Source organism: Ostrinia nubilalis, chromosome 6, assembly GCF_963855985.1.
Source record: "Ostrinia nubilalis chromosome 6, ilOstNubi1.1, whole genome shotgun sequence".
NCBI lineage: Eukaryota > Metazoa > Arthropoda > Insecta > Lepidoptera > Crambidae > Ostrinia > Ostrinia nubilalis.
Genome location: NC_087093.1, coordinates 9,041,652 through 9,102,599, shown reverse-complemented (window position 1 = coordinate 9,102,599; position 60,948 = coordinate 9,041,652). Strand labels below are relative to the sequence as shown.

The following is a 60,948-nucleotide window of genomic DNA, read 5'->3' as shown; positions in this document are numbered from 1 at the left end:
TTAAAAGTTACCGTAATCGGGGCTCTTGAACAGAGAGCAGAAATTCTGCTCTCTGCTCTTGAATGAAAAACGGAGCGCAACTGGAGAAGTAGCTCCAATGAATTGGAGACGTAAAAATTAGTGCAATCGGGGCAAAAGGCTGGGTCAACGTCTGGGAGCACAGAGCCGTAAGACATAATATAAAAAAAAACCACTGACGTATGACAACAAAAAAAAGTCATTCTCTCCATGAAGCTAAAGATAAAAATGGAGGGCAGAGTTGGAACAAAAACTTGAGTCAAATACCTACTTATATCTATCTCGCTCTCTGCGGCCCTACCTCTCTTTTTAGTGTGAACTGTAGTATTGCTATCTTCTGATTTAAATCTCCTTGTAAATTCTTCGAAATAGCCAATTCACTAACCAAATCAGAAGTTAAACAAATAAATAATTAATATTTGAAACTAAGATTACCTAATTAAATAAAAAATCACAAAATTGTCGGCCATTTAGGCTTAATGTGTTGGCGAATCAGGGAATTACAATCCCAATTCCTGGGTAATCGGTACCATGTGGCAACATCGGCCCAATCCGGCCCATCATGGCGGTTGTTTACTGTTTTGTTTATTAAGCAGTTAATTTCGTTTGAGATTGTTTACAGGAAATAATCATTGTTTTATCACAAGAATTGGTGCAAAATGTTGTAGTGCGTGGTTGCGGTAGTACGTGGTGTCCTGGAAGTGACATAAGATTCCACGCGTAAGTGTTTATTTCGTGATTTCCGACATTGGATCATTGTAAACATTTTTCACATTTTTTACAGTTATTTCTTCCTAAAACGTTTTACCAGTAATTACACTTATCATTTTTAATGATACCTATGTCAAGAAATAAAGATTTTACATTGGTTTCATTGAATTTGAGCAATTTTATATTTTTTGTTTATTTAGAAAGAGCGAGTCTGCCCACAGAGAGCGAGATAGTGATACTTAGTTTGTGCTTCAAGTAGGTATTCGGAGTGTGGCCTCCATTTTTATCTGTAGCTTTATGATTCTCTCTCGCTCGGGTAAAAAAAAAACTCACTAACGCTGAAAATACACTATGCGGGAAATTGGCCTAGTCGCATCAATGTGAACACATACTTGATAAGAACTTGGCAAGTTTCTTCTTGGTGGGTTGTATTTGTTCACATTGATGCGGCTTGGCCAATTTCCCGCATAGTGTACTTTCAGCTTAATGTGAAGTGAAGTTGTTGAATGGCAAATGGCGATTCTCGAGTGAAAATATAAATTGATTTCTACTGTATGAATTTGATTCGAACAGAGTATTTCTATTCATTTGATTGTTTAATTATCCTAAAAGTGTTTTAAATTTGACAATTACAATAATATGGTGAATTGATTGCTTGTGGTAAGAAATCGTAACCTTCATTGATGTCCTCAAAAATTCTACATTTTGTTGATAACAAAATTGTTTGTTGTGACCATTTTTTGTATTGCCCCAAAAAAAATCAGTCAATATGATTATCTGGTTCTTTTGCGTCTCACATTTACTTGGTAAAGAAAGGATTTTGTAACACAAAAGAGAAAGGCGCATTGTTACTGTCTTTTTGTAATGTAACCTACTTATAATTGCGTTGAGTTTAATTCCTAATGCGATAAGCATTGATCTAATTCGATGTGTTTTAATCTCTCAAAATAAAAATAAAATAACACGCCATTTGAATTCTAACACAGCTATTATAACACCTATTTATATTGTTTGTGTTGGAATAACAAACTTATGTAAGTTTCTCTTCCTTTAACAGTAACCGAGTTTAAAAGTGCCTTTGCAGCTCACCTAGGAAATGGGTGGTGATATTATGACCGGTAACTTAATGGGAAATCTTGCAGACGTTCCACTTGAGATTGGGCTCATCTCAATCTAAACACCTATTATAAGATCTTAATTTCAGTTTTTTAACATGTTCATTCTTCTGTAATTAAATTTATCTTAAAGAAATTGGCATCTGCAATAATATGTCATAATATGTTGCAACATTCTAACGCAATCATTACCTTACCTTACATAAAAATCAAACTATACAAATTGCCTCTATTTCTAATACATCTAACATTGTTGTCATAAGAACATAGAATATATTGTAAAAAAATATATTGCATTATATTTCAATATAATTAGTAGATAGATTGCATTAAAACGTCAATCAATCAATAAAAAATAGCTGTAGTGTAGATACATAATGTTGTAATATCCACCATTTAATGAGATATTTAAAATAGTGCTAGTACACATTGGCCCATCTGCATGACAATGACGGTCATGATACGGGCGATTGGTATGCATAAGCTCATTCGTACTATCTGTCATCTTCGAATCGAAATCCTGTGGAGCACTAGACTATTCTGGGGTGCCTTGGATCGCCCCGGGTGCCAACCCATGTTACGCTGCCACTGAATAGTGCCCATTACATTTACTTACATATTCAGTAGTATAAATGAAATGACTTGTAAATGAATATTCATAAATAATAAAATTATGTATCTAATTAGATTAACATTTATTAAGTTCCCAGAGATGAAATAAATATTGACTTGAAAATGATTGTAAAATGCTATTAACAAAATATATCAAGTCCAGTGATGTATTTTATGCTTCTAGTTTAAAAAATGGTTTTGGAATGTTTGTTAGACTAATTTTATGTTTATTAATTGACAGAAAATTGTAAATCATGAGCACATTTCCATTTTTTAATTTCAGGTAATCTGGACCACTAATCTCCTCAAAGGTAAATTCCAGTTTTACCTTTGATAAATGTATTCTTTTTTGTCTTTAAACCTGCCATGCTCTTATTGGTACCGTCATCCATTTATGGCCGTTCAAAATATGTATAAGTTTTTTTTATTGATATGTGCAATTTTAGTTAACATTATTTATTTGAATGAAAGAATGTAATTTATACAAATGTATAGAGATGTGGTTATTGTATAGAGATGTGGTTATTATTCCAATGTAGAGTACATTAAGAATGTATTATTTTTTTTATTATGTAATGTGGCTAAATAAAATATGAAGTTTTGGAATGTGATTTAATATGAGTATTTTTTCAATATTTAAGATGGCGGAGGTGGATCCAGAGACATTGCTGGAATGGCTGCTGACCGGTCAGGGCGATGAGCGGGATATGCAGCTCATTGCCTTGGAGCAGTTGTGCATGTTGTTGCTTATGTCTGATAATGTGGACCGTTGTTTTGAGAGGTATATGACTTATTGATTAGTTTATTGTGTATATGTAGGGAGACTGAAAGTTGTGACATTATCGATTTTTAGAAACCTATTAACTACTAGCAAGCTTGTAACAGTGCGCGTTTTTTTGTTCAAGTCTCGAGCTAACAAATACGCGCTGTTGCGAGCTCGCTGATAGACAATAAGTTGCTTAAAATCTACAATCTTCTCTGTCACAAAGTTGTGACAAAGGAGAGTTGTGACATTGTTGATTTGTGACTCGCAACACACTCCTTGGTCTCCCCTAGGTCCCAAAAATATTTATAAAACTTTATCTTAAATATTTTTAAACTATATCCCAAGTGTTTTTACAGCTGTCCTCCAAGAACATTTTTACCAGCACTCTGTAAAATATTCCTTGATGAATGTGCTCCAGACAATGTCTTGGAAGTTACAGCAAGAGCCATCACTTACTACCTGGATGTCTCTGGTGAGTATTGTGTAAATAACATATTATAAACGACCATGGCGTTTAATAGCGTAAAACTACTACTATTTTAACATTGAGACATTCTTCAGCTGAAGGGTGAAAGTTCCCATAAAATAGCCTATGTGTGTGTTAAATTCATAAAGTACCCAGAAACTGAGACCTTACATTTATGATTTACATTATTTATTTACTTACTTTAGCAAACCTGATAACATGCACAAAGGATTTACCTAAAAAAATATTTTATTCCTTCAAATTACTAAGTAACTAAAACTAATTAAAACTTGCTTTCAACATCCATATTCTACTTGTAATTGCCTAACAACAGTAGGTACTTGTTAACTTTAGGCAGGGAGTTTTTCAACCAGGAAAACAAAATGTTCGAAGTTATTTTAGTCCTTGACCTTATGACTTAGTGGCAAATATAAATGAACAGAACAGAACAGAAATACAGTATTGTCGTAGTAGTATGCACACCTTTATTATCTTATTTGTGTCTGACTATGAACTTAAGATTTTATGAAGAAGTTTGCTATTTGCAAGTCATGTACAGACATTACCTTGGCATCTTATGTACAGTCTGATGTGTTGTACCATGTTCAATGGTCCAATGATGTAATTAATGTTGATTTTTCAGCTGAATGCACACGACGCATTGTCGCAATTGACGGTGCTGTGAAGGCCATTTGCAGCAGGCTGCTTACAGTAGATCCTAATAATCGCACTAGCAAAGATTTAGCTGAGCAGTGTATTAAAGTAAGTAAAGAAAATGATTCTAAAATAATGTTGATTTGTTGTAGGTCACTCTTTTGCATTTACTCATTAATTAATCAAATTACTGTTATCATCAATTACTCATCATTCATTTAGTTTTTCTTCAAACAGCGTAATATTAATATGACGAATTAGTTATTTTGGTATTTACTGATTAAGCGTGTTTTATCTTAGTCCTCAGCGTCGTAACCTTTTATCAGTGTTTGTTTTTCCCGACCTATGTTTTCGTAATAACAATTTTGTTGTGATTTCGAATCGCATCTTAATAGGTTATTTATGTGTTTGGATAGCATATTTGAAGTAGGCATATTTTTTGTTAAAATACGTTTATATATTTTTAGGTTTTGGAGTTAGTGTGCACTCGTGAGGCGGGTGCAGTGTGGGAAGGTGGCGGTCTGCCGGCTGTGCTGCACTTTATTACACACTATGGCACTGCAGTGCACAAAGACACACTTCACTCTGCTATGGCCGTCGTCTCTAGGTATTGACACTATCTCGCACTGCTTGAATTATAAAATTTTGGTGCTAAGAAATATAATTATGTTCATTAACAGTACAAATTCAAGGTCTCACGGTTCCAACAGTTTTAATGAAAGAAATTAATATTTTAATTGCTCCGTTCGGTGAAGTTTTACGAACGTTCTATGATAAATAAAAGTACTTGTGGCCAAATTAAATTTTTATACATACTATAATATTTACATTTGTGACGCAAGTATTTAGTACAAAAATTAAATTGTTTTACTTTTATCTCCAGTATATGAACAATAACTGTATAGTTTTACTCTAGTCACCGATGATAAATGGTTTTACTTTGTCACGTTGGTTCACATACGGGGGTATGTGAACAGACTGGGGGCTTAGTGTGAGTTCCCCTAGCGGAAACTTTCAAAAACTATATTTTTTTAACGCGCTCACTAGTAGGGACGTTTTCTGTAAACTCACACTAAGCCCCCAGTTATTAATACTTTCGTGAATGTTCAGGGTGTGCGGCAAGATGGAGCCGGGCGACGCGCGCGTGGGCGACGCGGTGTCGTCGCTGTCGGCGCTGCTGCGGCACGGCGACGCGCGCGTGGCCGACGCCGCGCTGCGCTGCTTCGCGTCGCTCGCCGACCGCTTCGCGCGCGCGCACGCCGACCCGGCACCGCTCGCTGAACACGGTAAATGAAACACAGTAAGGCGATTATCATCACACTGCGCCGCGGTCCGCGTGATTTCATATAAAAAATCCCGCGCGCAGACGCGTTGTCAGTGTGTTGTGCCGCGCGTGTTTTCTACAGGGTGTTAGGTAAATGGGTATATGAGCCGACACTAGCCCATGTTAACATGGGCATATAAATGGTATGGTCAAGTCAGAAAATTTGTATCTTCATTTTAATTATTTTAATTTTCATACAAATCGGATTTTATAAAATTTATTTTGTATGAAAATTAAAAAAAAAATGTTAACATGGGCTTAGGGCTAGTGTCGGCTCATATACCCATTTACTTAACACCCTGTATACAAACTGAGGTACTTGCATGCAATGATTAAATCTGTCGTCCCGCGTACCGCGGCGGAGCGCGGCGCAGTGTGATAATCGCCTTACGAAATGAGGGCCCTCGCCCACGGCAACTTTTTGTAGTGATGGTGTCGCGCGTTTCGTAAACGAACAACAACATCGCTACTCACGCGCGTTAGTCGCATTTGCAACGCACTACAGAAGCGATGCCAACGCGCTACAGCAGCGCGACTGTATCGATGCAAACGCGCGACCGTTCGGACGACATCGGGGAGAGAACGGAGGGAGGTTACTAAATCGCGTTTGCATCGCGACAGAACCGCGACAGTATTGCGTTTGCATCGCGACAGAAACGCGTTTATGTGGGCGACACAGCTAGCAACCGCATTGCGACTGTATCGATGCGAACGCACGACAGAATCGCAACTGCATCGTTACAAAAAGTTGTCGTGGGCGAGGGGTTTAGGAATAATATTCATGTTTTTTCAATTTCTCACCATTCTTTAGCCTTGTCATTATAAAATCACCCAGTGCTTTCTATAAGTTGAAACAACAAGCAGCGTCTCATATTGGGCGAAATCGATTTCAGTATGTACTTCTTTTAAAATGTCACTTATTTCATTGCTATAATACATTTTATAAGAATGTTTTATTACAGGGCTTATCGAAGAATTAGTGCGTCGTTTGGGAAGCACTGAAAGCGGCGACGATAAGTGCTTAGCACCCTCTGTTTCTACAACAGTCAGCTTGCTGTCTACCCTGTGTCGAGGCTCTGCACAAATAACTCACGTAAGTGTTTCACGAATCAGTACTTAAGAATTCTTCACATTATGATGATGAAAATATGTTAGGAAGTACCACAATGTTTAAAATATTGTTTTTTGTTCATAGGATTTAGTACGTCTCGAACTATGCTCCGCTATAGAGTCTGCAGTTCAAGCAGACGAACGATGGTGCCTGGAGTGCATGCGACTCGTTGATCTATTGCTGGTTTTATTATGCGAAGGCCGGCACGCCATTCAGACGTGAGTATCAAATTGTTTATTTTACTCTGATGTTGATTGATTGGATGCTAGATTTTTATTTACTTATTTAGACTGAAAATCAATTCCATTAGTACGTGAATTCTTTGTACAGTCGCGGAATGAAAAGGTTCGTCACCTTAGTGTCGGTTTTCGCTTGCACTAGGTACTGTAAGAGTCAAACCTGCCAACATAACAGTGCAAGAAACAGTGCTGCTAACATTTAAATAAATATGACGTTTGCTAACGAATAAGGTTTTGCTTGTTTATTTTTCTATCCCATTGACCAATTGACAATAGTTTATTTTATTTTATAAGAAATAATAATGGCAGGTTGAACCAACAAGAAGATTTTAGTTTATCAATCATAATAATCTTCTTGACAAGATAAATCGTCAAACAACTTTGATCTGAATAATTTTGAACTTTACTGACGAACAGTTAAAGATTATTTTCTCTAACTCGAGATTATTCTGTAACATAGTTTCAAAAGGTAATATGTGTCGCATAACTTCAAACTCGGATAAATCCACTCTACCCTGTTCGGAGATATTTAATAAAAAGTGTTTATAGTCTTATTTTAATGAATTAAAAGGCAGTCTTTTTTTATTATGGCACTACTATTGAAGAAAATGATCCTGTTTCTTCATTTCAGTATTTAAATCACGCATTCTCTCAAAAATTTAATATTTAGTTTGGATTTACCTTCATTTGATATAATGGAATGCAATTTATCCAACTTTGTTAAAACGCAATGAGGATTTATAGAGTTTTGATTTAATAGATTCGGATTTATCTAGTTATGAAAAAACACGATTAGAGCTAGGGATGTGGTAGTGACGAAATCGCGGTATACCATCGACAGTCAAATTTGTAGCAGCAAACTGAATAGAACAATAAAACAAAATAAGAAAATCTAGTTATTATTTTATAAAAAAAGAAAGTACCCAATTTAATTATTTTAAACAAAATTCAATATTTCTTCAGTCATCTTCTTCAATTTCTTCTTCGTGAATTGGTCGCCCTATCACATTTTTAATATTAAGCATTTTTTATAATACATATTTCAATTCCACCAACAATGACCATTATGCCCAATTGGCTAAAGTGCGTTTCCAGCCCCTAACTTAAAGGAAAAAAAAAATGTTAGTCTATTATAAATCAAATTCAAATTTTCAAATTCAAATCTTTATTGCGTACTAAGTGACAATTATTGTAATGGTGGAAATTACATACACATGGGCTTAAGACTTAGTGACCTAGGAGGTATTGCAACAGAGTAGGTGGCTATATACATTCATTATACATAATATGAGAAGTAACATAATTGCATACTTCGATGCTAAAAAATAACAAAACAAGCAGATTACAAATTAAAGTATCTAGAGACATTTTCGGTGGTCAGTAGTTAGATATTCGTTAATTGAGTAGAAACATTTAGGTATTAAATATTGTCTCAGAGCTTTAGAAAAGCGTTTAATGTTAGGTTCGGTTTTTATGTGTTCAGGAAGTTTGTTGTATAGTTTCACTGACATGTAGTAGGGGCTGGTATTTAACATTTTTATTCTTGATTGAGGTAAGTAAAGTTTATCCTTATGTCTGGTATTTCTATTATGCGTGTCCTTGATTTTTGTAAAATTATTAATATTCTTATAAGTAAATATACATGTATCATAAATATATATCGATGGTAAGGTAAGTAGGTTGTATTTAATGAAGTAGGGTTTACATGATTGCGTATTGTCTATTTGAGCTATTATTCTGATGCATTTTTTTTGCATGATAAAGAGGTCAATGAAATCTGTACTGTTTCCCCAGAGTATAATTCCATACTTTAATTGAGAATAGGCGTAGGCATAGTAGGCTGCTAATGCTGCTTCTGTGTGTGTACTGTGAGTTATTTCATAAAGAGCGTAAGTAAATTTGGATAGTTTTGATTTAACATGTTCTATGTGTTTTTTCCAGCTAAGGTGTGTGTCTATTATCATTTAAATAGATCAATATTTTATTTCACATAATTACATTTACAAATTTATTATATTTAGCAAAAAACTGCAAAACATATCCAGACGACCCAACTCCACAAAGCATTCTTATATTCTAAAACTTACATGAACATACCTACACAAAATTGATCGGAGAAAGAAATGTACTCAATATTAGGTATATTATAAACATACTTATGTCCAAAATATTCTATAACAATTGTACCAGCCTTTTAGATATGACGGTAACAAAATCTATTTAAGAGGAAGAAAAAGAGAAACAAAAGAATAGCCAAATTTGTTTATTAATAATTAATATGTCTCAGGAAGTGAGTTCCTAATTAGTCTCAACCGACGCACTACTAGAGTCTCTAAAAATCCAACCGCACTGTCCTTGGTTCGCTCGTAGTGGCAGCAGCGACAAGCAACGCTTGCCACGTCAGGTTCGGCGTCACGGGGCAGGCGTCAGACGATGGTCGCACAGCAGCGGTTCTCTTGACGGAGGAAGGAGCCCCGAGACTGGGGAAGCACAACAAGTAATTTAAATAAATCGATTAAGTATTAGAAAGTTCGACCTCGTGGATCGCGAGTAATATTTTTCTAAGCGAGGTGTACGTCCGTGCGTTTAGAAGCTTCGCAGAGACTGCGAGTGACATAAGCGCCGAGCCGAGCCGGTCGTAAGTTGCTCCCGTGCATTGAATGCATAGGAAGCGTTCACTCGCAAGGTCATAATCTGACGTTCACTGAGCGCGCAATCCAAATAATTTAAATAACATCTTTGCGCTCGCGCCGGACTAAGCTTACAACATGTACAGTTTTAGTTGTTAAATTCAATGTAAATATAGTTAATAAGATATATTTGTATTATATTTGTTTAGTTTTTAAGTAGTTTTAAGTTTTAAGTTAAGTTGTAATAGTTTTAAGTTGAGTAATTTAACGAGCCGTTACATACCCCCCTTTTTAGGTTAGGATTTTTCTTGTAAAATCCGCTTGCCTAAGGGTACTACGAAATCTAAGTCAACTTGAAGTCCTTGATATGCCAAGTTCCTAAATTGTTACCTGCCATATCCTGAAGCTCATAAACTAGTTTAGATTTTTTTCCTATAATCTTACACTTGATAAATTTGGGGGCTAACTTTTTAGAAAATCTATTATCTTTATCGCTTTGATAAAATGTTTTTCTCCAGACGATATCACCAACGTTAAAGTCAACATTCTTGCGTCGCAAGTCATAATTTGTGCTGTTCCTAGAGTGAGCTTTCACAAGTGATAGTTGAACTTTGTCAAATATTTTGTGCAAAGCTCCTAAGTTTTCCGCGTAACTATCACGAGGTGCAAATGTGATTTGATTTTCTAAGTCTGAATCAACGTAATGAGAACCACAGGATATTAACTCTCTGCCAAAAACCAAGAATGAAGGTGTATAACCAGTCACTTCATTTACAGCACTGTTGAGGGCAAATTGGATTTTAGGAATGTTTGTATCCCAGACTCTATGATCACGCTCAATAAAGGAAGAAACTGATGTCATTATGGTTTTATTATAACGTTCAACAGTATTTACTTGTGGTGTATATAATGGTGTATAAAAAATATTAGGAATATTATAGTATTTAAATAAATTTTTCAAAATATTACTAACAAACTGTTTCCCGTTGTCCATAATAATAGTACTAGGGATACCGTGAACCAGGAAAACGTTATCCTCTATAATATTAGCAATTATTTCGGCCGTAGCACGGCGTATGGGAAAAAGCATACAGTACTTAGAGAAGCAACAAGTAATAACGAGCAAAAATGTATTTTGCTTCCTGGACACAGGCAGTGGTCCTACCAAATCTATGCTTAGCATTTGGAATGGTCGACAGCAGTCTTTAGGTCTTCCCATTACGCCAAGTGTAGGGTGGTTGGGATGTTTGCGAGAGAGACAAACATCACAACTAGTGACAAATTTAGCAACATCCTGATGCATATTGGGCCAAAAATATTTCAAGCTAATACGTTTATGGGTTTTGAAAATTCCGAAGTGACCAGAACTAGGTTCGGAATGATTTTTCGAAATAATGTCATTTCTGAATTCTGAGGGAACCACCTCCTTCCATTCAAATTCACGTGTAAGAGGGTTTAGAGATTTCATGAAGCGAAACAGTTTACCATTTTCGACGCGATAATTTAAAAATGATGTTGGAGACTTGAGACAACCATTAAAAATTTTCAAAAACCAGGTGTCGTTAGTGTTTTGAAAGTTATTGTCGACTACATTAATAGCAGAGACAGGAACAGAACGTGATAGACTATCCGGAACTACATTTTCGGAACCTTTTCGGTGTTTGATGTCAAAATTGTAAGCAGATAGACGTACTCCCCACCTAGCTAATCGCCCAGTTGGGTTGTTAATGTTTAAGAACCATTTGAGGGAAGAATGGTCTGTGAATACAGTAAACTTAAGACCATTTTCCAAGTAACAACGCCAATGTTCAATTGCGGTGAGTACGGCTAATGCTTCGCGTTCAGTTGCGCTATAATTGCGTTCTGGTTTCGATAGCGACTTGCTCATATACGCTATCACTTTTTCACGTCCGTCTAAAGTTTGAGACAACACCGCTCCAATACCGTAGTCACTAGCATCTGTGTGTACTTCAAAGGGTTGGTCATAGTCAGGACAAGAAAGAATAGGTGTAGAGGAGAGGCATTTTTTTAGTTGTTTAAATGCTAGGTCTGCCTCAGAAGACCATACAAAAGGAGGGGCGTTTTTGCCTTGTGAGGTCAACTTATTTAAAGGATTAGCTAAGGTACTGAAGTTTTCGATAAACCTACGGTACCAGGAGGCGGTGCCCAGGAATCGCCTAACTTCTTTTCGATTCGTGGGTGTGGGGTAGTTAACGATTGCCTCAACTTTTTCAGGATCAGCCTGCAAACCGTTTGAGTCCACCACGTAGCCCAGATACTTAAGCTGGTTCCTAAAAAATTGACACTTAGAAAAATTTATTGTTAAGTTGGCAGTTTTTAATTTATCGAGAACTCTTGATAATAAAGATAAGTGTTGTTCAAAGGTGTTAGACGCAATGATGACGTCATCAATAAAAACGAAGACTCTATGCTCAAATTCGGGACCATAAAAGAGAGTATCGACTAGCCTTTGCTGGGTGGCCGGAGCATTAGTCAGTCCGAACGCCATGGCCTTAAATTGAAACGTGCCGCGTGAGGGAATATAGAAAGCAGTTTTCTGTCTGTCCTCTTCTCTAATCAAAATTTGCCAAAAACTTTTAGAGAGGTCAATACTAGAGAGCAGTGTTGGCAAAAAGTTAATCTGATTAATGATTAAAAATTAATGATTAAAATCATAATCAAATTTTTTTGATTATGATTAGTTAATCATTAATCAAAAATTTTGATTAAGATTAATTAATCATAATCATTAATCGTTAATTTGATTATTTGATTAACTATCTACTATTTTCATAAGAAAAGGGTTGGGAGTGTATGAAAAGGTACCCGCGACTTATAAAATATCTAGCAAAGGGGGGATCTGGAGTTGTACTGTCGTTTTCCCAAAAAACTGCGTCAATTTTCACTACTCTAAACACTTATCGCACTAGTTTTGTTTCTCACAATTCCTTCTATTCTTCCGGTATCCTCCAGCAAAATTGGGTCAGGATAGAAGTTAAGCGGGCTGGCTGACGATAGGGGAGAAGTCCCCCCAAAGGTAGGCGCAAGCGTGGGCAATTCAACGGAAAGGTGGGGTTGCTAAACTAGGACGTTTTGTGTGTTGGGGAGGTGCAGGAGAGTTCGTAACAGAAGTTTCGGGGGGAGGCCCACGCGTGGGCAATTCAATAGAAGGGTGGGGTTGCTAAGCTAGGAGGTTTTGCGTGTTGGGGAGGTGCAGGAGAGTTCGTACCAGAAGTTTCGGGGGGAGGGCCACGCGTGGGCAATTCAATAGAAGGGTGGGGTTGCTAAGCTAGGAAGTTTTGCGTGTTGGGGAGGTGCAGGAGACTTCGTACCAGAAGTTTCGGGGAGAAGCCCACGCGTGGGCAATTCAATAGAAGGGTGGGGTTGCTAAACTAGGAGGTTTTGCTTGTTGGGGAGGTGCAGGAGAGTTCGTAACAGAAGTTTCGGGGGGAGGCCCACGCGTGGGCAATTCAATAGAAGGGTGGTGTTGCTAAGCTAGGTTTTGCGTGTTGGGGAGGTGCAGGAGAGTTCGTACCAGAAGTTTCGGGGGGAGGGCCACGCGTGGGCAATTCAATAGAAGGGTGGGGTTGCTAAGCTAGGAAGTTTTGCGTGTTGGGGAGGTGCAGGAGACTTCGTACCAGAAGTTTCGGGGAGAAGCCCACGCGTGGGCAATTCAATAGAAGGGTGGGGTTGCTAAACTAGGAGGTTTTGCGTGTTGGGGAGGTGCAGGAGACTTCGTACCAGAAGTTTCGGGGGGAGGCCCACGCGTGGGCAATTCAATAGAAGGGTGGGGTTGCTAAGCTAGGAGGTTTTGCGTGTTGGGGAGGTGCAGGAGACTTCGTACTAGAAGTTTCAGGGGAGGCTAGGGGTGGGGGGCAGGTGGTGGGAGTGTGGGGTTGCAAGTAAGTGCTGGAACGGTAGGGGAAGTGGACTGATATCCTCCTACGGGAGGTCGAAAGACTGCACCGGAAGTTTCAGCGAGGGAAGGGGGCGGGGGGCAGTCTAGGTTACCTTATATTTATCTAAGTATGACCTGTCATAGAATTGTAGCCTAAAACCAAACATCTAATATTAGAATTCAATGTTTTAACATTGTTTTCGATAGAACATTTAAGAAGTTAATCAAGTTAATCAAATTAATGATTATTGATTAATGATTAACAAATTAATCATGATTATGATTACTTTTTTAATCATGATTATTTTAATCAGGATTAATTTAATCATGATTAAAATTAATCAAATTAATTAATTGATTAAAAAATTAATTGATTAGTGCCAACACTGCTAGAGAGGTATCGAGCGTCGCGGAGATTATCTAAAATTTCTGCCATGTACGGTAGACTGTACGCATCTTTTTTTGTTACTGCATTGAGTTTTCTACTGTCCAGACAGAATCGCAGCTCGCCATTCTTTTTCGGCGTTAAGAGAACTGGGGACGACCATGGGCTCTCGCACGGTTCCACTACGTCTTCCTTTAACATGTCATCCAATTGCTCGACTAGTATGCGTTGCTTCTCCGGAGACATCCTATAATACCGTTGACGAATGGGGGCGGCATCCCCAGTGTCAATTGGATGAGTAATTAGAGAAGTACGCCCTAAACCACGTTTTTCGTAGGAGATGTCGTGAAACAGTGAAATGACTTGATCTGCCAGATTTTTTTGATTGCCCGATAAATGGTCGTACGAGCAAAGGTTATTAGATCCAGAGTTGTTATCGGTAGTAGTAACAGTTACAATTTTATCAGTGTCTTTATAATATAGGATATGGTCAATATGTTTGGGAAATAAGCCAAATACCCTCCAGAAGTCCATTCCCAATATAAAAGAGTGTTTTATGTTTGGGACTACGTAGGCTTTAAGAGTGTGAGTTTGTCCGTAAAAACTCACTGGAAGGTAGATGATTCCTAAAGAACTCAGTTTCTCGCCACCAGCCGTAACAAACTTAGAAGTGTCAGGTTGTTGAAGTTCATGACCAGCTTTTAAGAGGGATTCATGACATCCATTTCCAAGAATTGTGGTGGAAGAACCGGTATCCAACAAGCCAATTAGTGGTTTGCCATTAATAGAAACAGATACATAGAGTCGGGATACATTCATATCAGGAACATTGTTATCCTGGATTGAAGAGACAGCGTTGTAAGTAAAAAAAGAAGAAACAAAATTTAGCCAATTTTGCCACTCAGATGCATTGAATTTTTTAGATTTGTGAGTCAGCTTATCGGTGTCATTCCTCCAATCCAGGTTGACTAGTTTTTTTGGTTTAAATTACCACTTTTCGGGTTACAGTCAGGACAATTAGGATACTTGAAATCCTTTTTACCGCACCCAAAGCAGACAATGTATCTGTCTTTACGACAAGTTTTCAGTGTATGGCCGTTTATTCTGCACCTCCGGCAAAAGCCTTGTGAAGGATTCGGAGTAATAACATTAACATTATTGATATCGTCCGGTTCAGAATTATTTTCACTTTGTATGGCAGCTACTGTTGTATTTTTATAGTTAGTGTTATTGTTAGACTTGTAATTAGAATAAGGTTTATTTTGTTGATTTTTGTAATTGTTATTTGTAAAAGTTGTACTATGTTTGTAAGCGAATTCAGGAGCGAGCGTATTGCTAGATGCTCGAGGGGGCTCCTGAAAGGATGAGAATCTAGATTGTATATTTTCAAAATTTCGACATATTGATACCAGGTCGTCTATACTTTTAATTTCGGGAGAAGCAGCCAATGTATTAGCGTAACAGGGGCGAATATTATGAAGAATAACTTCTAATTTTTCTTCATCAGAAAAGGGTTTGGAAAGGCGAGAAAACAAGCCATGCATTATGGAAGTGTAAATTATAATATTTTCTTTTTCGCCTTGTGTGCGCGACCTAATTTCAGCAGCGAGGCGATAATCATAGTCACTGCTACTGAAGTCCTTTTTGAGAATGGTACACAACTCTTGCCATGTGCCTACGCGATCTTTGTTATATCGGTACCAGTGAAGTGCATCATCTGTGAATATCTCGTAAGCTAATGACAGAATTTTTTCGAAAGAAATACCTCGCGATTGAACAAACTCTTCAGTTTTTTGGATAAAGGAGTGTACACAAGTTTTTCCCGAAAATTTTAGTTTCGCTATGTCTGAAGTCAGACTGCGCTCACAAGATACCGAAATAGCAGGTGAATCGACATTAGAAGTAGCAGATGTGGAAGGAGCGTTAGAGATCGATAATTGGCTTTTTAAGGCGGTGAGATCTTTGTATTGCGAGTTAAAATTAGATGTGCACACCTTGTAAACGTCAGCGACTTCAGGAGTGTTGGTAATCCTATTAATGCGGTGATATAGGTGGTTAAGTAGTGTCTCTGTTCGAAGAAATAGATTTTTATCAAATTTATTTTTTAAAGTAATAATGTTATTTTGAGACTTTAGCAGAGACTCTTTTACGAATTTGAGATCCTCGTTTGGTTCTAAGTGTGATTCTAGTATGTCTTCAGGTTCAATGTGAGTTAATTTGGAAATTTGTTTACGTAGATCCGATACGGAATCACCGGATCCGCCTCGTAGTTCAACCTCATATTCGAGTTCTGCCTTTTGTAGCGAAAAGAATTTAATTGGGTATGACATTTTTACTCGGGTGTGTGTTGCAAAATTTAGAAAACTAAACTACAACAATGATCATAAAAGCGAAATCAATGCGTGGTAATATTATAATTATGTTGTGCTATGTTAGCACTTACAATTTACTTAATTTACAATTTTTATAATTTAAAATTACAGATTATACTAGTTTGATGTACAGTATATACCACACAAGGATGACAGAGTTAGCAAAAATCAGCCTTACAACTAGGGTTTAGAAAGCCAACACCAAAAAAAAACCATTAAATGCTTTAAGAAATCTCAGTAGCGTTTCGGTTGAGATAAAAATACCTTGAATGGGCGCCATTGTACCAGCCTTTTAGATATGACGGTAACAAAATCTATTTAAGAGGAAGAAAAAGAGAAACAAAAGAATAGCCAAATTTGTTTATTAATAATTAATATGTCTCAGGAAGTGAGTTCCTAATTAGTCTCAACCGACGCACTACTAGAGTCTCTAAAAATCCAACCGCACTGTCCTTGGTTCGCTCGTAGTGGCAGCAGCGACAAGCAACGCTTGCCACGTCAGGTTCGGCGTCACGGGGCAGGCGTCAGACGATGGTCGCACAGCAGCGGTTCTCTTGACGGAGGAAGGAGCCCCGAGACTGGGGAAGCACAACAAGTAATTTAAATAAATCGATTAAGTATTAGAAAGTTCGACCTCGTGGATCGCGAGTAATATTTTTCTAAGCGAGGTGTACGTCCGTGCGTTTAGAAGCTTCGCAGAGACTGCGAGTGACATAAGCGCCGAGCCGAGCCGGTCGTAAGTTGCTCCCGTGCATTGAATGCATAGGAAGCGTTCACTCGCAAGGTCATAATCTGACGTTCACTGAGCGCGCAATCCAAATAATTTAAATAACATCTTTGCGCTCGCGCCGGACTAAGCTTACAACATGTACAGTTTTAGTTGTTAAATTCAATGTAAATATAGTTAATAAGATATATTTGTATTATATTTGTTTAGTTTTTAAGTAGTTTTAAGTTTTAAGTTAAGTTGTAATAGTTTTAAGTTGAGTAATTTAACGAGCCGTTACACAATAGAAGGACAAAATAATAATCGAAAATGGTTAACACAACACTAGTGCCAACTCTAAATTCCAAACGACGCACAGGGATAGGTATTTCAAATTTACCGAGTTTTCGCTTTTTCCTCTTTCCTAAGGCGAACTTTTATATTAAGCCGCTTGCGGGCTTTAGTTGGTGACACAATTTTAATATAATTATCCATGGGAACTGTCTGAATATCGCAAATAAACAATAAAAAGCGGGAGCGCATGGTGCCACTGGTCGCTGAGTTTTCGTCAACTGGCGGCCATGTTGAAGAAACGCAATTACCTGATTGGCTCTCATGGACTTAGCTACGTTTGAAAAAAAATGTCTCATGGATCTATCTCTCTTAGATAAAATATTACGACTTTAACGGCTTATTTCTCAAGAACCACGCTGATTTGTACACGACTGATAAAAATGTTTAAAACATATTTTTTTTCTCTTCGATTTGACACCAAAATCTCAAAAAATCTTAGAATTGGATTTATCCGAGTTTGAAGTTAAGCGACACATATGTGCTCGCGATTCGTTGAAGGAATCAATTTGAAAACTGACGAACCTTTTCATTCCGTGACTGTACATTAATGAGTTCTGCGTCGCATGCATAACATGCGAATTGCATCTGCTCATAAATGCAATTAATGAGTAATTGTATTGATAAAGTCAAGTTAATACTATTTTTCTTGTTTCTAGGTTGGTTTTGTACATACATGTTCAAGTTTATTTTAAAAACTGCTGACAGTTATTATTTTATTTAGTTATTGAGATAGTTTCACTAATGGCAATTTTCACCTTTAATCCCTAATTTTTAAGTGACCCCTATGGTAACACATAATAGGAATTTCGTTTTCATAGGGGTCACTTAAAAATTAGGGATTGATGGTGAAAACGGGCATAAGAACATCAGCCATAACAACAAAATTCAAATTCTCAGAACTAATAATTTTTTTTTCAAAGAATGTTCAATATGATTTGTACGATGTTCGTTGTCGCAGTGGTTCGAACCGCGGTGGTGCATCAGGCACCGGCGCGAGCGCAGCGGGCGGTGCGAGCGGGGAAGGCTCGAGCGGCGCCACCGGCGCGGGCGCGGGCGCGACCGGCGCCACGGGCCGCGGCGACAAGTCGCACCGGCAGCTCATCGACTGCATCCGCGGGAAAGACACGGACGCACTACTCGCTGCCGTTTCCAGCGGCGCCGTGGATGTCAACTTTACGGATGACGTCGGGCAGACGCTGCTCAACTGGGCGGCCGCTTTTGGAACGCGCGAGATGGTCGAGTTTCTGTGCGAAAAAGGTGTGTGGTTATGAAGTGATACATACATGACGCAAACCAGCTTAATTTGTAACAATGCTTTGCCATTCAAAATATAATAGCTTGAATTTTTGCACGTTGAATGAGGGTTTTCGCGAATGAAAGATCTGCTAGATGGCGGGACGTGGATGTGGGGTCTGACTGCTGCGCGATTGGTGGATTTTGACATATCTGTCAATGTCATGTCAAAAATAACCAATCATGCAGCATTTGGACTTCGCGTCTACGTATTGCCATCTGGCGGATTTTTCATTCGCCTACCCTCATTGAAGCATTCGACAAAATATATTCGTCGTAACAATAACCTTAAGCTATATTTTATTGTCGTAGGTGCTGACGTGAATCGTGGACAGCGCAGCTCGTCGTTACATTATGCCGCGTGCTTTGGTCGCCCGGCGATCGCAAAAGTACTTCTCCGATATGGCGCTAATGCCGACCTCCGCGACGAGGATGGCAAAACGCCACTCGACAAAGCTCGAGAAAGACATGATCAAGGTAATGAGCATGAGACAAAATAATTATGTGATATTTTAAATCGTGTGTCATATTTAATAGGATACCTATTAATTATGTGTATTATTTTAGGTCATAGAGAAGTGGCAGCTATTCTGCAGTGCCCAGGAGAGTGGTTGGTTGTCGGCAGTCATGACTCGCCTTCACCTTCCAACGAGGAAGATTTCCCTGAGACAGGAGACAAAGAAATGGCATCAGTTTATTTAGAGTAAGTTTAATTTTTAATTGAATGAGATTTGGTGTTTCAATCGTTCAATTGATTTTTTATAGTAGAGTTTTTGTATGTAATCTTAGTGGGGAGTTTAGTACTTAAAATATTATACTACAAGATCGTTTGTCAGACGTTAATCTCGTCCAATGTATATTCTGCAACAAGTGCATAAAGCTTCAACCACACCAACGCGTGCATCGCCATCGCCGGCGCGATCAGTACCTCTAGTACGAAAAACTTTCGAGTTCGTTTCGTTTGCGTATTCAGTGTCATCGAAAAATTTTGTATGAAAAATTAAACAGCGCCCCCTAGGGCGGCTATAATATAGGGGGCGCTGTTTAATTTTTCATACAAAATTTTTCGATGACACTGAATACGCAAACGAAACGAACTCGAAAGTTTTTCGTACTAGAGGTACAGGTCGCGCGACCCATGACAGTTCACGCGACCAGTCATTTACCTATGATCGCGCTGGCGATGGCGATCTGCACGCGTTGGTTTGGTTGAAGCATAAGGCCGGCTAGTGACTGGACATACTTTGCGCAGGCGGCTGGTGCCTGTGTTCTGCGCTCGCTACCTGGGCGCGGGCGGCGGCGGCGTGCGGCGCGCCTGCCTGTCGCTGGTGCGCAAGATGGTGCACTACGCGCCCGCTCGCCTGTTGCACCGCATCTCCGTGCGCCGCGAGCCACATACCGCCGCGCTAATCACGCAGCTCGTGGCCGCCGTGCTCGACAACCAAGTGAGTGCGCGCCCTAATAACGTTCGACTCCTTAGCGCCTGCCTGTCGCTGGTGCGCAAGATGGTGCACTACGCGCCCGCTCGCCTGTTGCACCGCATCTCCGTGCGACGCGAGCCACATACCGCCGCGCTGATCACGCAGCTCGTGGCCGCCGTGCTCGACAACCAAGTGAGTGCGCGCCCTAATAACGTTCACCTCCTTAGTGTCTGCCTGTCGCTGGTGCGCAAGATGGTGCACTACGCGCCCGCGCGCCTGTTGCACCGCATCTCCGTGCGACGCGAGCCACATACCGCCGCGCTGATTACGCAGCTCGTGGCCGCCGTGCTCGACAACCAAGTGAGTACGCGCCCTAATAACGTTCACCTCCTTAGTGTCTGCCTGTCGCTGGTGCGTAAGATGGTGCACTACGCGCCCGCGCGCCTGTTGCACCGCATATCCGTGCGCCGCGAGCCACATACCGCGGCGCTGATCACGCAGCTCGTGGCCGCCGTGCTCGACAACCAAGTGAGTGCGCGCCCTAATAACGTTCAATTCCTTAATGTTCTTATACACGAGCGGCTCATAGCCGACGGCAGTGCCAACGGCAGCTGTCGCCACCTTTTGGCGGCAGGTGGCATTAACTGCAGTTGTAGCTTGTCGCATTCTGTACAAAGAGACGGCTACAACTGCAGCTAACGCCACCTGTCTGCGCTGCGGCGGTCGTCGACGAGTCAACAGCTGCCGTCGACTCGTTTATAAGAAAGAAGCCTTAGCCGAAATGGTGCGTTCTCGCTCTTGCGTAAAATAGCGTATTAGGCATCTGTGCGGTGACTAGCAGTATCCGCCTCTAACGCGCTGCTCACTCAGCCCGTGGCCGCACGACAACCAAGTAAGTGCACGCCCTTTACTACAAATACCGTCACATCCTCTCGGTAGCCAAAGTGGTGCGTTCTCGCTCTTGCAGAAAATGTTTTACAGCAATATTTATCCGCTCCTACCACTGCTCTGGCAGCTCGTCGCCGCCGTGCTCGAAAAACAACTGAGTGCACGCCCTAATGACATTCAGCTCTGTAGCCATAGTGCGCTCTTGGTCGTGCAGAAAAAGGCACCTGTGCCAATAGCAATGTTCGTCCCTACCGCATTGCTCACGAGACTCGTCGCGGTCGTGGCACATGATCAAGGCTCCAAGTGAGTGCATGCTCTCACTATTTGCGACCCCACCAAATGATGCACTTCTCAGCAAGTCGCCACCGAAAACCATCAGAAGAATATAGGCTGAAAGGCTATGTTTATTTAATTTTATTGATAAGTTTCCATACGTATATGTATAAAGAAAATATTAAAGCCGCCACTAAATAGATATTTTGTTACTGAATACTATGTAACGAATTCTAGATTTACCAATAAATGCAGTTTAGTTTATAATAGAGTAACATGAACTTTAGTAAGACCTATTGAATCAGGGCGAGGCGCCAGTGTGGAGGCGGGCGCAGCCGCGGCTCCTGCGCAGCCGCTATATCCGCCCGCCAGCGGTAACGTCGATGGTGTGATGTGTGCACCGCGCGCCTACCTGCGCGGCTTGTCCCACGCCTGTTCTTAGCCTTACACGCATACGTCCTAACATACTGTATTGACATTACACCAGCCCTGAATAATTACTTTTTGTGTTTGCGTTGCATTTTGACATACATTGATCAGGCTGACGCTCCAGACGCGATAAATCATCTACTGCATCGTAGTACGTATAACATAGCGCCACTTAATTCAATCCATGAAAGAATATCCCGCTGTCCTGCTTACGATACAAACAGTATTTTCGCTATGTTCAGTTAATACTCTCGATACTTATATCTCGATATCCTGTTCGATTCTCAGTTCCTTTCTCTGTTTTACACTCATTTCCTTTTTAACGCATAAACATTTATGTAAAAACATCACACCATCGAAATTTACCTGCATTTAATAATTTTGTTTTAGTGTTATGTGTTTAATATCCCTTTGATTGTATTGTTTTGCTTAGTGTTTTTACGTTCTATTTATTGCTATATTTATACTTTTAATTACTTAATGAAAAATATGCACACACCAGACATTTATTTCATTACTTTCTCGGCGAATTCTTTGAAATTTAAATAGCTCAAAGCAGCTCAAAAACGAACAGTGGTGAAGTGAAGCCCTATCTAACAATGTGTCCCGTATTTGGGATGAGGAGTCTGTACCCACTAGGAGGATGCCCCTCATTTGAAACTAACGACTTCTATTGTAATAGGACGACGACGACGGCCACCTTATCGTGCTGGGCATCGCGGAGGAGCTGATGGTGAAGGCGGCGGACGTGTACCTGGAGCAGTTCGCGCGGCTCGGCGTCTTCAGCAAGGTGGAGGCGCTGGCGGCCGCACCGGCTGCCACTCTCTCCTCGGACGGGGAGTCCCTTGTCGCCGCTGGTAAGTTTGATATGCCAGATCTAATGAGATGCTTGCGGATTTATCAAAGTATAATCCGTTAAGTAAGTGGTTAGATATAGGATGAGTCTTACTTAAGTATTCTGTTTGTGCTATTTCATCGTGATCGACGATCATACTAGGAACGACTACATACATACATCGTTTTAAACAGATTACATGTAATATTCGACCTTATGTATCTTTTTTGCCCTATTCTGTTCAGGCAATGACCTAGTTAGCGTCACTTTGAATGTTTTTGAATAGGAGAGTTTTGGTTACTACAAAAATGTTTGATTCGCCACGAAAATTATAAGAGCTTGATGCAGCTATAGTCCGGTCGCCAAGCACATAGAATTTCGTCCAATGACCCAAAGCTACCCATCCTTATCGCTCACGCATGATTATATTGCTTTATTTTTACCGGACTTTAATTATGTAATTGAAAGAATAGCTCATCATTTGCTGTCGTGTCCTATTTCAAGCATAATTCTTAGCTGAAAAGGTCAAGGAGACTATTGTAATTTTAACAATTATTTGCTAATTAAAAATGTTACACAGGGAGCAGCGAAGACGCGTCATGCCTCTCCAGCGGCGTGGCATACTCGTGGGGCGAGTGGTCGTTATGCCGCGGGCGCGACGCGCTGTACGTGTGGAGCGACGCGGCCGCGCTGGAGCTCAGCACCGGCAGCAACGGCTGGTTCCGCTTCCTGCTCGACGGAAAGCTCGCCACTATGTACTCCAGTGGCAGCCCTGAGCACCAGACTGACAACACCGGTCAGTCACTAACGAATAAGCAGTTTCATCATCATCATCATCATTTCAGCCACAGGACGTCCACTGCTGAACATAGGCCTCCCCCAATGCTTTCCATGTTGATTGATTGGCAGCGGCCTGCGTCCAGCGCTTCCCTGCTACCTTTACGATGTCGTCGGTCCACCTTGTAGGTGGATGTCCCACGCTGCGTTTTTCGGTACGCGGCCTCCATTCCAGAACCTTGCTGCCCTATCGGCCGTCAGATCTGCGTACTATGCGCCCTGCCCATTGCCACTTCAGCTTGCTAATCCGTCGGGCTATGTCAGCGACTTTAGCAGTTTAAACCTATCGAATGGCCAGCTCGCTAACTTCATGTGGGAGTGCGAAACGGAACGCAAGGGAGTGCAGCTTGGGGGCTCGTCCGGGATAGCCCAAGCTGTAGGAATTGAAAAGCGGTAGTATTTCTCCAGCTTTTTTTTGTATTTTTCCGGGATAAACCACAAGAAAAGGAAAGTCCTCGCTCCGTTGTCTTTCAACCGTCTTCTATTCTGTCTTTTTCCAAAATCATGTCTTTCTTACTCACTCACTCACTCACTCATTCGTTCTCACTTACTCCTTGCGTTCCGTTTCACACTCCCACATTCATGTAGTAACATATATAGGCCCTTTTCTAAGAACTTATACATTTTTTAAATATAGCTTGCGCTACTACCACTTCGTATCGGCTAGTGCTTAGAAGAGGTGGCGAAAGAAACTAGTCACCTTTGACTTACTTGACTTATGGTCCTATGTCCCCTAGATGGGGCAGAGGGCGTCCACAACAGTCCTCCATCTCGTTCGGTCTTGAGCTTCTCGCTTGATCTCGCTCCAGGTTTTGCCGATCTTCTTCGCCTCGTCCGCTACAGTGCGCCGCCAAGTTTGCCTGGGTCGACCACGTTTGCGTTTTCCTTGGGGATTCCAATCCAGAGCCTGCTTAGGGATGTGATCGGGGTCCCTTCGGAGAGTGTGGCCAATCCAGTTCCACTTGCGGCGCTTGATCTGCTGGTCGATCGGAATTTCGTGGCAGCGTTCCAATAGCTCGACGTTGGAGATTTTCTCGGGCCAGTATATGCCGAGAATTCGGCGAAGGCAGCGGTTGATGAAGACCTGCAGCTGGTGCGAGATAACCTTGGTGACCTTCCACGTTTCACACCCATAGAGCAGAACGGATTTAACGTTGGACCCGAATATTTTGATCTTGACCCTTCGGGTCAATTTCCGTGACTGCCATATGGGGCGAAGTTGTGCGAAGGTAGCTCTGGCCTTGGCAATGCGCGAAGTGATGTCCTCTTCGGTACCTCCAGTTTCTGACACGACGCTCCCGAGGTAGGTGAAATTGTGGACTCATGCCACATCCTCTGCACCAATCCGTAATGGCGTGCAATTTCTCACACCAGATCGCATCTCTTGGGTCTTCCGGCAGTTAATTTTGAGCCCTGTGATACCCGCTTCTCGATGTAGGTCATCAAGTTTGGACTGCATATCGTGATGCGTGTGGCTCAGCAAACAGAGGTCATCGGCATAATCTAAGTCTTCTAAAACTCCGATTATACCCCACTCTATTCCACGCCGTTGGTCTTGATATGCGCGATTCATGACTCCATCCAAGACAACCAGAAAGAGAAGGGGCGAAAGCAGGCAGCCTTGCCGGACGCCCGCATGCACCTCGATGTCTTCGGAGATGAGGCCGTCGTGAGTCACCGTACAAGAATATTTCCTGTAGATGGCCTTCAGTAGGTCGATGATTTTCGGCGGGACAACAATGTCAGCGAGTCGCGACCATATACTTGCCCACTTCAGCGTATCAAAGGCTTTTTCAAAGTCACCTTTGTCAGCCTAATATTGTAAATCCATTCTGGCCAGATTACACATAATGTGTAGATAGCTGGTTAGCAGTAAGTTCGTTAGATATTACATCCGAGACATGTAAAGTTTTAGCTTATCTGGCAGACAACTTACCAATAAGCTATGAGGGACTTTATCAGCATGTGTTGGAATAGGTCCTCAGATTAGTAAATCATGTTATCATCCACAGAGAATCGTGGAGAATTTATTGACAAGCTGCAAAGAGCAAGAGCTTCAGTTAAGAATGTTGTGCCGCAGCCTATACTTTCCAAGCCTGGTTCTACTAAATTGATACTTGGCAACTGGGCACTGTCCTGTAAAAAGTAAGTTTCATTTAATATTCTTAGTTGGTGTTATTCTTGTTCCATTTCTTATTTTTTCATGTAAAAATATGTTTGTTTTACAGAGAAAAAGAACTACAAATACACAATACTGATGGTCAACAGCAAACTACAATTTTAAGAGAGGATCTTCCTGGATTTATATTCGAATCAAATAGAGGGACGAAGCACTCATTCACTGCTGAAACATTTTTAGGTAATGTTTTTGGAAATGTCTTGATTAAATTGTCTAAAATTGTATGTCTATTTAAGTGCTAATTGAAATCAATATAAATAGGTCCAGAACTAGCCAGTGGCTGGGCTAACCGTCGTCCTGTGACTGCCGACCCCGCGAGCACGAGTCAAAATCGATCCCGCCTATCTGCTAAAACAGAAGCGCTGAAAGCTCAGGTTAGTTTTTATTTTCATACCACTAGAAATATAGCAACATAAGTGTCACCTCTAAGGGAGAATCCACACGACTTTTTGCCGCATCACTGCCACTTGCCGCCGGAATGCACCGTCTGGCATAATTATCATTGATTTTTATATGCAATTAGTGTCACCTCTAAGGGAGATCCACATGACATTTTGCCGCATCACTGCCACTTGCCACCGAAACGCACCGTCTGGCATATCATTGATTTTTATATGCAGGACGCCGCAGCGTCACCGCTCCAGCGCCGCGCCGCGACCGCACCGCACCGTGTGGCTTCTCCCTAAGGTCCCCGTAAACGTCAATCGAATGTCAAAGCTATGTCTATGTTCGCTAATACCTATATTTCCGTGCAGGTGTGCGAGCGAGCCCGCGCTTTGTACGCGAGGCACCTGGCCAGCGCCGCCACGCGTCAGCCGCGCCCGCCCGTGGCGCGCCTAAGAGCATTACTAGCGCGCATGCAGCGCCTCGCCACGCAGCCTACAAGTTAGTAAAAAATAATGTTTTAAGTGATTATGGCGTCTAGAAGATATCCTACAACTATTTTAGTACAAATATTTGCAAGTAGAGATGATTGAAGATGATTGAGAGAATTAATTCACATGTTTGTCCGATGCAGAGGACTGGCAGCAAGAGTTGGCGGAATCATTGGAACAGCTGACCGAGCTGTTGTGTGGTGACGAGCTCCTATCTGCGTACGAGCTGCAGTCATCAGGGTTGGCGCCATCTTTGCTTCAAGTGCTTTCGCCTCAGCCGAACGGTAAGTGAATCAAGTTAAAAAACAAGAAGTAAATAAAATATCCCTGGTCATTTTTACACTATGCTTATAGTCTCAAACTAAGCAAAGCTTGTACTATGGGTACTAGACAGCGGATATAACTTTTTTTTTGTAAATACATACATACAGGGTGGAAACGTTAAGTGATCTCACTCGATTATTTCTAAACTATACAAGATATTCAAAAACTGGTTACTGATCCTGAAAGTGCTTCATGAGCTCTTTTAAACGGTACCAATAATAGGTTACAGAATAAACTGGATCTATCTGAAAATTCAATGTTTCCAGCTTCCATACTAAATGTGTGCCAGACACACAATATTAGAAGTGTATTTTTTTTTATTTAAAAATAAACTTTTAAAATAAACTCGTAAATTGTATTCTTATTTAAAATTATTCATGGAAAACATTGGTTTTAGGCTTTACTTGCTATAATATTGTCAAGAGATGGGTGTCATCACTGTGGTAGTACTAAATGTATGGAAGAAGGAAACATTTAATTTTTGGATAGATCCAGTTTATTCTGTAACCTATTATTGATACCATTGGATAGAGCTTGTGAAGAACTTTTAGAATCAGTAATCAGTTTTACGATATCATGGTGTAGTTTTTAAAATAATGTGACTTTACCAAATGTATGGAAGCTGGAAACATTGAATTTTCGGATAGATCCAGTTTATTCTGTAACCTATTATTAATACCGTTTGATAGAGCTCATGAAGCACTTTCAGGATCAGTAACTAGTTTATTGATATCTTGTATAGTTTAGAAATAATCGAGTGAGATCACTTATCGTTTCCACCCTGTATACATAGTAACACCCAGCCCCATCACAGAAATTAAAATTCATCATTATTCAATGAGGGCTATCGTTTTTATACTTAACAGTTGGCACCCCTGGCGATTGACAGGACCTTACTCTACAGTGGCGCCATCTTGCAGTGCAATTGCGATAGTCCTCCTACCACTTTAGCGCTCACCAGTTGGTGCCACTGTCTTCGCTACTAGCATGTGACAGGACCTTACTCTACAGTGGCGCTAACTGGTGAGCGCTAAAACGATAGCCCTCATTTTTACACGGCCTGGAATCTAACCTGTGACCTCTCGGAATAGTAGTCCGCTCTGAACCACTACACCAAACGGCCGACTTAAATAGAACCACGTCTATTTTATGGAAAACAATGTTTTTTTTATTAACAACAACGATATTTAGCTTCGCTTCCTCTCATAAGGCTTGTATTTGAATATGCGCAGACGTGGCAGGGCAGGCCAGCGAGCGCGAGCGCATAGTCCGCGCGTGGGTGAGCGGGCAGGCGGGCGCGGGCGGCGTGCTGGCGGCGCGGCTGGTGGGCGTGCTGGAGAGCGTGGAGCGGCTGCCCGTGCTCGCGCCGCACGGCGACGCGCCGCCGCCCGCGCAGGGCACGCTGCACCACCTCACCAAGCGCATCAGGTACCTAAGATCTTGCCAGGCGTCGCGCATAGTGCGCGCGTGGGTGACCGGGCAGGCGGGCGCGGGCGGCGTGCTGGCCGCGCGGCTGGTGGGCGTGCTGGAGAGCGTGGAGCGGCTGCCCGTGCTCGCGCCGCACGGCGACGCGCCGCCGCCCGCGCAGGGCACGCTGCACTACCTCACCAAGCGCATCAGGTACCTAAGATCTTGCCAGGCGTCGCGCATAGTCCGCGCGTGGGTGACCGGGCAGGCGGGCGCGGGCGGCGTGCTGGCGGCGCGGCTGGTGGGCGTGCTGGAGAGCGTGGAGCGGCTGCCCGTGCTCGCGCCGCACGGCGACGCGCCGCCGCCCGCGCAGGGCACGCTGCACCACCTCACCAAGCGCATCAGGTACCTAAGATCTTGCCAGGCGTCGCGCATAGTGCGCGCGTGGGTGACCGGGCAGGCGGGCGCGGGCGGCGTGCTGGCCGCGCGGCTGGTGGGCGTGCTGGAGAGCGTGGAGCGGCTGCCCGTGCTCGCGCCGCACGGCGACGCGCCGCCGCCCGCGCAGGGCACGCTGCACTACCTCACCAAGCGCATCAGGTACCTAAGATCTTGCCAGGCGTCGCGCATAGTCCGCGCGTGGGTGACCGGGCAGGCGGGCGCGGGCGGCGTGCTGGCGGCGCGGCTGGTGGGCGTGCTGGAGAGCGTGGAGCGGCTGCCCGTGCTCGCGCCGCACGGCGACGCGCCGCCGCCCGCGCAGGGCACGCTGCACCACCTCACCAAGCGCATCAGGTACCTAAGATCTTGCCAGGCGTCGCGCATAGTGCGCGCGTGGGTGACCGGGCAGGCGGGCGCGGGCGGCGTGCTGGCCGCGCGGCTGGTGGGCGTGCTGGAGAGCGTGGAGCGGCTGCCCGTGCTCGCGCCGCACGGCGACGCGCCGCCGCCCGCGCAGGGCACGCTGCACTACCTCACCAAGCGCATCAGGTACCTAAGATCTTGCCAGGCGTCGCGCATAGTCCGCGCGTGGGTGACCGGGCAGGCGGGCGCGGGCGGCGTGCTGGCGGCGCGGCTGGTGGGCGTGCTGGAGAGCGTGGAGCGGCTGCCCGTGCTCGCGCCGCACGGCGACGCGCCGCCGCCCGCGCAGGGCACGCTGCACCACCTCACCAAGCGCATCAGGTACCTAAGATCTTGCCAGGCGTCGCGCATAGTGCGCGCGTGGGTGACCGGGCAGGCGGGCGCGGGCGGCGTGCTGGCCGCGCGGCTGGTGGGCGTGCTGGAGAGCGTGGAGCGGCTGCCCGTGCTCGCGCCGCACGGCGACGCGCCGCCGCCCGCGCAGGGCACGCTGCACTACCTCACCAAGCGCATCAGGTACCTAAGATCTTGCCAGGCGTCGCGCATAGTCCGCGCGTGGGTGACCGGGCAGGCGGGCGCGGGCGGCGTGCTGGCGGCGCGGCTGGTGGGCGTGCTGGAGAGCGTGGAGCGGCTGCCCGTGCTCGCGCCGCACGGCGACGCGCCGCCGCCCGCGCAGGGCACGCTGCACCACCTCACCAAGCGCATCAGGTACCTAAGATCTTGCCAGGCGAATCACAACCTTATGACTACTTAAGCTCATAGCAGACTTAATTATTATCATCTCGGAAAGGGATCAACACCGTATCGCCTTTCGCGCTCTGTTAATCGCAAGGCGAGGCGTTTACGTTACGGTGCGGATAAGTGTGCGTTGCAGTATGGAGTTTTGCAGTATGGAGTTTCATACAAAGAATACTGACCGCCTCGAGTTGATATGGTTACGATCCCTTTCCGGGTTGATACAAAATTGCCACCCAGGCTAGTAGACACATATTTTAAACGTGCACTTTTATTCATAAATGCCAAACATACATGCCAAATATTACCATACAATATTGTGATAAACTTAGTATTTTGGTGGTGGTTAACTAATGAAATGTATTATAAAAAATAATAATACCCATGTAATATTTAATTAATGAAATAATATGAAATGTTTCTATAATTAATAATTATGTATACTTAATGCTATAGTGTAAATATTTCTACGCCACTAGTGGCAGAAGGTGCTGAACCTGTTTTTATTTAATATCTTGCTAAGAAATATTTTTTTTTTATTTGATTGATTGATTGATAAATGAATAGAATTGCACAAGCTTCGCAAACACCCCGCATTTTTATGATAGTCACAGATTAAAATGTTTTTATTGCCCTCGCAGATTGCGTGTTGAACGTGCAACTGACGACAGCGCTGACGAATCTGCGTCCAATAATGGCAATAACGCTGGCCGTAATTTGAAAGTCGAGGCGTTGACTACTGTGCGACAGCTAGAGCGATTCTTAGCCAAGTACTTCGCGCGGCAGTGGTATGACATGGAGAGATCTACCTTCACTTTTGTGCAGAAGATAAAAGCGGAAGCTCCAATTTCTTTCGTGTATGATGTAAGTAACTTAACATCTGAGACGTGTAAATATACTTAAAACCTTCTAGCTACTAAATACATTTTGTGTTTTTTATTTACAGCACGATTTTGACGAAAATGGTGTCCTTTACTTCATCGGCAGCAATGGTGGCACTTGTGAATGGGTCAACCCTGGAGCTCATGGGCTCGTAAGCGTCTGGTCATCTGATGGTCGACAGTTGCCCTACGGACGCGCAGAAGACGTTCTGTCTAGGTCTCCGGAACCTCTGAACGTGCATACAAATGACGATAAGCGTGCTTTTATAGCATTGGACCTTGGATTGAATATCATACCTTCGGCTTACACTTTGCGACACGCACGAGGCTACGGCCGCTCTGCGCTTAGGAATTGGCTTTTCCAAGTAAGTTACGTTCATTTAATAACTTATTTCATATAATACTTTTCAATGTCTCGTGTAATACTGACGTTATCATATCTGTGACAGATGTCCATGGACGGTGTCACGTGGATAACTCTTCTTGCACACAATGATGAGCAAGCCCTTCAAGAACCTGGTAGTACCGCGACATGGAGGCTTCGCGCTGACGCACCCTACAGATATTTGCGCATTCAGCAAAATGGCAAGAATGCCAGTGGACAGAGTCATTATCTGTCGTTGTCTGGCTTTGAGATATACGGAAAGGTATTGTTTATTTTTTAATTCAATTTATAATCTTATTTTATGATCTTATATCTTCCATTTGATTCAGTCAACAAGTTTAAACTTCTATTGCGGCTTAGGCCTCACCACACTATCGTTTTTCGATAGTCAGCGTCTGCGCTGGCAAGATGACAACCCTCAAAAGACGCTATTGTGGGGATTTCTTTTAGTGTGAAAGACGTAGTTTATGAGTTGTTACAGTTAAAAGAAAGGATAAAATAGGTCTGTGATTTAATGCAAAGAGGGTTGGCGAGCTCTGTCCACTCATGCATCGATCACAGTTTTTAATTGTATCTGTCATTAATAATAGACAGTTTGACACTGTACCCCTATAATACGAAACCACAACTTTTTTAAAAAACTTTATACATTCTGGTCTTAAAAACTTAATTAATTTTAAATTACCTGTAAATTACGATTTTTGTTCGCATTGTAATTGAAAAAAGTAGTTTTATTGAATTGACTAAATAGTGACGTCACTTGCTTGTAGTGCCATACAAAATCTATGGGAGAGTTTCATTTTGACAGTTTTAAAAAGTACGTCAATGAGGGCTATCGTTTTAGCGCTCTCCAGTTAGCGCCACTGTAGAGTAAGGTCCTGCCACTTGCTAGTAGCGAAGACAGTGGCGCCTACTTGTGAGCGCTAAAGTGGTAGGGGGACTATCGCATTTGCTCTCATCAAGATGGCGCCACTGTAGAGTAAGGTCCTGTCAATCGCCAGGGGTGCCAACTGTTAAGTATAAAAACGATAGCCCTCATTGACTGGTGTTGTCAACATGTCTATTAGGTGGTGAGCGTATGCGAGACGGCGCCGAAGCAGTGCGGCGCGGGCGCAGGCACGGCGAGCGTAGGCGGCTGCGGCGGCGGGGCGCGGGCTCGGCGCTGGTCGCGCGGCGCGCGGGGGCTCTGCGCGGGCGCGCGCGTGCTCCGCGGCCCCGACTGGAAGTGGCGCGACCAGGACGGCCCGCACCCCGCTATGGGCACCGTCACCTCTGACTTGCACAATGGATGGGTTGATGTCAGGTATACAGGGTGGAAACGATAAGTGATCTCATTCGATTATTTCTGAACTATACAAAATATCGAAAAACTGGTTACTAATCCTGAAAGTGCTTCACAAGCTCTATACAACGGTACCAATATTAGGTTACAGAATTAACTGGATCTATCCGAAAATTTAATGTTTTCAGCCTCCATACTAAATGTATGCCAGCCAAACAATAATAGAAGTATGAATTTTTTTATTAAATAATAAACACTTTAAATGAACTCGTAAATTGCATTCTTATTTAAAATTATTCGTGGAAAACATTGGTTTTAGGCTTTACTTGCTATAATATTAACAAGACATGAGTGCTATGACTGTGGCTGTACTAAATGTATGGAAGCTGGAAACATTGAATTTTCCAATGGATCCAGTTTATTTTGTAACCTATTATTGGTAACGTTGGATAGAGCTCGTAAAGCACTTTCAGGATCAGTAACCAGTTTTTGAATATCTTGCATAGTTTTTAATATTATGTGGTTTACTAAATGTATGGAAGTTATAAACATTGAATTTTCGGATAGATCCAGTTTATTCTGTAACCTATTATTGGTACCGTTTGAAAGATCTTGTGAAGCACTTTCAGAATCAGTAATCAGTTTTTCGATATCTTGTATAGTTTAGAAATAATCGAGTGAGATCACTTAACGTTTCCACCCTGTATGTACGCTCTTGTTTTGTACGTTGCTGTCCTTTTTCTTCTTCTACAAAGCGCGCTTGCGTTGCCTCCGCGCTGCTCTATTCGACAAAAGTTAAAGGCGCCCTAAGAGCACATTGTTTTGCTAATGTCACGTAACCAACGTGTTCTATGATGTTACAGTGATGGTTTCTGCAAGTTATTTTTGTTATTAGTTTATATTTTCAGAATTTGAGATTTTGATTTCTGTTGCCCAAAATGACGTTTCCACGAAATATTTGATTTTGTCATAAAACCGACACCTGAGAAAAACTCAAAATACGTAATGTGGTAATTATAGATTTGCTCAAGAAATTCCTTGTCTCAAAATCAAGCTTAATTAGCGTCACGAACTACATGGCTCAATGACAAATCTCTTTATCGTTATGGTTGTATTCTTTATCACTAGGTGGGATCATGGAGGCCGTAACTCATACCGCATGGGTGCTGAAGGAAAGTTCGATCTGAAAGTTGTCAGTGGTGGCACGAGTAGCGGAGAAGGCGCGCGTCACAGTCGCAAAAGCCATTCTACTCCAAGTCTTCCTGATGCCACAGCTGTTGACCAACAGGTAAAGGACAATGTTCGTTCTCCATACATTGTTCGCCCAAGAACCAACAATTTTGACATATTACTACCCGAAAGCGAAATAATACGATTCTGTGTGTAAGAACAATGATTCCTGATGGACACTTGCCATAAAATTAATGATTAAGAATATTAAATCACAGCGATTTTATAATATGTCATTTATGACAACATGGCGTCTAATGTATTGTGTGAATGTATGAACACCGATTCGCGAAAAATGTTTTGTATTGTCGTCACGCCGAGTCGCAGCCAAATACCTAGTATAAAATAATAGAACAAGTTTTAGAAATACAACTCGGCATTCCACTTTTATAATATGCCCACATATTGCACGTAAATAAACAACATGAATCGTAGGTTGTTTTCACCCTTGTCATCTGACACATGAAATAAACTCCTATTGTATTATAGATATCGAAGCCGAATCGTATTAATAGAATGGGTTTTGGAGATCACTCGGGGTTCCACTTTTATAAAATACCTACATATTGCATAAAAATAACACGAATCATGGGTTTTCTTTTCACCATTTACATCTGACACGAGATAACAAACTCCTATCTCCATGACTACCGTCGTAGTCTATGCCAAAGACTACAATATTTTAAGCAAGAAGTTTCAAACCTTAGCGGCTACAGTAACCCCTGGGCCACATACATCGTGATAACATTCGGTCGACACCGGAACGAAGTCTTGCGGCTATATCACGTTCAACTGGGGTTTTAATTCGACTAAAGTCCTGACTAAAGACTGGAAGAAAATACGCCGCATTGGATGAGCACTTCGTGTTCGTTAAAGCGGCTTCAGATCTAGAGCCTACATAGTTTTCTTTCTAATAATATCCGCAAGTAGCGCTGCATGATTTTTACAACAAAAACGGCAATAGTTATTAAGGTGCCAAAATTATATGATTACTTTGGCATGGTATTATCCACGTTCGAAGATTTGTCATTTTCATTAATTTCATCATCATCATCATCATTTCAGCCACAGGACGTCCACTGCTGAACATAGGCCTCCCCCAATGACTTCCACATCGCACGGTTGGTAGCGGCCTGCATCCAGCGCCTTCCCGCTACCTTTATCAGGTCGTCGGTCCACCTTGTGGGTGGACGTCCCACGCTGCGTTTTCATTCATTTATTATTTTCTTAAAGTGCCGGAAAAAAATAGTTTCTAGCTGTCCCAGCAACTTCGTCAATAAAAAGTTGTCCGTCTTATCTTTAAAATCGTAATATTAATTTCTGAACGTATCCTGTTTGACACCTAATAATATTATTTGACATAGCTGGCTCGGCGAATTTCGGCAAATTAATTTTGACATTGCAGAATATGACTTTTGATAGGCTCATCATAGAATTCGGCGTGGATATCCTCACGGAGGAAGTTCGAAAAATGGCGGAACAAGATCTTATAATAATGCAAGGCCGAAGCTGTAACGCGCGTGCTCCTACGTGTAATCCGGCGAGTATACAATAAATAGTAATGTCCGGTAAATAGTGGTAATACGTATCGTTCGTTCGTTCGTTTCAGCCGAAAAGACGTCCACTGCTGGACAAAGGCCTCCCCCAAGGATTTCCACGAAGACCGATCCTGCACCGCTCGCATACAGGCACCTCCCGCGACCTTCACCAGATCGTCGGTCCACCTAGTGGGAGGCCTGCCCACGCTACGTCTTTCGGCTCGTGGTCGCCACTCAAGAACTTTCCTGTCCCAGCGGCCATCAGCTCTACGAGCTATGTGCCCCGCCCCGTCTATGTCTATATGCGCTACGATTACAGGGTATCATTTTGCATAGTCGCAAGACTTCACTCCGCTGCTGTCAAATCAATGTCGCATAATGTTATCGCAATGTGTGTGGCCCTTGGCCAAATCACAGAAGCCTATGCGAAGAAAGAGCACTTGAATGACAATGAAAATCAGGGTTACCATTTTATAAGATCTCCTCACTATTGAGGGTAACAAAGTAACATTAATAATCTAGCCATTAATTACATTTATTACCTATACGAGAAAGTAAAGCAACATGCGGTTTTATTTTAATTTGTAAAATATTTGTAATAGTTTGTTCTAAGTTTAGTTTTACAACAGTATTGCTGTTTCAGCTGTCACTGTGAAGCTTTGGGAAAATAAATAAATAGAAAAAATATTAACAAATATTTAAGTTTTTATGTTCATTATCATAATATAATGCCAATTTAAGTTACACTGTGTGACAGTCTTTGACACTAAACAAACTCTTCAGCTTAATAATACCTACCTACAGGGCGTTTTTATAGTTACTCTTGCTGATGAAACAAGAAGGGTTGATTCTACTACTGAAATACAACTACTTTTCTTTCAGGACCAATATCAAATTCTCAAAAAAATTCACATCCTCGTGATGGTGATAATTTCTATGGAGAGGTTTTTTTTTTATATTCGGTCTCTTGGGACAAGTTATTCCATTTGAGCAGTAGAATTAATCCTTTTTATTTGGTCACATATAAAAATAACACAAGTGTTTAGGAAAACTTCTTCTTTGGTATGGTATCACCACGTAGTTATAATGGCGGCAACTCTGTATCACTGACTTGTAACTTTCAAACAGTATGAATAATAAGGGCACCACATTGGTTTTCTTTCTGAAAAAAGGCTTTCACTTTTAGTACTAACCCTTTAGCACTATTTCATTGAAATAAAAATACAATAAACGCACAGAAGACTGAAATTGAGTCAACTGACGTGACATTTATAATTTGTTGACATTATGACAGTTTGACAAGACTAGGGATTGAAAAAGTTTTAATTGAAAAAGTAAAATGACAATTTATTAAAACGATTCACAAGGATATAATCGATTAAAAATATTTATAAAATGTTCTGATACTTGCCTGTAGCGATTATCCAATCCTGGTTTCTACTGAAAAACTACCTCGTTGCAAGATTTTAATAAAATCTTTATCTTCTCTTTCACAATCTATAAAAGTTCATTTGGTCTATTATTATACATGTGCTATGAATGAGGGTTTTCGCGATTGAAAAATCCGCGAGATTTTTCAATCGCGAAAATGCTGCATGATTGGTGGATTTTGACATATCTGTCAATGTCATGTCAAAAATAACCAATCATGCAGCATTTAGACCTCACGTCTACGTATTGCCATCTGGCGGATTTTTCAATCGCGAAAACCCTCATTGGCATAGATTATGAGAGACTGGCAACTATACTAGGTTGATATATTATGTTTCTCTCACTTCAACTGGCATTGGATTCAACATCGGATTCTGACACTTTTACAGTTATGATACCATGAATATCAGTTTATGGTCCTAATTATTTTTATTTTATTTACGACCTTCGACCAGTTGGACACTTTAAATAGCTTCTTGTAATAGTGTCAATATCTTTTTAGCTTTTAACGCAAATCTAGTCTTCAAAGCAGTGTAATCGATTTATTTTATTTTCAAAATCGATATTTTATTGTCTATGATGGCCGCAGGAACATCACTATACCATGGACTCCCAGCAATAAAGTACGGTAATGCCTCGTACAGATTTTATCGGCAAAAATTATGGAACTTGATAGGTTTTAGACCATGCCACGCACCAAAACGTCCGGAAGTTGTAATAGTATTATAGAATAAACGTTAAAAGACTTATTTATTTAATTTTTCAATGCTTAAGTGTCCATTAGAATGAAAGGGTGCTTAATGTATTAAAAAAATTAGAAAATAATTATGATGGGTTAATGTTTTTGGGCGGTTTTTAGGCGATTTCTGACAATGTCCTTTAATTAAGAGAAGGATGACGCTCATCGCTCTTCCGTTCGCCGAAATCGGTATTAATAATGTACAAATTACTCAAGGTGTCTGTGGCGTCGACGGAACAAGCGTCATCCGCGGACAACATTTCGGGCGAAGAGATGGCGAGCAACATGACTCGGCCACGTATGCACGCCACTGATCTCTCTGCTATCAATAATTCTACACACCATATCAACACTGGTAAGACAAATTAAAGCTTTTCTGTGACACAGCTTTCATGATACATTATTTTAGTTGACATGTGCATCTTTTTTCTAAGATCTAGCAACAATAGTGGAGTCGCTAACCCTTGGAGCAGAAGGCAACAACTGTATGTCGGAACTCGGCAATACTTCGTTTACTAACATGGAGATGGGGCCGACCAGCATCACAGACATCACCAAACCGTATCCTGCTAAAGAACCAGTCCCTGAAACTAATGCGCAAGAGGTCAGTAAAAAAGAATAAAAGTTGTTAAATATTTACAAGATGAATGATTTTTAATAATTTAATTATTGTTAATAACAAATTAAAATTACTTGCCCTAGATTTGGGCAAGCTATTTTTTTCACTTCAAATGTAACTAAAAATATAAAGTCAACGGTTTTCCATTAAAAGAAACTTCCGTGTAAGATCGTGTTACAATGATTTGATAAAATTGGGTATTTGTCACCACTTCCCAATAATAGCACAACTTTTTTTAAAAGGCACTTCATTCCTTAAAAACTTAATTAATTTTAAATAACCTGTAAATTAAGATTTTATTGTTTGTATTGTAATTGAAAAAAGTTTAATTGAGTTGACAAAATAGTGACGTCACTGGCTAGTATTGACATACAAAATCTACGGGAGAATCTCGTTTTGACAGTTTTCAAAAGTACGTCAATTGATTGGTGGTGGCAAATACCTGTATGAAAAAATAATAATAATCACGTGACATTGGCGTGTTCCACTGTAACGTAACAGCTCGTTGTGTGCGTGTGCTAAGCGTGGTTGTGCGCAGGAGAACGAGGCGCGCAACAGCGAGGGCGACGCCGTGCGCAACAGCGCCAACGCGCTGCTGTCCAGCGAGCTGCTGGCGCTGCCCGCTTCGTTGCTGCACACGCTGCGCAACAACGCCAACCGTCTGCACATACAGGTGCGTAATGTGTGAAAGCAACCGTTTTTTTTCGTCAGGAAATGCATGAAATTGCATACCCACTGGCCTGGGGGAACCAGTTAGTTATGTGAGACTCTCCCCTGGCAGACGGGCAGGGCCTACTCACTAAAACCTGCGAGTTATTGTCCGAGCTAGATGGCCTAGACATTCTTTCGCGGCTCTGCCCCAGACTGGGGCTCGCTCTGTTTGAGCAAGCGACGACTGGCTTCAAGGGTACCTCCCCTGTTCTTCGCTAACGATGCGCGTAAACACATGCGCGTTGCGAGAAACCGTAGGATGAGAAGATCTAAGTACGATCTTCGAGCGGGTGTAAGTACGAACTTGGAGCGGGCGTGGGTACGTGATTGTAGTGGTGGCTTCCGAGTAGGCGTGCGTACGAGGTTCGTGAGAGAGACACTCCATATAACAAGTTATGGTTTAATTTATACAGACTGCAGTAACATCATTGAATAGAGATGTTAAATGTTTCTGTGCAAATAAATGAATTTGAATTTAAATGTTAGATTCTCTTTTTATTTTAACAACTCTAGTACATTCAGGGCTAATGAAACAGCTTTTTGTGGCATTACAATTTAAATAAAGTAATAAAAAGTATTGAACTGCATACCAATATATGCGGCATATTTTTGGCATTAGGAAACAAGTTTTACTTTAGATTCTCTCTTACTAGGTATTGAGTTTTGACAAAGTAAAAGCAAATGGAGGTTTTTAAATGTTGCCTGTTTTATTGTCGTAGTGTGAGGACAACGAGAGCGGCGAGAGGCAATATGGCGACCACAAGAAAGATAGTCAGTCTAGCGCTGGCTCCGGTACTATGAGTGCTAGTGAACCTGATTTAACTCAACAGGTAATGATAACATTTCCTAGGCCTCTTTTATTTTACGATAATCAAAAAATGTATTGACCGCGTTAACATGATTTTTGTCTTCTAGGGTGCTACTCGACTGTTAGAATCGCTGGGCGTGGGACGAGGCTCGGGTGTTGGCCGCGGCAGAGATCCGCAGCGTGCTTCTAGGCCTAACCACTCCACCAGCTTGTTTCCTAGGTATGTTTATAAAACTGTTTTGGACACCTTATTAACTTAGCTTGATAAAAATGAGAAAATAAGTGTATGTGGCCTTGTTTCAGTTTGGTACGACTGGCTTTGTCAAGCAACTTCCCCGGCGGGCTCCTGTCTGCTGCACAAAGCTATCCTTCATTGGCACCGAACGCCCAGAACGCTCTCACACTTTCTCTTACTTCCACATCTAGTGAGAGTGAACAGGTAACAACGACTTATAACTTTTTAAAAACGATTTTGGCACCCAATTAGAATTATCTAATAATACCAAAAATCTTTTTCAGGTATCTTTAGAAGATTTCCTTGAATCGTGTCGCGCTCCAGCGCTCCTTACTGAGTTGGAAGACGACGACGAAGGTGACGACGCTCTTGATAGTGACAAGGAGAATGAACCTACTTATCAAGAAGTCGTAAGTATTTTATTGTTCTTCGTCCATTTCTTACTGATACACGTATTACACTACACGTCCAATTTGTCGTTTCGCTTCGAGTTCCAATAAAAGTGAGTCATTTTAAACATTATTTTAAAGCGTGATAGACCGTGACTGGTATCGTCTTTAAGTTCAAAACTTAAACTTGTTAAAATGTATGATTTTAATATTGTTAAAAGCTAACATTAATCCGCTCCGTGTATAATAAATAATAATTTACTAACCAGTGTTTCTCAATTTAAGTGAATGTATTTTCTGTTTTTGAGAAATAAATTTTCTTAAACCGTAAGCCTAGGCGCAGACTATCAACTTTTAGTTGGCCGATAGTTGGGCCCGATTTGTATGAAGAATGGGCCGATACCGAATCGGTGTAATATGCGCACTTTCATATAATCTCCATACTGATCTACAGCTTGACCCAACTACCGGCCAACTAAAAGTCGGTGGTCTGCGCCTAGACTAAGATAAGACTAACATGAAATTCCGTTGTAGGTATCCCGTAACCTACTATCACTTATGGAAGAGGAAGCGTTAGAGGCGGTCCGCGGCGGCGGCGGCGGGCACGGCTTGCGGCCGCGCCGGCCCTGGGACGATGACTTCGTGCTCAAGAGGCAGTTCTCGGCGCTCATACCTGCGTTCGACCCGAGGCCCGGCCGCACTAATCTTAACCAGACTGTTGGTGAGTAATCTTATTGATTTGATAATGATTTGTTTTATGAGTGTACATTTTCTATTGACTAGACTAGGTTATCATAAAGGTTACTAAACCTTTGTTTGTCACACCTGTCATCCGCTTTGCAACGGAGGGAAGTCGAACCTTAACTTCGAAGTCCTCCCATGTTCTTCTGATTAATTTCGTTGCGGGTCCAATGACAGTTTAACTTTCCACCGGGACAAACTTAACCTTCATTGGTTGGGTTTTTATTGGTGGTCAAGCTGTAGATCCTGGGTACACAGGAGTTGCAGCGGTGGGTAAGAGAGGTGGGAATAGTCCCGTGACTAGACTAGGTTATTTTTAAAGTTTTATTATATTTAAGCTAAATTTTTCTATCATATTGAGGATTGATATAAATAGTAATTTTGAAATGTAGTTAAAGCAACTGGCACCCTGTAGCAGATTGAAAGCTAAAGGGCAAATTTTCGAGACATAGATATCGTGATAGAGCACCTTGAGACAGAAAATCAAAGGACAAATGGTAATAATATTGTTCATCATTCACATAGATCTCGATATCCCTCTGAACGAGGATTCTGACGCCGAAGAGGTTTCCGAGCCCGCCGCTGCCGCTACCAACGGCAATGGAAATGCAATCGAAAGTGGAGCGACCGGTAGCGCATCCCGTCTTCCCGCGTTGCGGCTGGTGCTAAGCGCTGGCGGCGCTTCCATGCCGCTGGAGAGGCCTTCCTGGACGCTGTACCGCGCTGTGTTAGCGCTGAATGCGCGGCTACCGGCCCATGACACGCATCGCGACACAACTTACACGTAAGTAATCAAATTGCTACATCTTCAGCTTAATACTTTAACTCTACTTACCTGCCGTGTAACTGGCAGTCATCACGTTCGTGGGTTAGTGTAGTTTGAATGTCAGAGGAAGAGAAGAGAGATTTTTACTCACTTCTGTGTTGAAAAGTATGAATAATAAAATACTTCTATTTCAGTCTAACTTACAAGGAGATGGAAGGCATGGAGACATTCGCGTCATCAAGTGACAGCGAAGATGATGAACCTTGCGATCCTGGTAAGTTTAGAAAAATAGTAGGGTTTTTCCATCTTATTATTAGTTACTTAGTGCTTATGAAACATAAATGTGATAACTGCATTAAAAATTTAAAGTTGCTTGAAAAACTTATCTTTTCGAAAACTTAACTCGCGTAAATTCCTTACCTGTGACGTTACGACATTTAGGGCTGATTTTTCAATCGGCAAATATCAAACTGAAGAATAAACTTGTCATTTTGACACTAAAACTGACAATGTGTCAAACTTATTCTTCAGTTAAAAGTTATCCCCACGATGAAAAAATCAGTCCTTAGAATGTTACACAACGTCGAATTCATCGACCCCCTTTGCCCGCTTAACGTGTGACGTAATTTATGGATGACCTTTTATGTCGTCATGTTATTAACTGTTTTGTCTTAAATAAAACACTGGTATATGTTCACTGTGTAAGCTAGTGCAAGCACTGAAGGCTCCCACAGACCAAACACAGGTCAGAAGCAGTGCGGGTCAGATGCAGCGCGGCTGAGGCACACTGTAAGCAGCGCAGTTTCAGAGCAGTTGCAACGAGGGCGGTTGTCAAAAAATTAAATTAATATTCGAAAACCGCTTCCAACGCGCTGCTACCGCCCTGCGTCCGGTGTGTCATGCTAATATGGCCGCCATAGTAATACAACAGCGCGGGCCCGCGTTCGCGCTGCTTCTGTCCCGCACCCGCGCCGCCTCGTTTGTATTTCGGCAGTTGCAGTGCGGCGCGGTTGGAGCGCGGGCCTGCGTTCAATGTTGGTGTGGCATACTTCAAAGAGTTTCTTGTATTACAACTTGCGCGGGCCCGCATTCAAACTGCGTTGTTACTGCCCCGCGTTTGGTCTGCCCAAGGCTTGACGTCTGTCCTGTGTGGCGGTCCGACTACGACTGACACCCCACCGCGCCGTACTAGTCAGTGTTGCCATAGCGCACACTCTTTATTTGTGTAGTAGTACATCACACTAACCATTGTTTTTTGCGCAGAGCGTGGTGTAGCGGGCGTGGAGGGTGCGGAAGGCGCGATGGCGACGTGTTGCGTGCGCGTGCTGCGGCGCCTGCGAGCCGCGGCGCCGGCGCTGCCGCCCGAGCCCTTCGTGTCCACCAAGCTCACCAACAAGCTGCATCAGCAGCTTCAGGAACCGTTGACCCTGGCCGCCGCCGCTACGCCTCACTGGTCAGTGGTCTACAAACTGTTATTAAGTAGATTTGCATTTTCAACCAAATACACTGCCTATATATTTTTACTCGAATTACCCAGTCTAGTTTTATGTTCTACTAGCTGACCCGGCAAACTTTGTTCCGCCTTAATGACAATAAATAAGCAGACTTTTTTTTTATTTCGAACGGGATAAAAAGTATCCTATGTCCTTCTCCTGGCTCTAAACTACCTCCCTGACCATTTTCAGCTAAATCGGTTCAGCCGTTCTTGAGTTATAAGTGGAGTAACTAACACGACTTTCTTTTATACAGGGTGTTACTATCTCTGTGAATATGGCAAGAATGCAAAGTAACACGGTGTATATATAGATAACTGAGAAACACTGTAAAAGTGAAAGGGACAGAGTGTCAAAGAGATTCAACATAATTGTATAAAACAAATTCGCTTTTCGCTGTCTGTACAGCGCTGTTAGCTGTTTTTAAAGATCTAAGCATACATAGGGACAGTCTTATGTATGCTTAGATCTTTAAAACTACGCAATGGATGTTGATTAGGTTTTTTTAATAAATATAGTGATTCAAGAGGAAGGTTTATACTTAGCACCCGTGCGAAGCCAAGGCGGGTCACTAGTTTGATATAAACAGTAAATTATTAATTGCAATCCCTGGAAAAAACATCTCGAAATCTAAAAACCTAGACAAAAATCCGAAAACTGTGGTTATACAGTTCCCGTAAATATCTCGATCTCACTTGGTAAATGCTATCAATAAAATGATTCTATGTCATCAGGTGCCAGCAACTGAACGACTGGTGCCCATTCCTGTTCCCGCTGGAGACGCGTCAGATGTTCTTCGCGTGCACCGCTTTCGGCACCTCCCGCACCATCGTGTGGCTCCAAGCGCAGCGTGAACGCGCACTCGACAGGCAAAGGTAGTTATTTAACATAACAATAATCAAAAAGATTAATGCCCGTTTTCACCATCAATCCCTAATTTTTAAATGACCCCTTTGGTAACACATAAAAGGTATTTTGTTTTTTAATTGTGGTCACTTAAAAATTAGGGATTGATGGTGATAATGAGGCTGAGTTGCACCACCTAATTTTGACCGTAACTATGACATTAACTGGTGTTTTTTGTATGGAGTTTGTCAGATTTTTTTACTTTTGTCAAATTTAAAGTAAGATGGTGCAACCCAGCCTTAAACATTTGAATATCATCTTATTTTACCAATAATTTGGTTTTAGAGCGGGCAACACTGTTTCACCGCGACGCGCTGAGCTGGAAGCCACGGAGTTCCGCATGGGCCGTTTGCGACACGAGCGCGTGCGCATACCGCGCAACCCCGACTTACTGCGTTCAGCAATGCAGGTTAGATTTTCATTTGATATTTCATGTTTGTAGATACGTATTTTTATATTTTGACAACTCATTAAATACTTGTGTCGTCACTGTATCAATAAAAATGGTGAAAATTGTTTTTCTTAATTATCGTCACTAAAAATCTGAAGTATTGGCTAATATAGCTTGCCCTATCGCCACTTTGGAAGAACATAATTATCGGCTGGTCCTGAAAGACAGCGGCGGTAGAAAATCAGTCAATTTTGTCAGCCATCCATGCGGAAAATATTATTATTCTAAAACGCGTTAGGCAAGTAATCATTTTTTCGTATTGATCTTAAGTGACGCGTATCTTATCTCAGGTGATGAAAGTGCACGCGGGCCGCAAGTCGGTGCTGGAGGTTGAGTTCGCGGGCGAGGAAGGCACGGGGCTCGGTCCCACGCTGGAGTTCTACGCGCTCGTGGCGGCCGAGCTGCAGCGCGCCGAGCTCGGGCTGTGGCTGCACGACGCCTCGCCCGGCGACGACGCCGCGCCGCACCACCTGGCGCTGCCCGACGGTACACTACTAAACCTTAAGTGTGATCTTTGGAAACATGAACGTGATATAATGCTTAATTCAATACAACATACATCTGTTTCCGCAATTTATTACACCGATCTTGTCGCGACAAGGAAAAATTTCCGTGCTTTTAAGCGATTTTGTGAAAAATATTATTGGCAGGTAGTTGCTAATTGCTCATAAGATAGGCCCCCTTAATTTAATTTATTGTCCGTGGTGCATAATCTTTTCTTAAAGGTTTTAAACCTTTGTTTGTCACCTGTCATCCGCTTTGCAATGGAGGGAAGTCGAACCTCAATTTCGAATTCCTCTTATGTTCTTCTGATTAATTTCGTTGCGGGTCCAATGACAGTTTAACTTTCCCCCGGGACAAACTTGACCTTCATTGGTTGGGTTTTTGTGGCGGTCAATCTGTAGATCCTGGCTACACAGGAGTTGCAGTGTTGGGAACGAGAGGTGGGAATAGTCCCGTACTAAACCTTAAGTTTACTTCTTATGCCTAGCCTTTTTTTTTCGTCGGGAAATGCTTTGCGCATACCCACTGGTCTATGGGGACGGCCAGTGGGTTATGTGGGACTCTCCCCGCCTACCCACTAAAGGCGGGGCCTACCCACTAAAACCCGACGGTTTCCACCAGAGCCCAACGAAACGGAGCCGCGAGTTATTGTCCTGGTTGGACATTCGTCCGCAGCACCGCCTCAGGCTAGAGGCTCGCTCGGGAACCCCCAATCCCCTCCTCCAGATGTTTTTTATAGAGGTTTTCTCCTCGCGGCCCTGGTACAACAGGACCCCCGGCCCGCCGTAGCGGGTTACGGTCTGCTTTATGCCGCTGCTCGGTCAGCTCTGCTGATCAGAGAAGTACCGAGAGCGGCCCTCCAAAGAATGGGCCCGGGCAAACGCCCCGCCAGCCCCCACCTGGGGGGGTTTTTAAAGATGTCCCCTGCATCGTGGCCCTGGCAAATGTCTCGACGGCCCCCGGCCCACTCAATTGTGGGTTACGGGTTGCCCGACAGGCCTGCCGAGTTGACGAGACCTGCCGCGCAGGTGAGAAGTATGCCTAGCCCCTCTTATGCCTAGCCTAACCTAACCTAGACCTACTTGAGGGGTTAACAGGATTATTAATAGTTTGTGCAATAAAACCGTATATCAAAAGCTGACAGTGCGTGAATTGACTTGAGGTCACATTTTTCACGTCTTCGTGACGTGAAAAATGTGACCTCAAGTCAGTATATTCAGTAAATTCTCAGTATATTCTCAGATAATAAATTAACACCACACCATGATAACTTCAAAGAATAAAACATTGTATCTTACATCGATTTGTTTGTTACAGAAAAACCACCAGGTTATTACGTGACGCGTGCCGGAGGTCTCTTCCCGGCACCGCTTCCTCAAGACTCTGCTATCTGTGATAAAGTTTGCAAATATTTCTGGTTCCTAGGAGTATTTCTAGCAAAGGTACGTATCTAAACATCTAACAATTTCAATACATAATAATATTTTTTAATTGAACGTTACAAGTAATTACGTGTTTTTCTTTACAGGTCCTTCAAGATGGACGGCTTGTAGATTTGCCGCTGTCAGAACCTTTCCTACGAATAATGTGTGGAGAAGAATTAACGACTGAACATCTGGAAGAAGTTGATCCGATTAGATATAGGTAAACTTTCCTGAATTATTCCTAGTAGAAATATTTTACCATCTTCTAATTGAATTATAACTCTATAATCTTCTCAGCCATTATAGGCCGATTTTTCAATCGTCAGATATCTTTTGACTGAAGAATAAACTTGTCATTTTGACATATTTTCCACACTGAAACTGTCAATGTGCCAAACTTATTCTTCAGTTATAAGTAATCCGACGATTGAAAAAACAGCCCTGAACCACCGATATTTATGATTAAAACTTCCAGGTTCCTGCAAAACGTGTTGGCCGCTGCCGAGGAGTACGAGGTGATATCGCGCGACGCGTCGCTCAGCGACTTGGAGAAGGCGGAGCGCGCGGCCGCGCTCACGGTAGAGGGAGCCACGTTCGAGCAGCTGGCACTCACCATGACGCACGTGGCCGCGCACGCCGACCCCGCCGTCTCCGTGCAGCCGCTCTGCGACAGCGGCGAGCACATCGAGGTAACTACAGGCCCTAGCCAAATACTTTTACCTCAGCTTGATGAGCTTCTGTACAGCAGACAACCTGTGTTAGGAGAGAGAGGAATATTGCTTGCTAAGTCGGAGGTATGTCCATTCCACGGGCCGGAAAACGTAGTGTGAACAGGCTTCCCACTAGGTGAATTGACGACCTGGTGAAGGTCGCGGGAAGTAACTGAATGCGGGTAGCGCAGGACCGGTTGTTATGGAAATCCTTGGGGGAGGCTTTTGTCCAGCAGTGGACGTCATCAAGCTGAAACGAAGTATCAATAACTCATTTATCGACAATGAGCGAGCGAGAGGAGATGATGGTTAGAGTAAGGCCCAGAACACACGGTGAAACGCAATTGCAACGAAACTGCAACTTCTAGTTACTTGAGTTGCATCTAAGTTTCTGCCATAGATTCCGTTGAGAGACCACACAGACGCAACCAGTTTGAAACCAGTTTGAAACCGGTTTCACAAAAAGAAGTAACAGCTAATTAGAGCTAACAATTTAAGTTTTTGCTAGTAGATGCGCTTGTGGTGTATAATATGCGCGAAACTAGAGATGTTCGGGTACGTTCCGGTAGTGTTTTAACAATGTTCTCATGGTGACCAGGTGGGCGCGCACAACGCTCGCGCATACGCCGAAGCCAGCGCGCGCTGGGTGGTGCGCGAGGGCGTGCGGCGGCAGACGGGCGCGTTCCGGCGCGGCTTCGGCGCCGTGTTCCCGCCGCGCCGCCTGCGCGCCTTCTCGCCGCCCGAGCTGCGCCTGCTGGTCTGCGGCGAGCGCGGGCCCGTGTGGACGCGCGACCACCTGCTGCAGTACACCGAGCCCAAGCTGGGCTACACGCGCGACAGGTATTCATTTATTTACTAGCAGCCGCTCGCGACTTCAACTACCGGGTAATTCCAGTTTATTCTTTAACCTATTATTGAAACCGTTTGAAAGAACTCTCGAAGCACTTTCAGGATCAGTAACCAGTTTTTCAATATCTTGTATAGTTTAGAAATAATCGAGTGAGATCACTTATCGTTTCCACTCTGTATACATTTTCACAGGTATGTCGCAACACACATACACATTTTCATTTTAGCGCGTAATTGAGTATTTAAAACCAGTGACTTCTAGATGCCGGCAGCGCAATATCGTCCGATCGGTCATTTTAGTTGACGTCTTTAGATTGGAAAGAAGAATTCCACATAGTTTTACAAATCAATCGTAAATGAAAATGTTAATTGATTTAAAATTTAACAACTAGGCAGCGTCATTCGCTTCAGCCGCGACCGCTGCCTTAAAAAAGATAATGATGCAATCGTTACTAATATTTGCTGCTAACTTTTCCGTGTTATTAACAGAAACTGGAACCGCTTGACAATTTGTGAAACTTGCCGTAATAATAAAGAGTTATCTGCAGGATCCCTAAATGTCTTTTCTGGGCTTATAACAAAAGTAATAAATTTTCTGGTTGTGTCAAACAGCCCGGGCTTCCTGCGCCTGGTGGACGTGCTGGTGGAGATGTCGGTGCGCGAGCGCAAGGCGTTCCTGCAGTTCGCGACGGGCTGCAGCAGCCTGCCGCCCGGCGGGCTCGCCAACCTGCACCCGCGCCTCACCGTCGTGCGGAAGGTAAGCAACACTATTATACATCGTGTCATCTACGAAGACGCGCCCTACCATTCTTCCGCTAATGCTTGAATGCAGGTAGCCAATAGGCAATAGCTAATAAGATAGGCCCCTTTAATTGATGTTTATTGTCCGTGGTGCATATCTTTTCATAAAGGTTACTAAACCTTAGTTTGTCACCTGTCATCCGCTTTGCAAAGGAGGGAAGTCGAACCTTAACTTCGAACTCCTCCTATGTTCTTCTGATTAATTTCGTTGCGGGTCCAATGACAGTTTAACTTTCCCCCGGGACAAACTTGACCTTCACTGGTTGTATTTTTATTGGCGGTGAAGCTGTAGATTCTGGCTACACAGGAGTTGTAGCGGTGGGAACGAGAGGTGGCAATTGTCCCTTTAATGTTTGAGTGCGGTAGACGCTATATTATCCATGAGTGCACTCGCACACTACAATAATGATGCACGGATTGCTCGGATCAAACTACCCGCACCCCGCGCTTCCCTCGACCAAAAATTAGTGGGGTGCGTCTTCGTGGATGACACGATCTATAAACAGGATTAGGCGGGGCACTGAGGATCGATTTTAGACTGAGGGTATTTTTTGACGTTTTGACATTCCATAATATTATTACATTATTCTATAATATTTTCTATTTTCGAGGTTGGAAATTAGGCTTCAACAGAACAACAATTTTCTGGGAAACTGATTCAGTCGATTTTGATTTTCTAAACAATAATGCGCAACCAGGCCGGTTGCGCACCTATTTATATAAAATGTCAACACACTGATTTTCCAGTTTGTCGCCGGTCACATTAATGCTATCCTCCTGTTTTACTCTCTTTCTCCCCCCACTTCGCCTCTATCTCTCAGGAGAGCCCGTTCCAACCCGTTCAAATAAAGCTGCCCATTTAGTTAACTGTGTGTACTATAACTATGGAGAATTTTAACGTAAAATGTATACTTGCAGGTTGACGCCGGAGATGGGTCTTACCCCTCAGTCAACACGTGCGTGCATTACTTGAAGCTGCCCGAATACTCCTGCAAGGAGGTGCTTCGCGAAAGGCTGCTGGCTGCGACCAACGAGCGTGGCTTCCATCTTAACTAGATACTAGCTGATATAATCTAGCTACATCATTATAATCTAGCGTTGGTGATAATTCTTTAGTATTCGCACGTAAAAATGTTATTTGACATGAGGCTGCATAATGCCACTGTCATACATAGTGTTGAAATTTTTTTGTTCGGATACAATACTGCACGTTTTGAGCTAATATTTTGAAACTGCTATTACAAAAGTGACAAAAATAGACTGAGATGTATCGGTACAATTGGTGACAGGTTGATAAAAATATTTTGTCATTTAACTAACTTTGAAAACTATACTGGAATATAACCATAGATGTAGTAAGTAAAAAGACACTTATGTGAAGAGCTTGCTGCGATGATTGTTAAGATATTAATATGTTTTATGTATGTATTTGTAATTCTGAATCTGGAAATCTAATCTCTATTCAGGAAGGTTGGTAAAGAGGCTTGTATTATTTTGGTTACAGAAAGTTCGCTTTCTATTAGATCTCTGTGAAGTGTGATTATTTCGTGTAATAATATTTTTCAAATTATAATGTTGTTTTGTCCAATTTCAAATTATATTGTAAATTAAATGATACTAAATTCAAATTTTTATCTCCGTTTCTGGCTTAGAAATTAAAAATCTTGCAGCTTTTCTGAAGCTCTTAACTGCGCTCTGACGCGTTAGCGTAAGTAGAAGATAAGGATTTATTCTTCCATAACTATCGTATTTTTAAATTCAAAATCCAGAGACAATATTAATAAAACTTGAGATAAAATTATGAATTGTTTTGTTAAACAACTACTTAGTTTAAATATATTTTAACTTATCAAGGAAAAGCAAAGATCATCGTCTGATAGACATCAATAACGGAATGAAGTGAATGCTTACAAAAATAAAATTACATGAAGATGTTAACAACTCTGAAGTTTTTTTTACTAATGTATTAAGTTGTTTATTCATAATTTTTGCACGTACCAGGGGATAAGTTTGTGTATCTTAGGTATTTTATAATTATAATGTCTTTCTATCTCTATATACCTTTAATTATTTTCTTTTTCTGCCTAGGTATGCACGCGACTCATTTCTTTGCCGGCTGAAAAATGATATTTTTTATGTTTCTTCTCGTGAGAATTTATTGCAAGTGGCCTATTTCACCTTTTTTATAACGGCATTCAAGGCGTTACCTTTTAACTAGAGTTAATAATTAAGTAGGCCTACTAAATAAAATATATTTTTTGTTATACAGCCATCATCTTACGACAAGGGAAGAATCAAATATCCTTAAATAAATTCATTTGGTAACGGAATTTAAAAAAAAATGTGATCGTCGTAAATCAAATTCTACCAACTTAACTTCAGAGTGTGAAACACTTACGCATTGTGTGGATGATATTTAGCTATGTTCCTTTAGTTGAATAATTTCGTCAACTTAAAGTTGATTGTGATTTACTGTATGAAATATTGTACGAATTAAAATATATTTTAGTTTAATAGGTATTTAATGTAATTTTATTAACAATAATAAAGCATCCTGTAGTGCTCTTATACTTTGTTGTTGAGGATTGTATCAATAAAATAAGTGAAAAAATATCATAGTTTTATTTCTATTACGATTTCAATGTCCCTCAATAGACCTTGCCTAAAGCATAGAAAAATGCAGACAGAAGGTTCAGGACGCAACGTTTCCTTGTACAAATAGTTTTTTTACCACCCAACTGGTAAACCACTTAGTTTCGTCTACTAGTCCAGTCATTTAAGCTTAAATTAGGTAAGAATCTCGGAATTCGAGATACCCAGCTGTAAGTCTGTAAATACTTGTATATTGACACCCTAAAAGTTGTCTCAAAACCTACATATGGTAGGGTGTAAGCAACTATTAAATTTCAAGGTCAACGGTCACAAAAATCGGTTTTTTGCGCTTTTTTTAGAAATATCTCATTTCCTATGGGTTTTTTGCTATTTGTATTTATTATCAATATTGTAGAATACTAAATTCTCTACAAATTTTGTTAAAAAAATTTTTTATACGGTGAACCGTTTTCGAGATAGAGGGCGGAGAGCGCGCGGTCACTGCATCACTTCAGGTCAACTTAAGCGGTTTAGGTTTTTCATACAAAAGGATTTTCCCGCTAATTCCCGTGGGAATTTCGGTAATTACTTGTTGTAAATAAGCTTTAAGTTTACTAAGGTACCTACATGCCAAAGTACAAGCGTCTAACTTCCGTTAAGCGTTTAGATTTTTCATACAAAAGGATTTTCCCGCTAATTCCTGTTCCCGTGGGAATTCCTAAGTAAACTATAACCTGCCCAGGTGTATGAAGAATAATTGTACCAAGTTTCGTTAAAATCCGTCGAGTAGTTTTTGTTTCTATAAGGAACATACAGACGGACAGACAGACAGACAAAAATTTTACTGATTGCATTTTTGGCATCAGTATCGATCACTAATCACCCCCTGATAGTTATTTTGAAAATATATTTCATGTATAGAATTCTGTCCGTCTGTATGTTCCTTATAGAAACAAAAACTACTCGACGGATTTTAACGAAACTTGGTACAATTATTCTTCATACACCTGGGCAGGTTATAGTATACTTAGGAATTCCCACGGGAACAGGAATTAGCGGGAAAATCCTTTTTTATGAAAAATCTAAACGCTTAACGGAAGTTAGACGCTTGAAATTTGGCATGTAGGTACCTTAGTAAACTCAAAGCTTAGTTACAACAAGGAATTCCCGAAATTCCCACAGGAATTAGCGGATAATCCTTTTGTATGAAAAATCTAAACCGCTTAAGTAGACCTGAAGTGATGCAGTGACCGCGCGCTCTCCGCCCTCTATCTCGAAAACGGTTCACCGTATAAAAAAAGTTTTTAAACAAAATTTGTAGAGAATTTAGTATTCTACAATATTGATAATAAATACAAATAGCAAAAAACCCATAGGAAATGAGATATTTCTAAAAAAAGCGCAAAAAACCGATTTTTGTGACCGTTGACCTTGAAATTTAATAGTTGCTTACACCCTACCATATGTAGGTTTTGAGACAACTTTTAGGGTGTCAATATACACGTATTTACAGACTTACAGCTGGGTATCTCGAATTCCGAGGTGAACTTACTATAATGACTGGACTATACTTACATGTATTTGCACGAACAAATATAACACCTGCTTTATTTTTGCTAAATACAGGGTGTTACTTTGTATCCTTGCCATATTCACAGAGATTAAAGTAGCGAACAGTATAAACCAGAGACTCCCTTATAAAAAGCACACTAAGGCTGGGTTGCACCATTTTACTTTGAAAAACGTCATAAATCTGTCAAACTCCATACAAAAAACACCAGTTATCGTTATAGGTGGTGCAACTGAGCCTAAGTTTTTAGTAAATTTGGTTTTGCGGTACTAATTAGAATAAACCAATTTTGTCTCGCAGGTTAATTAGAATAATAAACCTAGTGGGCGTCAGCTTTTTTGCAATAGTGCCAAAAATAATTTAAAAAACGATAGATTGCTGTAGTAGATATTTAAAAATAGAAAGTCTCAGTCGCCATCACCAACAAGTGATGTGCATGTGTTACGATAAATTAGTGGTGTGTTAACAGATTATTATCGATAAAATAAAATACACAAAATTAAAAAAGAAAATTTTAGGACATTCTTTTTTACTAATTTCTGTTCAGTATCAGTAATACAGGGTGTGGTTTTGTAAAACAAGCAGTAGAAATCAGCAGGATCACCATGGCCATCGTGCACGCGGGCTGCACGCGTTGGTTTGGTCGAACCTTTAGAGCACACCCAATTTTCAAAAGGGGCAGACTGCTCGTAGCAACAACTTTGAGTTAAGTAGAAGAGAAAATAGCTAACCTAATTTTTACGTTATTCCATAGAAACTACATTACCTATCTACATAGTAGTTCACTTTCATTGGCTCATAATATCACAAAATCCCTTTTTTACAGAGCATCAGCGTCAGATAGCCTCAAAGTAAGCAACTTGTATGCTTGTGTTATGGGTGCTAGCTTAACTGATTCGGAACTACTTGTAATAATATACTTTTGAAATACATACACATTATAACATGGTAACATCCAGACTCGTCACAGAAATTAAAATCCATCATTTCAATTTCTGCCCGGCCGGGAATCGCACCCGGGACCTTTCGGCATAGTAGTGAACCACTACACCAAACGCTCGATCTTTAATAGCTATTGCCTCTAAAGTCGTTGATTGATAAAATAATTTTGGAGCCTACCTTAGTTGGTATTAGATGAGATGGACAAATAGCTAGGTAGGCATACAAAAGTTATTCTTATATTACTATTAACTATAAAAAAAGCAATAATAGCGAACACAGCGAGTAAAACGGTTCAATTATGCACCTATCTAATACCTTTCGGGTAGAAAGTATTCGAGTAGGTAGATATTTCTTACTTATGCTCTGGTTTCTTTGACTTTGTTGAGACACCGAGCCGGGACGCTGCGCAACTACTAGATCTGCGCCTGAACATAGCAGCAACCTTGATCATTTACACAATTTTCATACAATGCAAAACAAAACAGCATTTAGTATAAAAACTTTGTGGTCACTAAGACAGACATCAGTCAGTCAGCTGGTTCAGTGCAAATATGAGGGCTTTGCTTTTATGTTGCGTCGCAGTGGCGGCGCTGGCCTACGTCAGCTGCCGGGAGGTGCCGCGGGAGAAGCGCAGTGCGGACCTGGAGGAGGCCGCCAGCCACCACGGCGGCAAGTGGGACAAGGGCGGCGGCCACGAGCACCACCACCATCACCACCATGACCACGGGGAGAAGGGACACAAAGGCTACAAGGGCCACCACCACCACGAACACGGCAAGAAGGGACACCACCATCATGAAGGACACAAGGGACACCACGATGAGCACGGCGGCCACAAGAAACACCACCACCACGATGATGGCCACCACCACGAGCACCACCACGGCGAGAAGGGCCACAAAGGGCATGGCCACCATGAGGAGGGACATTATCACAAAGGCCACTCCACCAAGGGTCACCACGGTGTCCACAAGCACGACGAGTTCAAGAAGGAGAAGCACTTCCATGATCACCATCATGACGGCGGTCATCATGAGCATCACGGTGGTCATCACGAAGAACATGGTCACAAGAAGGGCGGCGGTCACCACAAGGGACACAAGCACCATGGCCACCATCATCATGAACACGGCAAGGGCGGACACCACGAGAAGGGAGGACACCATCACGACCACAAAGGCCACCACGATGAGGGCGGCCACCATGAGCATCACCATCATCATCATGACCATGGCAAGAAGGGCGGTCATGAGGACCACAAGCACTGGGGTCACAAGAAGGGACACTAAACTATTGATGCCAGCATATACGATTAGAACCAAATTAATTAGTCCTTATTATCTAGTTTCTCTAGGTTTTCTAATTAAGCACAATGTGTTAAGTTTTCGTTGAAAGTGATGTTGTTATTAAAAAAATATTGACAAAGGATTTTTGTTTAATTTACTTAAAGCATCTGAGCAATTCAAAGTCGATTCCAAAAAAGCCGGCATTTTCTGGGCAATTAGAGGTGCAAAAACAAACTTATCAATTTCACGTCACGTTTCGACAACAAAGTTACATAAAATAGTTGGCGGTGGTTAGTTGGCAACGGCTCCCGACCGATAAGTAACTTGCCGTTGAGAAACTAGACGGTACCCGAGAATGGCCTACATTTTAGTGGGCAACGAATTAGTCGTGGTTGCAATCGACCGATTTCTATAGAAAACACTTGCAGTCGAACTCAAATTGATAACGTTTCTCAATGGACAGCGATAGTGCACCGCATTAAACGTTTTATTGTGCTGTCCGAAACATACGTGCGGATATTATCTCCGTCTCTGCTTTGTTAAAATAACGGCTCTACTTTGTAAAGTATGATTGCTTTTTACCGACCTTTTGTGAAAATTTCCAATTTTCATTTAATGTTAGTTAAAATGCAGAATTAGACCAATCAGCATGTTGTAGTAGTTGTAGCGTTCATTTTTGATGAACATAATGTGAATAAGTAAGAGGTAATTAGCTAGATAAATAATACTCTTGCACGTAAGAGGTACCTACTTAATGTAGTCTTGGCAAGTGGTTAAAAATTAAACAAATAAAATTAATTCATGTAGTACCAAAGAAATCAAGATTTTTTTTACTTTAGTTATGACGTAGGAGTCTGAATCAACCTGCAGCTTCAATATTGTGAAAGATGAATCCGCTTCGCATCCGCAGCTTTAAATATTCGATGTTCGTTGAGCCATGTCCGACAGATATGGCGGCTCATAAAATGTAGAATTATGGTCGGTACAGTACACGCGATAACTTGGAAAGAAAAAGAACTAAAACTTATAAAATAATAATCCAGAAAATTGTGATGGTATGTTAATAATTACTTAATTACTTATTATGAAGTTATGATTTCAAAATTAGTTGAGCTGAAACATAGGTCCCTACCTTATCAAGAAAAGGACTTCTATCTGAGCAAAGCGATTGAATAGAGATTTTGAATTATGTGAATTAGCTCTACCTACAAGAAATTTCACAAACTATCCTAACCCCATATCGCCCGTAAAACATTTTGTTCACAGCGTTTTGGGAAACTAAAGTGGGTTTAATTTTGCGTACAGTGCGTGTAATGTCGGCTTTTATTCCACAAATTCTTACACGTTTAGCTGTATATGCGGTTTCAGTTGTAAACGAACGAGGACGGCAACGAATGAGTATTGCACTTTAGCAGGGAAGAGCTTCACACTTGGCTCGACGCCATGCGCTTCCTATAAAATAAAATTAGCTTTGTGTAGGTACAGTTCGGTACTAATGATTGCTGATAAAAACTTAAGTAGGTAAAATTATTTACTTACTTCTATAAACTGATGTTATATAGAGTTAGTTAATTCCTCGATAATCACATTAAAGTTAAGTTAAGAGTGCAAAGTGTAACTGCCTTTCATAGTTGTTTCTACATTTCACAGATCCGGTAACATTGGAGAGTAGCAAAACTGTTATCACAGTTATTATTGTTACGAATTTACCTGCGGTTCCCTTGAGAAACAATCTGCGCGAGGACAACTCCTCGATTCCGAAGTTACTTCAGCTGGTGTTTCCAACTGTTACACCAACTTTATATTGTTTATTCATCAGTAATCAAAAGGGAACATTAACTGCTCGATACCATCGGCTTATGGTATTTCGTGGAGCTGAATTATTGCGTATATTAACTAAAGGACGCGTACATTCACAGTTTAACATTAAGTAAGTACAAATATTATTCATGAAAATACTTCAACCATTTCAGATTAACAGTTATTTACTCTTTGTAGGTTACACAAACTATACAAAAAATCACTGTGCTGTAAAATTAAAAGGTATTATTTTCAGTAGCATTTTGAAGGTGAGTGGAGCAACCTTTTGACTAACGGAATGCCTACTTTTTGTAACTTAAAATATTAGATTTAATGAAACCTGAGATAAAAACAATTTCCATATTTCAAATAAAAGAGACTAAAAACATAAATATACTTAAAAAACTTAGATCTTTTCTTTTATGTACTACTTAGTTCTGGCACTTACCCAATTTTTGAAGCAACAGAATCATATTTTTTTTGTTTATATGTACCTACCTAAGGACCTACCTTTTTTGTTTGATAGTAGTCAATAAAATTGTTTGTACAAGTGCCATTCCGGTTAAATAGAACGTGTCGGAATGACGCAGGCGCGTGGTGCGCGGTCTGGCTGCGCGCGCGCTTGACAGTTCACTGACCATGTGGTTCTCACGGTCACCGTCTACGGTTGGATTGGAGTCGGAGAACCCAACAACATCATCAAGGACTGATGACAGCTGATTAAATAAGCGATTATGGTTGGGTTGCACCATCTCACTTTAATTATATAAAAGTCAAAAATCTGTCAAACACCATACATAAAACACCGGATAACGTTTAGTTACGGTTAAAGTTTAGTTGTGCAACTCGGCCGATGTAAAGTATCTTTCTTCTTTTCTTGATGACTGTCCTGACGTGCAAAACTCCTAATTATGTGGTTGTCTGGTAAAGATAGCTGAAAACTCCTGGAGTCCCTTATACTCGCATCTAAGTACCTACGAGTATAATGCCCCATATCTGGGCTCTGTGATCTTCATGTAGTGTCTCTATAAAAGTAATTAAAATTTGTAATTCGATTAATCAAACATCTAAATGTCCCGTCTTATAATGTAATCAGTTCCACCATTGAATAAAGGCCATGACAGGCGTGCAAATCCGTTTTATTAAACATTATTATTAACTGCTGTATTATTGGATTGAGATTGCTGTTTGAAAATTCTTCAGAGTTATAAATTATGTGCTTGTGGAACAGTGTAATAATTCTAACATAAATCTTGATCCCTAATCTGAACACGGAAAGAGATCCTCTACGTAGTGATTTCATTATTGAATAAACATTGTAGTTCATATTTTTAATATTTCATATTTTAAAACAAAAGGCTATTACGGTAGTTTCTGCTCTTCATTAAAGATATGTTACGAGTACCTAAGTAGTTAAGGATTAGTGCGAGTACGAATACATCATTTGAGTGACATGTCAGTCAAAACGGAATTGTTACTCGTCGGTAAGCAGTAGCTGCTATCAAATTCACAAAGGCTTTTCATACGCATATCCTTGGCGTTCGAACACACTTGTTGCGGTTGTGCGCGTCTCTCTAGCCAGCCTCCACCATTGAATTGAACATTATGCACTGTCTCTGTTGTTTGAACTGAAATTCGCTCTCCACAGAATGTGACAAGGCTTTATAGCACTTATGAGGCTTTAATATTTATTGACATTAAAACCTTATTAATTACTTTGTTAGAAAAACATTATAGATATATTTATATTATAGCCTGACCAGGAACATAAAAACCCTGGCATAGAGGCGCGTCAATCGCATTTGATAGTGCAACACTGAGTACAGTCGTACCTGTGTTAAATTAATAGGCTAACTTTATGTATCAGGATTCAGGATTACGGGCTAATTTGATATTTTCATAAAGTAACCAAAAAATATTATTATAGGTAACCTGGTTTAAATAAATTAAATGAAACCATCAATCGAGCTAGTAGGATTTATTTTATTTTTCATCAATAATCAAATTCAGAACTTGAATATTCAACTGCAATGTTTGGTCATGAACGCTTCAAACTCGGTACTTCTTTCCCAATTCCATAAAATTCAACACTTAGAAAGTGACAGAAAATTTTAAAATAGGTAGTTGAAACAAACCACAGCTAATTTTCATAGTGGACTGTACTATACGATAAACATGACAGTCAATTTGACAACCTTTGTCGGAAACATTATTCAATGAAAATATTGTCCGAACCCTTAGTATTTCTCTTCGACAAATACTTTAACACATTGTGAACCACTTTTCTTTCACGACTATAAAAAGATTTTAGCAATTTAATTCACAAAATCAATTGCGCACATTTAAAATAAAGTTTGTTTACACTTTGACAGCAATAGACTGACATGCAAGGTGACATGTCAATGAAGTTTTCAGTTACTGTTGCCATTAAAAGAAATTAGTACCATTAGTTTTCCGCAACATGGCGAGGGTTTTTATGTTCCTGGTCAGGCTATAATACTATTATTTTGTAGGTAGGTAGGTACGCGTGAAAATCGTTTGGAGCTTTCGCAACATTATTCTTGATTCTCTACTATACTTCAATTGTCGTAGCGTGATGGTAACCTTCATCGATAAATGGGCTATCCAACATAAAATATTTTTAAATTGGCCCAGTTCCTGAGATTAGTGCGTATAACCAAACAAACTCTTTAGCTTAGCTAGGAAAAGAAAGGTAAAATTTTCCTCTATCGCCTTTTGAATCAATTTTACTTACCAAAGTAAATCTAAAATCTAAATCATTATGGAAATCAGATTTTTTAACATGTTTTTAGAAGTCTTTTAAGGTTTCGTAGGCAAACACGAATTAGTTTAACAGTTATTGGGCACGGACTTAAATATTTATTAAGTTCGGAGAAAACCTTTTATATTGTCCTTGTTCTGTTTTTGTTCGATTTAGATCTAATTTTTCGGTACAACAATCAATTAGGTACTTAATTATAGTAATAAAAGACTTTCAGTTGAATCTAGGTTAACACAAGGTTTCTGTAAAAATATCGCAATAATAAAATGTAGGTACTGATTTTCTTTTACATGGCTATGTAATAAGAGTGGTACAGGTTGGCAAATATGGCAAATATAGAACTTAGAGCCAGCTTCTTAGTTGGAAACGCGTGGAATTTTCCTTAGAAAATTCAAGAGTTTTCCGCATATTGTAAACATTTTCTTTTCCATTTTTTCTGTTAATAGCATAACGTCACATCTATGCAAGAGTGTTAGTGTGTATTATTTTTAGGCAAACAAAACAATTAACAGTAGCTGAGCTTATTTATAAAATAGACTAGTAAGTAGGTTAGTCTGGTTGGTTTTTTATGCCTAGATAAAATATTAGTAATGACGTCAGACTAACATAAATAGTAGTGCTCCAAATTCACTGTTTTTGTTTACTTTTGTGTCTGTGTATTCATGAGTCAGTTAATAAAATGATAATATTTTTTTAAGAAAACCTTTTACCTTTTGTAACGATAATATTTTTTTCGAGTATTAATAGAAAAATGCTATTTAAACTTGCAACTGTTACCCCTGTGTGTTTAACGAATTTTAATAATTAAATAATCTCATTCCAAAGCTCGGCAGCAGAGTAGAAATTATAGTTAAAAAAAAGTTTTTTTGTTAATAACACCGGTCAACAAAAAAAAAATTTTTTTTTGCGCATGGATTTTACTTATTATATTCTGATTATATAAGCAAATGTATATAAAAAATTGCGATTACAAATCGAAAATATTTGCTTTTTAAAAAGTTATAGCGATTTGAATTTTCCATCTTCATAGTAGAATGTCTCTAAAGATGCACGTCACATTCTCATTGGGATATATTTATAAATAATTATGGGGGCTTATTATCAAGAACAAGGGGCACGCTTTCATCAAAATATAGTGGGATTTGAGAAACGACGTTACCAAGGCCAATATACTGAAAGCATGATAGGGTTAGATTTTTGTGAAAAAAATCTTCTATGGAACATGACAGGAAATTAGAACTTTTCATTTTTAATAAATATTTGGACTCTATTTTAATTTTTCTCTTGTGAGAATGAGTCTTAAATGGATGTTTGTTATGTTTTAATAATTAGAAAGAATGAATGAAAGAAAGAAAAAAAAAATTTGGCAACAAATTA

General features: G+C 41.2%; 2 protein-coding genes across 2 annotated transcripts; both read left to right on the top strand.

The window, feature by feature from the left end:
- The first annotated feature begins 1,208 nt into the window (after positions 1-1,208).
- Positions 1,209-50,540, top strand: LOC135072561 (E3 ubiquitin-protein ligase HECTD1). Its single transcript, XM_063966520.1, has 46 exons — positions 1,209-1,389; positions 2,740-2,767; positions 3,098-3,237; positions 3,579-3,694; positions 4,332-4,450; positions 4,810-4,949; positions 5,453-5,628; positions 6,629-6,759; positions 6,862-6,995; positions 18,320-18,618; positions 18,967-19,131; positions 19,222-19,357; positions 19,907-20,099; positions 22,348-22,522; positions 23,081-23,296; positions 25,350-25,482; positions 25,566-25,696; positions 25,778-25,890; positions 26,272-26,401; positions 26,535-26,675; positions 27,948-28,143; positions 30,348-30,570; positions 30,653-30,952; positions 31,037-31,234; positions 32,040-32,275; positions 33,383-33,542; positions 37,409-37,547; positions 37,627-37,796; positions 38,350-38,484; positions 39,242-39,352; positions 39,438-39,550; positions 39,634-39,769; positions 39,850-39,975; positions 40,489-40,675; positions 41,221-41,479; positions 41,656-41,735; positions 42,725-42,914; positions 43,689-43,829; positions 44,146-44,269; positions 44,602-44,797; positions 46,133-46,257; positions 46,344-46,459; positions 46,715-46,928; positions 47,548-47,789; positions 48,411-48,555; positions 49,518-50,540. The coding sequence occupies exons 3-46, from the start codon at positions 3,098-3,100 to the stop codon at positions 49,653-49,655; spliced, it is 7,188 nt and encodes a 2,395-aa protein (XP_063822590.1). The 5' UTR covers positions 1,209-1,389; positions 2,740-2,767; the 3' UTR covers positions 49,656-50,540.
- Positions 50,541-54,241: 3,701 nt separating this feature from the next.
- Positions 54,242-55,129, top strand: LOC135072943 (histidine-rich glycoprotein-like). The gene has a single exon (XM_063966955.1). The coding sequence runs from the start codon at positions 54,255-54,257 to the stop codon at positions 54,990-54,992; it is 738 nt and encodes a 245-aa protein (XP_063823025.1). The 5' UTR covers positions 54,242-54,254; the 3' UTR covers positions 54,993-55,129.
- Positions 55,130-60,948: the final 5,819 nt, after the last annotated feature.

Excerpts from the sequence above, each read along its gene's own strand:
- LOC135072561 (XM_063966520.1), top strand. The coding sequence starts at position 3,098 with ATGGCGGAGGTGGATCCAGAGACATTGCTGGAATGGCTGCTGACCGGT. Across the intron at positions 6,996-18,319 it reads GGCCGGCACGCCATTCAGAC|TGGTTCGAACCGCGGTGGTG; the intron begins GTGAGTATCAAA and ends TCGTTGTCGCAG. Across the intron at positions 44,270-44,601 it reads TACTGCGTTCAGCAATGCAG|GTGATGAAAGTGCACGCGGG; the intron begins GTTAGATTTTCA and ends ATCTTATCTCAG.
- LOC135072943 (XM_063966955.1), top strand. The coding sequence starts at position 54,255 with ATGAGGGCTTTGCTTTTATGTTGCGTCGCAGTGGCGGCGCTGGCCTAC.